Source organism: Ammodytes marinus (genome assembly GCF_949987685.1).
Source record: "Ammodytes marinus genome assembly, chromosome: 3".
Taxonomy (NCBI): Eukaryota; Metazoa; Chordata; class Actinopteri; order Uranoscopiformes; family Ammodytidae; genus Ammodytes; species Ammodytes marinus.
In genome coordinates, this window is record NC_137232.1 from 14,232,571 (window position 1) to 14,304,659 (window position 72,089).

At 40.4% G+C, this 72,089-nt stretch overlaps 4 protein-coding genes across 5 annotated transcripts in view; 3 read left to right on the top strand and 1 right to left on the bottom strand.

Annotated features, from left to right (window-relative positions):
- The window catches only part of rcbtb2 (regulator of chromosome condensation (RCC1) and BTB (POZ) domain containing protein 2), a 16,264-nt gene extending 11,792 nt beyond the window's left edge, over window positions 1–4,472 (top strand). Inside the window, exons 10-12 of the mRNA XM_080053464.1 lie at window positions 1,031–1,170; window positions 1,582–1,712; window positions 2,129–4,472. Coding sequence (XP_079909590.1) covers window positions 1,031–1,170; window positions 1,582–1,712; window positions 2,129–2,269 — 412 coding nt within the window. The 3' untranslated portion in view covers window positions 2,270–4,472. The remainder of the gene's footprint in view (window positions 1–1,030; window positions 1,171–1,581; window positions 1,713–2,128) is intronic.
- A 9,157-nt stretch (window positions 4,473–13,629) lies between these two features.
- lpar6a (lysophosphatidic acid receptor 6a) lies at window positions 13,630–16,791 on the top strand. Its single transcript, XM_080052599.1, has one exon. It carries the CDS (start codon window positions 14,627–14,629, stop codon window positions 15,746–15,748), a length of 1,122 nt encoding a protein of 373 aa, XP_079908725.1. The 5' UTR covers window positions 13,630–14,626; the 3' UTR covers window positions 15,749–16,791.
- Window positions 16,792–39,275: 22,484 nt separating this feature from the next.
- On the bottom strand, window positions 39,276–48,504 carry nek3 (NIMA related kinase 3). 2 transcript variants are annotated; one of them, XM_080053958.1, is made up of 13 exons: window positions 48,193–48,504; window positions 47,491–47,584; window positions 47,082–47,179; window positions 46,606–46,689; window positions 46,219–46,286; window positions 45,875–45,961; window positions 45,150–45,204; window positions 43,912–44,112; window positions 42,489–42,591; window positions 40,978–41,151; window positions 40,566–40,688; window positions 39,901–40,018; window positions 39,276–39,475 (listed from the first exon to the last, which is right to left on the bottom strand). In XM_080053958.1, the coding sequence occupies exons 1-13, from the start codon at window positions 48,307–48,309 to the stop codon at window positions 39,409–39,411; spliced, it is 1,389 nt and encodes a 462-aa protein (XP_079910084.1). In that variant the 5' UTR covers window positions 48,310–48,504; the 3' UTR covers window positions 39,276–39,408. The 2 variants fall into 2 exon arrangements, 1 of the variants encoding a protein (XP_079910084.1); XR_013845600.1 differs by lacking the exon at window positions 39,276–39,475 and having other exon boundaries at window positions 39,903–40,018; window positions 40,566–40,686.
- Window positions 48,505–65,156: 16,652 nt separating this feature from the next.
- LOC307271398 (alpha-actinin-4-like) overlaps window positions 65,157–72,089 on the top strand; it is an 80,408-nt gene continuing 73,475 nt past the window's right edge. Inside the window, exon 1 of the mRNA XM_080053835.1 lies at window positions 65,157–65,559. Coding sequence (XP_079909961.1) covers window positions 65,431–65,559 — 129 coding nt within the window. The 5' untranslated portion in view covers window positions 65,157–65,430. The remainder of the gene's footprint in view (window positions 65,560–72,089) is intronic.

Here is a 72,089-nt window from a genome sequence, read left to right on the forward strand (position 1 = left end):
GCGTTGTAAAAGGTTGTTCACCAAAAATGACATCTAGGACCTTCCACGATCACAACCTGGGTGGACAACCTTGTCAACAAGCTGCTGGAAAGCTACAGCGGGCCGACATAGCAAATCAGAACCAATGTTTAAGTGAATGGGGGTGAATGGGGATGGGCTAATGGGGAATTTTTTGAACTTATAGATATCATTATGAAACATTGCCAGTTGATTACTGACATTAAAACAAAAACTTTTTGTATTACAGTAGTTTCCAAGTGTCCAACTGCCTGAAGCCTTTCCTAATCACAGTTCAAATTTGATCAATAAACCATAGAAAATTATTTTTTTACACAGTTACATTTCATGTGCCATGGACCAAAAGTGTCCTTTTGGAGTCTCCAGCTGGTATTTTAGGAAACGGCTAGACATTCCCTTGGAAAGAATTCATTTTCTATGGGTTATTGATCACATTTGAACTGTGATTAGGAAAAGCTTCAGGCAGTTGGACACTTGTTTAGTTTTAAAAATGTAAAAACAAATTGACTCTGCTTTTGTCCAACATCTAGATTTTGGGGTTTTGCAGATATGAAAATGTACACATCATTAGTAAGATATTGATGATTTTTCATATTTATTCAAACATTTTGGAAAATACTGTAATACAAAAAGTTGTTGTTTTAATGTCAGTAATAATCAACTTGCAAAGTTTCATAATGATATCTATAAGTTAAAAAAATTCCCTATTAGCCCACCCCCCATTCGCTTAAACATTGGTTCTGATTTGCTCTATCGGCCCGCTGTAGCTTTCCAGCAGCTAGTTGACCAGGTTGTCCACCCAGGTTGGGATCCTGGAAGGTCCTGGATATAATTTCTGGTGAACAACCTTTTACAACGCTCCATGTCTTTTAAAAAAAAAAAAAATGGGTTTTGCCCGCTAGGTATTATGGTATATCAAGAGAGTAATGTGCTCCCTCCCTCCACTGTTGTAAATTAAATAATGCATTGTATGTGTTAAGTGAGTATTTGGCTCCCTCCCTCCCCGGTGCAGGTGTGAGCATTTCCGCGCTCTGCTGAACGAGACGGACGAGGAGGCGATAGCGATCCACCAGTTCTCCTACCTGGTGTACCGAGCCTTCCTGGAGTATCTCTACACAGACACCATCAACCTGCCCCCGGAGGACGCCATCGGTAAGACAGGGAGCGCAGGCCTTTCAATGGAACCATTGACTAATAAACTAAAACTTCAAAAAATTCAAAACAAGGGGTGCGAGGATGGCCTACACTCAGGAAGGGTGGCCGACCAGTAACCATTAGGTCTGTGGTTGGATCCCCGGCACCGGACTAGAGGGTGTTAGTAACAAAAGTAGTGGTGGCTGCTATTACATCTACGGTTCCCACCATCTCTACCATTGTGTCCTTAAGACAGTTAACCCCAAACTGCTCCAGGGCCGCTATACTATGGCTGACCCTGCACTCCAACCCCCTCTGAAGTGTGGTAACTTGAGAGGGGGTATGTGGAAAGACAAATTTCAATGTAACCATTGACTATAAATGAATAGAAAACTCCTGAACCCATCCACCTGTGTGTTACTCTTTTAGGTTTACTAGACTTGGCCACGTTCTACGGGGAGACTCGTCTGAAGAGATTGTGTCAGGAGACGATCAAGAGAGGCATCTCGGAGGAGAACGCCATCACGCTGTTCTCTGCTGCCGTCAAGTATGAGGCGCGGGTAAGCTGCTAGCCAACAGGGGGCCCCCACGGCTCTACAGCTTACATTTAAGACCCTTTTAGACCTTTAAAATCTAAATATAATGCCAAAGACAGTGTCATGGCCATACTGGCAAAATCATGAAGGATATAATGAAAATATCTTTTTGGTGAAATATCATACTTTTGAGGCCTGATTTTGATAATATTACAGGATCGAGGTATTCACTGATTTGAATTGAATTTGTCAACAACATATTCCAGACTTGCTTACCCCACCTGTTAAATGTAATGCTCTTAAGACCCAGTGGGTGCCCTGTAGGCCTATATTTACCCTCAGACACACAGTCAAACCCAATAGGCGGTGGTGGGACCCTTCACTAGCTAGTGCGTGTCTATCAGCCCTCTCTCACCAGAAAGCTCTCGATTCATTTCTAGGACCTGGAGGAATTCTGCTTCAAGTTTTGCGTGAACCACCTCACCGCGGTAACGCAGACGCAGGCCTTTGCAGAGATGGACCACGACCTGCTCAAGAACTTCATTAGTAAAGCCAGTCGCTACGGGGCCTTCAAAAACTGACTACAATAGTGTGTGTGTGTGTGTGTGTGTGTGTGTGTGTGTGTGTGTGTGTGTGTGTGTGTGTGTGTGTGTGTGTGTGTGTGTGTGTGTGTGTGTGTGTGTGTGTGTGTGTGTGTGTGTGTGTGTGTGTGTGTGTGTGTGTGTGTGTGTGTGTGTGTGTGTGTGTGTGTGTGTGTGTGTGTGTGTGTGTGTGTGTCTATTCATATACAGTCTAAAACTGACCAGAACGAGTGTGTGTGTGATGAATTTCAAAATAAGAAATTTAAGCTCGCTGAGAGTCCACCATTAAACCAAAGTTAATGTCAGGCTGATCAGTTATTGTAGCAGCCAACAATCTGATAACGACCAATAACGTAATATTTATTTAAAAAATATATACAACACTGTATATATATATATATCATTATTAGACAGTGTAGAGAGACAGAAATGGGGCAGAGATGGGAATGACTTGCAGAGAACGACCCGGGCTGGATTCTAACCCGGGTCTGCTGTGAAGAGGACTGAGACTCTATGGGGGGAGCTCTAACCACTACACCACGAGCACCCCTTTTTGTTTCTATTTTTAATATAACAAAATTTGATTATGTTTTTAACTTGCCAATAACGTAAAAAAATTCGGAACCAATAACCTAATAACTTGTTTCCCATAATTGTAGGGTTTAAAAAAATTACTTTCAACATGTAACCACTGGAGCAGATAATGTAATAATATACTTGTATAACTTTACATTTAACACAGTTTCAGAGGAGGGGGATTTGTCTATAATTTATTACGTTATTTGTTCAGAAATGTTCTAACGTTATTGGCAAGTTACTACATTATTGGCCTTTTTGATACATAGAGAAATGATTAAATAGTTTGCTGTATTTACATTGTTGGCTGCTACAGGGTGCATGGGAGTTAAAACCAGTACAGACAGGATGCCTGATATCGCTGCAAGCTTAACCGAAATCACTGCAATATAAGGGTTTGGCTTTTTCTTTAATGTTTTCTTTTTATTTTATATCAAACTGCCCATTATCAGTTGGTCAAACACATTATTATCAATGCATATATCATAGTGTCGGTGGAACATTATTATGTCTAATCATTGAGGCATAAAAAAGTGATAACATTTTAATTTTCACATTGTGCTGCTTTTCGTTGAAGCCTTGATTCTCAAACGTTCAAGATTGAGAAATACAGTAGAAGTTAATGGGAAAATATGAACCTGCTCTAGTGGATTGAGACTTATTTCTGAAACTTTTTTTTACACAATTATATAGTTTGTGTCTTATCAATGATAATATCAATTTAAAGGTGGAGCTATTCTGGATAATGCTTGTTGTCAAAATAGTTTTTTGGCAAAACCAGTTTACAGAGCCTAGATTGTGCATTAACACTGGATTCATTTTCAGTGCAGGTAGCAGATCTTGAAGAAAGAGGCTATTCACTGATTTTGACAAAATTATTTAGAGGACAAGCATTCTCCAGCATCGTAATATTTTTGACACTTTTCTTTTTACCAGATTATAGTTTGTATCTTATCAATGCTAATATCAATTATTATCTCTTGCAGCGGTCATAGTGAACCTTTGCCACTATTTGTTTTATATGTAGCTATAAACCGTTGCCATCCAAACATATGGTTAACGTTTGATTTTGATATTTTTATTGACCATTGTTTGCACTGCGTCGCTGTATAGACTTTGGCCACCGTACACTTTACGAGAGAGATAAGGACGTCCTACTAACTGCATGTTTACTTGTGTTTTGACCACACAAGCATATTGAATCCTGTGTGTAGCCTCTTGGTAATGTTATAATGCACACGCGGCTGATTTTACAGTTGCATTTCATTACAATTTGGTATGTTTACAAAAGTTTTTTTTTTGTGATTTTTTTTTTTTATTGTTTATACAGTATGTTGGCAGCAAACTTGTGTTTCTTTTTACAAGTGTTTCTTTGTATATCTCTCCCCTGGTAGCACCTTCTTAGTGTAAATGCCAACGGACTGTTTTAAATATAGCTGAATAAACCCACACGGGGGTCTTAAAATGTAGTCACTGACAATTTCCACATTTAATTCCCAAATAGATTGTAACAAAACGCTTTTACTTTAACAGGCCAATTATTGTGTTTTTTTTTTTTTGGAACGTTTTGATAATTGTCGTTGTTATTCTGTTCCATTTTATATGGAAAATGCTGTAAGCTGCAAACAGTGGCACTTATTGTAACATTTGATAAACTAAAATGTATTAAAATCATATAATAAAACTATACTATTTGTTATGTGTTAATTCTGAGTTGGTTGGTCGTTTGCTGCATAATTAAAGTTATAGTGCAGAACTTCTTTTGCCCCCATGAGCAATTCTGAGTAAATACAACAACACTGTCGACACCAGTTTGTAAACACTGCCACACTGAGAAATACAGAGAGTTTTGTTTTGTGGAGCTGATAGGCTTTATCAACTTTGTCAATTTGTTTGCCGATGGCTTTAATGTAACGGACATTAATTTATTTGAGAAGGTTTATGCACTATAGCTTTAACCGTAAATGTTTACTCATTGTTTAATATTGAAGATAATATTAAGAAAAATGTCCTGATATGAATTTGGCTGCAAAACCAAACTGTGATACCTGAATGTGCCATCGGGGGGGAGTGTGTTACAAAATGCATTTCTTTGCTGAAAGCTTCTGTAATCAAATCAAATGAAACTTTATTTATAACTGCTGCACACAATAAAAGAATAGTCATTTCCTAAACTCCCAGCTGTTTAAGTGAAATAATTATTGAAAGTGTAAGATAAAAATATATAAATTATTAAATAAATAAAAAGGGCCCAAATGGACATGTTGCTAGCTACAGTGGGCCCCCTTTGTCTACATACCCTTTGTTTACATGCTTGTTTACAGAGCCTAGGCTGTTTATTAACACTGGATCTTTTATCAGGGAACACACCGTACGGACAAATAGTGGATCATGAGGAGATATTCACTGATTTTTACTAAAAGTGATTTTGACAACAAGCGTTCTCCAGAATCGCTGACTCCACCTGTAATACAGAATAATGCTGTTGCTACTGTTGCATCATTCATACAGAGAGTTGAGGGAAATGGTTTGAACACGTGTCCAGATCTAACACAGTATGACTCATGTTTTCACAATGAGATGTTATAGCACACACATTTTCAAAGTCTTCCTGCCAGAGGAAGCTTGTGTTGTTCTACAAGTTGGTGTGTGTGTGTGTGTGTGTGTGTGTGTGTGTGTGTGTGCATGTGTGTGTGTGCGTGTGTGTGTGTCCTGAACTGCAATTTAAGACAGAATAACAGGAACACCTTACACCACAAGGCATTTCAGTGACTGAGTAATAATTGGCAAGATTTTTCTCATTTTTTTTTGAAAAAATATGTTTATTTTACTTCTATGCATATCCAGGAGTGCAAATAGAAGTCAGACTCACAGCACTAGGCAACACAATGATTCAATAATAACTGGCATCTAAAAAAGAAATTAATTTGTGAAATTTAAAATCACATTAAACGTTATCAAATAATGTATTTTTTTTTCATATATAATTTTTTTACTTCCATGCAGTCTCAACTTAAATGAATTACCTTGATCGTATTATGTGCCCTAATAGACAGATGGCATGTTGGGCAGATGTCAATGTTGGCCTTTCACACCAAAAAGAACCATGAGCCAGATCAGCAGCCCCATTGACAGTAATTCAGTTACTTGGTTCCAGTTACTGGCTCGTCCCAAAACAAATGATGTTAATTTTATGAGCACATGGCTTTGAGGAAAACGCCTACGTACAATATACAGTATAATGAGCATTTGTTGTGAGTTTCTATGGTGATTTAGCCAAACTAGAACTGAAACATCTATAATAATTGTCAAGTTAATAGTCAAAACATGATTTTAATAACAGAAAATCTTGTAATTTTGGCCTTTTATGTCCGTAAATTACATTAGCCACAATATACATGAATATATATTGCACTGTATAAGGTTATTCTTACTGCAAGTTCTCACGTACACACTCATTCATTCACACACACACACACACACTCCCTCACACGCACACACACACTCCCTCACATGTACACACACGTACGTTAAACTGTTTTACATGGAATAGGAGGAAGTGCAAACAACTGCCAACGGCATTGGGCGCTCTGCCACACCCAAACCAAACACTCCCACAGCGGGACGGAATATGACATCTTAATTATGGATTCATTTGGTCACAATAAAGACATTTAATTTGCTTCAATTTATATGTTGAAAGTTAAAATTAACAGTTCGATTTAGAACAGCAACATAATAGTTATTAGTAAAAAAAATACTTTTAAAAAATATATTTTTATTTTTCATTTAGGTGAAATATTGACAGCTACAAGCATTCATGTGTAAGAAACATTTTATTTTGAAAAGTGATTTAAACTGCTTAACATTATGGTAAGAAATATTGTAGTCTCGATACGACCAATATCTCCCTTTGAAATGTAGTGGTATAGTAGAATTATACTTCAAGTAAGCACCTTAAAATGTGTATGCTTTTTCATACTTGCCAATAACTACAGTATTTTCTATTTTTCAAGATAAAGGTTGACCAAAAAGTATGTGTGCTTTAAGTGGAGGTTTAGTCTATGTACAGTATGAAAATAAAAAATAATCAATAAAAAAATGTATATTTGTTTTGCTCACACATAGGTTTCTATGGCTTTTCCTAGAATCAGTTTGTAGCTCCAGTGGCTATATACACACCGCTCTTAGATTGTTACAGAGTTAACACACCATATCCTCTTACCGCAACCTAGCGTGCAAGCAATAATATGCTACTTCAGCTTTTTGTTAAATACCTAAACAACGGCTAGCTTCTCTTTTCAACAGAAATAACTTAAATACTTCAATACTTAGCTACTCACGCATGCAGTATCATGGTTTGTTTAGCCTCTACATGTGTGTGGGAGTGTATGTGTATGTGTATATGTGTGTGTGTGTGTGTGTGTGTGTGTGTGCCTGTGTGCCTATCCCTCGAGGTAATATTTAAATCACTGGTCTCACTGTATAAGGTCTGAAAGAATGCTGTGAAATTTGCACTGAAGCGCAGAAAATGAAATTATCTGTTTGTCTGTTTCTGGTCTGGGAAAAATTTGCTCAATTGATACAAACAAACCAAGATTTAGCCACAAAAGGGGAACGGCAACCAAGGTTTTTAAATTCTAAATGTGTTGTTTTGGCCGTTGGTACTGGGACACTGGACCATTTATCTTTGAGCTTAATTTAAGACTTTTTGTCTTTTAAGACATATACGATTTACTTAAGTTTACCTAAATTTACATTTAACGCTGTGTGCTTATCACAAGACACAAGTACTGGAGGCCAAATTCTAGCTAAAACTTCTCCTCACAAAGATGCATGTTAAAGTATGAATACACACACACACACACACAGGACAACCTCACGTGCCATAGGATGGTTTTGTGGCTCATAAAAAACTGTTATTATCAAGTGCACTCAAGCAGCTTGTGGTTTCTGTTTATCCTACTTACTGAAGAGAGAGAGAGAGAGAGTGTGTGTGTGTGTGTGTGTGTGTGTGTGTGTGTGTGTGTGTGTGTGTGTGTGTGTGTGTGTGTGTGTGTGTGTGTGTGTGTGTGTGTGTGTGTGTGTGTGTGTGTGTGTGTGTGTGTGTGTGTGTGTGTGTGTGTGTGTGTTGGGGTTTTGGCACTATACAAAGACAGGGAGGTTTATAAAAAAATGTTTTTAAAAGTTGTGACACTAAGTTGCTAAGACATCCAGTAAAATATATTTTGATAAACTATCCGTGCACTCAGTGGTTCCACAGGGAGGTAGAACTATTTATTTTACAAAGCCGTCAAAAGCTTAAGGTTGATGAGAGAGAGAGAGAGAGAGAGAGAGAGAGAGAGTGTGTGTGTGTGTGTGTGTGTGTGTGTGTGTGTGTGTGTGTGTGTGTGTGTGTGTGTGTGTGTGTGTGTGTGTGGGAGCACTTCACTCTCAAAGACCTACAGCAGTGATGTTTTTCAGATGTCAGGACTGTTTTGGTTTTCACTCTGTAATAAATCACAAAATGAAGGTGCAGCCAAGAAGGAATGGAGACAGAGATAATATAAACTGAGGATTCTCCCTTCAACTTTGATCGTGGACATCTCATCATACTTTCTCAGTGATGGCACAATATCTTCCCTTTGAAGTATTCTGTGGAATTTCTTCTTTTTTATTTTTGTTTTGTTTTACTCCTAACATTTTTATCTAGGCGTGTTCTAAATATCCAGAAGCCCCCTCTTGCCTTTGCCTTAACTGTTGAACTTTGAAAATAACATATTAGACCAAAAGTGAAAACTACTGTTGATGGTACACTAGTAGCCTATTCTTAAAGCAAGACTACACCCAAAAAGTTACACACTGCACCTTTAAAGATTTTAGTCTCTTTCGGAAGACATAATCTCATATACTTTAATTTTCTATTATCACAAAAATATGTAATTTTATTTATTTATTTGTATTTATTTATTTTGTCAGGGCTGTGGTTTACACTTACTGGCTTTTTGTTGCCATAGCAGCCTTGTAACACTTCCATGGTGTCAGTTAGCGGTGTGTGTGTGTGTGTTGCCCGCAGTGCAGTTGGTGACTTTGGTTTGTGCTAGTTTGACTTTGCTGTTTGTCTGTTTGTGGACTCCATCACAACATTGGTGCAGTCTCTGTTTCCAAGGTTACTATAACACAATGTGCCAAAAAGTGCTTGGAATCGCAGTAAAGCTGACTGTGGTCCAGAATGTGTATTTGCCAAGACCTCCAAGGCATTCGTTCAACAGTTTTCAGTTGGGCTGCCTGTTTTAAATGTTGTACTGATTACACATAATAGATTTAGGTGGATAAGGATGTGTTATATGAGAAACTTATTTAAAGGGTTGGGATTAGGCATTGTTTACAAGTTACATGGGGATTTTCAAGCCTTGGCATTTAAGCCCTAATTACAAAACACCTAATTATTTATTTATTTTAGTCCTATAATCGAGTTGGCAAAATGCACAAGTCTTTTGTGAGTTGTTGGTACAGGCAGTAAGATCCAGAAAAAGTACAACATACTTTATAGTGAGGCTGCATTCAGTTCATGTAATCACCAATGTGTTGACACAAGGCAAGGCAAGTTTTATTCTATAGCTCAATTCAGACACAAGGCCATTCAAAGTGCTTTACAGGGGCATGCAATACATCAAGACTAGACATTAGAAATTGCATTTATGAGAGAGTAAAAACAAACAAATACATCAAGATTCAAGATTAGCCTCCATTAGACAACTTGTATGTCGACCACATCCGTGTATGTTCGGACTGAAGTCTCTTTCACCAAATTTGTAATGGTGGAACGAGACTGAGATTGACACAGAAACCACTAAGAGACAGGAATTTGCTTGGCTGGTAAAGATGAACAAATATATAATGTATTTGTAAAAAAAAAATTACGGTAAACTTTAAAGCTGCACTATGTAACTTGTTCCCAAATTTGAGTGTAGATGAAACAGAAAAAGTACCGAACACTCAAAAGGAAGCTCCATTACGTTTCTGTTATCACAAACATGTTGACTCAACTCCAAAAACAGCTCTTTGCATCTGCCTTTCACATCTAGTCTCTGTCCTAAACCTCTCTACGGTTAACCCCAGGATGAAATGAGTCACTCTGAGTATCGTTTTTAGTTTTGGTTTTCCATATTTGTACCTGTAATATAAAGCTACCGATTGTGCCACGTTAGCTTAGCTTAGCACAAAGACTTGAAACAGGGGTAAAAGATAGCATTTGTAACTGTCACTTATTAACACTGTTGATCAAAACAGTGTTTAAAAGTGACACAGATTATATCAAATAAATCAACGTCAAAATTAAAGGTGCTGCAAGGAACTTTAAAATATTTCTGAAACAGTCTCCTTTTTCCTCTGATGATCATAAATGACATGTTTCATTTTTCGCAGAGGGTTTTCTTTCATATTTTTTTTAGGGTGTAAAATCTACCTCTTCTAAATATTGAGGGGTACAAATAATATTTCCCCGTTTGAAACCGACTCCATTGATATAAACAGAGCCTAATGTATGAGCCTATTATGTGTTCTAGCCTTAACAACATGCCACTAATACAATTATTGTCCCATTTCAACTTCACAGAAATACCAACAATAGCAAAAAAACAAATGTAGGAAGATATTTGCGGTGGAATTTCAAAGGCAGCGAGGTCGTGTTGTTGCCATTCCTTTGTCAAGTGAACCGCAAAATCAACACGATCAAGGCTAGACTGAAACGCTCAAGAAAATAGAAAAAAAGCCCTGAACTATTGTCTCTGACCCGCATAACTGTTCCATCCAGCTCATAAAAACAAGCGCTTCTCATGCGAGTATGTGGTCTGCTAAACAAAAACATGAGGCCTGAACTCCCTGGACTGTTAAAGGTCTGACAATGCCAGGAAACTGTGTCTGGCACCCCCAAAGCAAGGCCACGACTGAAGGCTTTTTACAATACAAAGAATATGCCTGAGAAAAGACAGACAGACAGACAGACAGACAGACAGACAGACAGACAGACAGACAGACAGACAGACAGACAGACAGACAGGCATACAGGTGACAATATTGTTGTGTTATAATAAGCATTAAGATTGCAGACGGGGATGTACTCACGCAAAGGTTAAATATTTGATCTTAAGGGTGCTCCGAGGAACTTTCAGTTTATGTTAACTCTATCTCCCCCTTTGGACAAGAGCGGTAGTGTTTTCACTACGCCAGCTGTTGTTCCTTGGTGAGCGTACCCATGAACAAGGCATTAAGAAAAACTATATTTAAAAAGCATTTTTGATGGTCTGATGACTGATGGTCTCATTTGCTGTTACATGTCATTTATGATCACCGGCGGCAAAATTTGTGTTAGAGTTAAAGCTACTTTAACTTTGCCGATCTCCCCTTCCAACTTTGAAACAAAACCTATGCCCATGGTTGCTGAACAAGTTCTTTATATAGTTTTATTCCGATGATAACTAAACATAAATAAATAAATAAATAAATAGTATAATAAAACTACTATAATATAACAGTAATAAACCTTTCACTTCTTTAATCTGCTTGGCAAACATTAATTACTAAATGGAAAACCCGAACAGGTATATAGGCCGGTTGAAGCCATAATATAAGGCTTATGTTTGCATACAGGGCTTAATCTGTTTAGTAGTGTATTTGCTTTAATTAATAGCAATTAATCACACTTGATATTTTCTTTTATCTGCTTTTTAGGAACTAGACTACTGCCTTACGGAAAGCAAGAGCGCAGAAACGTTAATGTCCTACAAGAAAGGCAAATGTAGTTTTATAGGTTGCTATTACCAGGACTAATTATTATATGAATATGTAATAATCTTATTATGTATATAGGGCTTTTCAAGATGCTCAATTATGCATTTTTCAATAGCACCAAAATCCCACACAAACAATTAACACTTCATATTTAACACAGTCACACCCACAAACACAAATCCCCTCACGCTAGTCTCACACGTATTCACTGACTACACTGCCAATCAAGAAGCCGAGAAAGAAAAGTTTCTTGCCTAAGACTAATTCTCTCTAAACTCAGCATTCCTGCCTCCCTAACCTACTTCAATCACAACAAAGGCTGCAATGTTTTAACTGACTGCCAAGAGGGGACTTTTCTAACAGAACTTGAATTGCTATTTTACAGAGAACCGATAGAAGTTGAAGATGTGCTATACGGACGGACAAGGGCTTGATTCTGAATAGAGAAAGCTTTCTGTTGTGATTTTACAATGTCCCTTTGCAGAATACTACACTACACTACTGTTCGTATTATGCTGCTGCCCACACTGGCTGTCAAAAACTACAAGGATACAGTTCACTTTGCTTGTTCCTCGAGCATTTAAAGGTGCAGTCAGTGATTCTGGAGAACGCTTGTTGTCAAAATCAGTGAATATCTACTTACGATCCGCTACCTGTCCATACTGTGTGTGCAGTGCAGTGAAATAAAATCCAGTGTTATTACACAGGCTAAACAGGCATGGTGTTAGCTACTGTACCCTTTTTTTTCTACATATCCTTTGTGTTTACATAGCATTTACAGCGTAGGCTGTGTGTTAACACCTGATTGTTTTCAACACACACACACACACACACACACACTAAAGACAGGAAGCAGATTGTGAGGAGATATTCACTGATTTTGAAAACAAGCGTTCTCCAGAATCACTGACTGCACCTTCAAAGTCTTTGAGTGAACATCTAAGGCACGTTTGATCTTTTTTTATGGCTTGACTGTTGAAATAAGAACGTATCATACGGCATCCTTTAACAGAACAGTGGTATCTAGATTATTTCAACTATTTTTATCATCTCTGTCATGATGAAAAGAAGTGGAAGAGTTTTATCTTTACAAAACTAACAAACAAAAATTAGAATTCCCCCCCAGCGATTGATGAAGGTAGCTTCCTCTTCCATACCATGATGTCTAAATAGCCCATCCACATTTCCTGTTTTATTCCTGTATCTATTGATCCATGCTTTAACTTCAACTTGTGTGTTTGTGTGTGTGTGTGTGTGTGTGTGTGTGTGTGTGTGTGTGTGTGTGTGTGTCTTTCTGTCTGTCTGTTTTTCTATCTGTCTGTCTGCATGCGTGTGTGTGTGTGTGGGGGGGGGGGATATCGTTTGTTTTAGTTTTGTTTTAATTGTGTGAAGCGCTTTGTGTTGCCTTCACTGTGTATGAAAAGTGCAGTATAAATAATGATTGAAGTTTCATTATGGATTTATCACAACTTGATGAATTCCCTTCACAATGCAATCACTGGGCAACATATTGTTTGTTATGTCTCTCGGCCAGTGTACGACTTTATAACATTGTTTTATCTGACAGTGTAACCGTGTGTGTGTGTGTGTGTGTGTGTGTGTGTGTGTGTGTGTGTGTGTGTGTGTGTGTGTGTGTGTGTGTGTGTGTGTGTGTGTGTGATTGATGACTTTATAACATTGTTTAATCTGACATTGTAACCATTGTAACAGAAAGATTATGTAGTCTGACAACAGCAGCATAGAATACGGCACATTTAAAACGTTAGTTGACAAAATTAGTTTCATATTCAATATTGCTGGTAAAGGTCTCACCCTAAATATTGCTGAATTCCCTTACTATAGAGAAGTTGTTTTGGGTTGCCCCCTCCTTTAACTGTAGAACAAGACAAAGGATAGGGAGGAGTTAGGCCAGACAAGGCAAAATGGGTGGGGTTACTTTTGCTTGGTTCCCTCCCACTTTAAGTACAAAAACTGTGTGCTGCCTCGACCGGCACACACACAAAGGAGAAGTGGAGCCTATAGAGCGTGCTGAGTGCAGATTGTGAGCGCGTGAGGCTGTCAACTGCTCTGGGAAACGGACAGAGAAGAGAGTGAGTGAGTCATTTAGCAAGAGCTAGACGAGCAAAAGGGCTCAGACAGGAAGCAGACCCTTTAGAACAATTAGTGAAAGAAAGAAAGAAAGAAAGAAAGAAAGAAAGAACACTCACATTGTTGTGACACACACGGACGGAGAGAGAGAGAGAGAGCTTAAGTTCAGCTTTCTGGAAGGAGGTGAAGGAACTTGGTGGACCATGTGAGAGAGCTCTGAAAATCTACTGACAATTTTGCTGCTTTTGGAGCTGAAAAAAGGACCAACATACAGGATTTTTTGGGACTTTCTTTGACAAAGACAGACAAGGGATTTTACCATGAGATTGTCTATTGTATGGAGCTGAATATGGACATGCCATCACTACCTTTTGTGGACTAACACAGCTCGTAAAGGCTTGGGATTTCTAGAGTGAAATTGAGAATACACATTTATTTGTGACTGACTGATTTATCTGAGTGAGTAACAGCTCAGACTGAAAGCAATTTGTGGTGCGGAGAGACAAGGCAAGGGGGAGGGGAGGACACTTGAATATCTGTGTCCTCTGTGTGTGTGTGTGTGTGTGTGTGTGTGTGTGTGTGTGTGTGTGTGTGTGTGTGTGTGTGTGTGTGTGTGTGTGTGTGTGTGTGTGTGTGTGTGTGTGTGTGTGTGTGTAGGATGCAGGCAGGGGGGGTCTTTTTTTCAACATGAGGCCACCCCCAAAATAACTACATCAGTGACAGCAGTGCTGAGACAGTGGATTCTATCATTCTTCTCAATCTTGGACTGGAATTATCAGCCTATACGGAGTGTATTTCAATGCATTCTAGTCTGGAACTGTTCTGTGCTCTAGTCTCCATTCATTGTGAACTCTTTGTCCGGTCATTATATAGCCATTACATAACGGACCCCCCTCCTCCGCCTCATCATCAACCGTCACAATGTACAACTATACCGTCCAACCGAGTCCAACCATTGACAATAATTTCACCTTTTTTCAAACGCTTGGAAATGGAAATATCTCGGCGAACAACAACAACAACAACACGTGCGAAAGAAACGATGGGTTCAAGTACCCGTTGTACAGCACCATCTTCAGCATTGTGTTCGTAGTGGGACTGATAACCAATGCTGTGGCCATTTACATTTTCACCTGCTCCTTGAAACTAAGAAACGAAACCACGACGTATATGATGAACCTGGTTGTGTCCGACCTGTTGTTTGTCTTCACGCTGCCTCTAAGGGTCTTCTACTTCATCAACATCAACTGGCCTTTCGGGAGCATGCTGTGTAAATTCTCCGTCTCTCTCTTCTACACCAACATGTACGGCAGCATGCTCTTTCTCACCTGCATAAGCGTGGACAGGTTTTTGGCCATAGTGCACCCGTTTCGGTCGAGGGGAATTCGGACAAAACGCAACGCGAAGATAGTGTGTGTGGCCGTGTGGGTGCTGGTGTTGTCAGGGAGTCTCCCCACCGGCTTCCTGTTGAGCACGACCTCAGAGGACAAAAACAACGGCTCGACTTTCTGCTTTGAAAACTTCTCCTCCAAGCAGTGGAAGTCCCACCTCTCCAAAGTGGTGATATTCATAGAGACAGTCGGCTTCATTATCCCGCTCCTGCTAAACGTCGGCTGTTCTATTATGGTGTTGCAGACTTTACGACGCCCACAAACTATCAGCCGTGGCGGGAAGCTCAACAAAACCAAGATCCTACGCATGATAATCGTGCACCTTTCCATTTTCTGCTTCTGCTTCATCCCGTACAATGTAAACTTGGTGTTTTACGCTCTGGTGCGCACCAAGACGTTACAGGGCTGTGTAGCGGAGTCTGTGGTGCGGACGATCTACCCCATAGCCCTGTGCATCGCCGTGTCAAACTGCTGCTTCGACCCCATCGTTTACTACTTCACCTCGGAGACAATACAGAACTCCATCATGAGGAAGAGCCAGGGAAACCGCTCACACGAGTCGGACGCGCTGCAGTCGCAAAACGGCTCCAACCTGAACGCCAGCCTGCGCAACCTGAAGGCTAAAGTCTTTAACAACGAGAGCTCGGTCTGACAGTGTAATATGGGCTCGTAAAGGTGGAGTCAGTGATTCTGGAGTTTGGTTTGACAGTGTGGGGCCTCGGGGCTCAGAGTGAGAGATATAGGCTGTTAAAGGTTGGGCTGCTACATACAGCCGGGACAGTGATTCTGGAGAACATTTGTTCAAATCAGTGAATGTGTTCTCGTGATCTGCTACCTGTCCGTACTGTGTGCGCACTGGGAAAAAAAATCAAGTGTTAACGCACAGCTTTGGCTCTTTAAACTGGTATGTAAACAAAGGGGGCCCACAGTAGCTAGCATCATAGCTCTAAAACGGGCATGTTGCTAGCTACAGTACGTGGGCCTTTTGTTTACTTATCAGTTTACAGAGCCTAGGCTGTGCACAGGTAGCAGACCTTGAGGAGATATTCACTGATTTTGATCTAAAAAGTGATTTTTGACAACAAGTGTTCTCCAGAATCACTGACTACACCTTTAAATTCCTTCCTACAAACATTGGAACACTGGATTGTTTTGGAGTGTTCTACGGAGCACCTGCCAAAGAAGTATTATCTGATATCAGTCTTCATCTCAGGGCGAATATATTTGGACCATTCAGTGAACGCCTTTACAAACAGTATTCCGGCCAAATGACCCTTTTGTTCACATCCGTGGATTCGTTATTTACCACCAACTGACGTCCCTTTTCCTCTGGGGATTTATTCTCTAATCGTGTTAAAGCGCAATTACTCGCTCGCTGACCTGGAACGGAATGTTATTATACGGAACTGCATGGACAGTTATGATAAAGAATGTGCCATGTGTTGTATATTGTATACATACTGTATGTATGTGTAAATGTTTTCCTGTGGTAAGTTGTTATGGTGCTAACTTTACTTTAGCGTAGCATCTTTTAAATTAACAAAGTTATATCACGATTGTACAGGGCTTTGTGTATTGTTGTTGTTGTTTTTTATTATTGTGAGATACATAAAAGGTCATAGAAAAGTGCCTTATTTTGTTCTTTATAGATCAATAAATGCACTGACACAGAATCCTACATACTGCACTCATCATGTCACAGTAATGAATAAAAGTCATATACTGTTTAAACAAGCATTTGCTCCTCAATAGTTTTTGTATAAATATTATTTTTTTCGTTTGACATAGCCTAATAACAATTTTGAAGGTGCACTGTACAGTTTCAGAGGAGGGGGATTTGTTTACTTATGCAGAGCCTGCAGTTAGTTTACAAAACATTCTTACTCTACATCTCATTCTATCATCATAAATCTAAAAAGTAAATTATTTTGAGACACCATGAACTGAACATGAGACTAGAATATGTTGAACCAAACTGTGGGCCCTGCTGCTGTAAACAACAACAGTGAAAAGGTAACTTTTCAGGAAGCTTTTCCACTTCAAACAGTGTTCCAGGGATCACAAGTCTTCTTATTCAGTTATGAGAATATATCTTAGAAAATGTTCACTTCTCTGACACACCCAAAGTTACATAGTGCACCTTTAAATGTTGAACTTGACAATAACACATTGGACCAAAAAGTGAAAACTACTGTTGCTACGATAACATGTATCTTATAAAACGAAAAAAAAGAATTAGACTACTTAAAAAACAGGTCTGTATTAACACTATTTAAATGCTAAACTTCTCATTTATTTGTCCTACATACAAATGAGTTGAACAAGTCGTTTGCCTCATAGCATAATTGCCTAAATCATATTCACTCTACTCTACTTTTACTCTACATCTACTATATTCTACATCTACTCTACTCTACATCTACTTTACCCTACTCTATAAACTTTGAAATATGACTAAGGCAATTATGCTATTAGGCTAACGAAAAGTAGAGTAGAGTAGATGTAGAATAGAGTAGATGTAGAGTAAAAGTAGAGTAGAGTAAATATGATATAGGCAATTATGCTATGAGGCTAACGAAGTGGAAGTTAGTCTGTTGAAGTCTAACTGAGTCCCAGTGTGGAGTGTCAGCTTCCTGTGTGGTAACGGGCGGCTGGAGGGGGAAGTCTTCACAAATGTCAAATGACTAAAACAGACTATTCACGTATTCCAGCAAACGATTAAATAGATATGAACTATAACATGCGGTTAGAATCACCAGGTCTAGAATAACAATATACTGCTGTGTGTCATACTGGTCTCTGCTTGAGCAGTAAGTAATAGTTGGTACTATAGAGGAAATAAAGTAGCGTATGTATTGTATTTTTAATTTAATTGAAAATATAATTAAATTTAGTCATTCTGTAACACACAGCTCTGGAAAAAATTAAGAGACCACTCCAAATGTTCAGTGTCTCTCGTTTGACTAGTTATAGGCATATGTTTGAGTAGAATGAACATTTTGGTTTTATTCTATAAACTACTGACAACATTTCAAACAAATTCCAATACATTCTTTGTCATTAAGAGCATTTTTAATAAGTTGTGTAGAGATGAAGATTTAAGAAAAATCCAGACTGGTCTTTTTTTTCTGGAGTTGTATGTTTTCCTCTTCCACAAGAACATGGTGTTTTGAATATTGTAACTGTCAGGCCTGGCCCTCTGCACCAGAGTATTGCTGTATAAGTGATACAGTGGGATAGGCTACTTAAAAGAATAATAGCTCAAACCCTTATTTGTATTTTTTTTAAACACATTTATTTCAAAGATGGAGTCAGTGATTATTGAGAACACTTGTTGTCAAAATCTGTTTCTGCTACCTGTCTGTACTGTGTGCGTTGAGAAAAAATCCGGTGATAACACAGCCTAGGCTCTGTAAACTGGTGTGTAAACAAAGGGGGCCCACCGTAGCTTGCAAAATAATAGTTTCCAGAGCCTAGGCTGTGTATTAACACCTAATTTGTATCACACACACACACACACACACACACACACACACACACACACACACACACACACACACACACACACACACACACACACACACACACACAGTAGAGACAGGTAGAGAGGATCGTCAGGAGATATTCACTGATTTTGACAAAGTGATTTTACCAACAAATATTTTCTCCAGAATCACTGCCTGCACTTAACTGAAGCCGTACGTCCTGTTTACCTTTAAAAGAAAAACATCTGTGAAATACTCTTCAAGCTGTGAACCAATTATCAAGTGATAAGTTCCTTCAGTGAGCACTCAACCCAGTATGGGAGTGAGTAACACAAAGCATATGGTGATTTAACTTTATTGACATAGCCCGAAGGTCACTCACACACACTTTATTCACACACACACACACACACACACACACACATACACACACACACACACACACACACACACACACACACACACACACACACACACACACACACACCTCTATAACTCTAGTTCTAAGGGGCATGTGAGTGAGCCAAGGACAGGGGTCAGACCCGTGCTTTTGTCAAAACAAACTAGTATTTGGCACAGAAGAAGTGGTGTGACTTTGAAACAAGCTTTACTGAGAATCACAAACTACCACAAAGTGAGGTCACGTCAACCTTACGGGCAATTTCTGAAGTATGTGCCAGACAGAGGCTTTCAAAATACCTCTGTCATGGACCCACGGTGCAATAAGTACTAAGGATAGAATAAAGTACCATGAACTAAACATAAGACTAGAATATGTTTGTAAACCAAACTGTGGGCCCTGCTGCTGTAAACAACAACAACAACAACAGTGAAACAGTAAGTTTTCAGGAAGCTTTCTCACTTCAAACAGTGTTCCAGGGAACTACATTTTCCTGTGAGGAAAGTTTGTTTATTCACTTATGAGAATATATCTTAGAAAATGTTCACTTCTCTGACACACCCAACGTTACATAGTGCACCTTTAAATGTTGAACTTGAAAATAACATATTGGACCAAAAGTGAAAGCTACTGTAAGTATCAATAGAACAGTATCAATTATAAATAATGAGGCAAAACAAAATGTGCAATAGAAAAGGACATCATGTAAAATATTTGCAAAATACAGGAAACTAAAATAATTGAAAATGTACAATTTAAGTATATTGTATGTTTGTTTATATGTTTTATGTATTTCCTAACTTTCTTTATATAGCCATGGAACTACGTGAGAGAGTCCTAAATGAAGAAATAATTATTATATTATATCATATTATATCATAAAAAAAGATGATTAATATATCAATTAAATAGATATATGTAAAACGCAATGATTTAGGTGTTAAAAAATGTCCTTGAGAGTATTCAACAAGGAAGGCATCGTTGATTAATCATTATGTAAACCTGTGGGAACGTTCCAGGCAGTTTGTCTCTATGGGTCAGGCCACAGACACATAAATACACACACACACACACACACACACACACACAGGCCACAGACACACACACACACACACACACACACAGGAAATCACACTTAGAATGCAGTTAGAGTGTGTAGATAAGCTAATTATTTGAACTTTTTTAAAATATTTTTTGAACCTAGAGTGAATTAATTAAAGAAGAAAATACAGTTCTTGTGAATATTTTGGGAATGTTAACCCATGAGTAATTACAGCAACACTGTCAGTGCATCTACATGAGGTAAGCCATCAGTGATCACTCATGGATTTTATACCGTCTGCTCTATGTCCAGGTTTTTTCTTAGCAGTATAGTCAACAACTGAAACATTTCTTGGACTCTTCTTGGGATTTTTTTTGAGCTCCTGCGCCAGTGTCATGGGGGCGGGGGGGGGGGGGGGGGGGGGGGACGACACCAGTTTGTAAACGCTGCCATACTGAGAAATACAGAGAGAGTTTTGTGGAGCTGATAGGCTTAATCAACTTCTTTGTATCAACTTGTTTGGCCATGGCTTGAATGTAACGGACATTCATTTAAATTATAGATTTTTTTTTGCTGCTTCAAGAAGTGCCGCTAGATGCTTTAAGACAGGGCCAGGGGTGTCCAAACTTTTTTCACTGAGGGCCACATACAGAAAAATCTATGAAGGGCCGGGCCACTTCGCAAGAATAACACATTTATCAGGACATGTAGCTGCTCTGATGTTTAGTTTCTTAGTGTCTTCGTAAATTGTAATCCTTCTTCACGGCAACACTTTCCTTGCACATTAAACAGACACATTTCCCCTCAGAGCCGGCCCAAGCCTTCCTGGGGTCCTAAGCAGAATTTGTACACCCGTGCTTTAAAGGCCAGGACACACCAGTCCGACTACCCGAAAATGGAGTTTGCCGATTCAGGCAGCTCCAGTCTTCCCGTCGCGGCCGAAAAAGTGCAAAGAACACACCAAACTGACTGCTGACTTTCCGTACGCTCTGCGCTTGCGCGTGACGTAATGTCTCCATAACAGCAGTTGGCGCTAATCTGTATTGTGGCCTGAAAAAATACGGAAGCCGGAAATGATGGGACGGCTCTCTAGACCATAAACATAGATAGAAATACGTATTTATATTTATGGACCATAAAGAGCACCATTTTTAGCAGAGAGTGTCGAGCATGGTGTCGAGCAGTCAACAAGGGTTGATGCATGTGAGTACTCGCTGAACGAAACAAACAAACACATTAAAACAATGGCTAACTGTTGTTAGCTGTTTGTGCTACCCGCCTCACTTCCGGGCTTCACTGATTCGCTAGCCCTCCAGAAATCAAATTGCTCCAACTGAAAGACTGCCCGCCGCCGATTGAACATGGTCAATCGGCTCAAAAGAAGCCCAACGACATCTACGACGACCGATTTCACGGCACACACCAAACAGATTTGTGTCCCCGTCCCCTCCCGACTCTACGACGGCAATTATCGGGCCGGTGTGTCCTGGCCTTAAGACTAATGGCGCTTTTCCACCGCATGGTATCAGCTCGACTCGAATCGCATTTTTGCCGTTTCCACCGCAATTTCATGGTACCTGGTACCACGTAGCGGCTGCTTTTTTGGTATCGCCTCGCTCTAGGTTCCAAGCGAGCTGAGCCGATGCTAAAAGGTGACGTCGGCAGACGGCCGGCCACTGATTGGCCAGAGACTATTGTCTGGCCAATCAGTGGCCAGAGACTACCGGCTTCATTCTGTTGTTTATTCTCCCCAACTCTCCGGGACTTTTCAGTGTATTTACGCCGCATGCAGCCTTCTCTGGCTCTCTTTCATTTGATTTGCATCACAGATCCGAATTTATTTTCCATATATTCGCTAAGCTCACCCAGTGTTGGTTGTTGGGGAAGTTACTTACATACGAGAGGAGACATGTAGGGCAGCTAGCAGCTAGGCTAAATAGTAGCCACCTGGGACAGACATGATAGCGAGAGATTACATTACAAGCCTCGGACTGAACTGATTACCTCAATAAAATATTCAGGCTGAGACACGGCTTGCATTTGAAAACACGTATCCTGAAACAAGCACTAAACAGTCAACTTTATCATGCCCGTGTTTACGTGCATAGGGATGTACGTGACGCATCCCTACAGCTGACTGTGTGGCAGAGTCACACATCGGGACAACAACCATCCCTTTTAATGGCCCGTAGCAATATTATTCTACTTCTTTTAGCAAACAGATACAAGGGGGGTATTTCTTAAACATTTTTCATCCGTGTTTTTGGCGGTTGGTTCAGTTAATAGTGCAACAACTGCTCGTAATTTCTGCTTTGCTACTTTGCTCCGGAGTAGGCTTTCAGCCCCTTACGACGACCCCGCCCACGTTCAGCAGGTAGGCCTACTATTTGCGGTGGAAAACGACCCGTGCTGCTACCAAACCAAGTTGAGTCGAGTCGAGTTGAGTCGAGTCGAGCTACATGTGCGGTGGAAAAGCGCCATAAGTCCTTGGCTGTTTGAGCTTTGGGTATCAGGCGTCGGCCCCCTCGTGTGCTGCTCCGTATACACAACAGTTATCTAATCAGCCTGACCTCTCCACACAGCAGGGTGCAGGCAGAGAAAACACAGGACAGAGAGAGAGAGAGAGAGAGGGAGGGGGAGAGAGGGAGGCGGAGAGAGAGACAGGGAGAGAGAGAGACAGGCAGAGAGAGACACATACACACACACACAGACGCACGCACACACACACACACACACACACACTGCATATCATCACATACATTGTGTTCTGCATTGCTTCAGTAATTTCAGATGGTCCACATGACGGATCAAAGCGTTATTCAACTTTACGAGACTGACTCAGTTTCTGGGGACGTTTATTGTACCAGCGATAAGAAGAAACTATAAAAGTTTCACACTAGTAAACGTTTCTATTGATATCTAAGATTAAGACTTCAAAAGACGATTTTTTTTTTGGGGGGGGGCATTTTCTAGCTTTATTAGATAATACTGAGTTGAAATGGGGAGGCAGAGAGAGAGGGGGGATGACATGCAGTAAAGGTCCACGGGTCACTCTATCCACGACGCCACCGGAGCGCCCTTCAAAAGGAGTTTTGACGTGTATTTCTGTTCTCTTATTTAAAGCTATTGTGAATGACTTTTTCATATAAATCTAGAGTATGGCAGCATTTACAAACAGCTGTTGTAGATATTCTAGAAGTAATATATTCATACCATTTGCTCTGTATATAGAACGTTCGGGCAGAGAGCTGCCGTGATTGGTTCAAAATACTTACTGTGTCATAAGAACCAGAACATAGACTACCTCATCTAAACCTAATTTCTGTAAAGATTATCGAACTGTAATGACAATATCTTTAATTTAGATAGATAGATAGATAGATAGATAGATAGATAGATAGATAGATAGATAGATAGATAGATAGATAGATAGATAGATAGATAGATAGATAGATAGATAGATAGATAGATAGATAGATAGATACTCTTTTCAGATGCTTTACTATCATACAACCTACTCCCCAAATGACTTAGTTAGAAGGATATTGTGTAGTTGTTTTAACAGGGGCTTTACCTCGTAACTTTAAGTGGCTATTTCTCTGAAGCTAATCAAGCGTGTTGTCCAATGAACCTTTATAATGTTTTGCTTTGAAGTCCCAACTGACTGGAGATCTTCTGATGTGCTGAGAACTCATGTCAGGAGTCAATTTTGTATGTGTGTGTGTGTGTGTGTGTGTGTGTGTGTGTGTGTGTGTGTGTGTGTGTGTGTGTGTGTGTGTGTGTGTGTGTGTGTGTGTGTGTGTGTGTGTGTGTGGAGTCAGTAATTCTGGAGAATGCTTGTTTTCCAAATCACTTTTTGTCAAAATCAGATTTGGGCCAAGCTAGCCTATACTGATCGGCTTATACTTCGGTTGTTACACTTGCATCAGTAGCCTAGGCCTACTACAAGCTACACTGGGCCACTTTACCCTTTGTTTACATACCAGTTCACAGAGCCTAGGCTGTGTATTTACACCAGATTTCCATCAGCGCACACACTGTATACCTACAGACAGGTAGCGTATCGTGAGGAGTTATTCACTGATTTCGACAGAAAGTGATTTTGACAACAAGCGTTCTCTAGAATCACTGACTCCACCAAGTCTTAAGGAAGGAGTTTTTTTAGATTAACTTCTCACATGACAAGGAAGCGCCAGTTCCACTGAATAGATCTTGGGGGACTAGGAGGGGGTCTGTGCACAGGATAATCAAGCCTCTTTCACAGGATAAATTTAGATGTTTTAATGGCCGTTATTATAGGAGCAGCGAGTTCCCATGTAGATATCCGCACTAGTTTCCTACAATTACACAGAGTCACATTCCACATCGCTCGTTATAATGGGCATACCTTGGTTTGGTGGTAAACAAGTATTATTATGGCTCTATTAAAAGTGGGTTAGGTGATAAAAACCCACAATGCAAAGGAGCAAAACATTGCATTAAAGCTGAACTATGTAATTATGTACCATACGTAACTATGTGACAGGAATTTTTGGTGTCTTGACTGCTCTGTAAAGTCTAAATAATTAGCCGAATAGTTATCCAAAAGCCTGTTTTTGTTTGTTAATACACAACCTAGTCTCTGTAAACTGGTAGCCTATGTTAACCACGGTATGTAAACAAGAAAACCTGATTTTTGTTTAGTGCACACATAGTACGCACAGGAAGTGGATCATGAAGGGATATTCACTGATTTTGACAAAAGTGATTTTGACAACAAGCGTTCTCCATAATCACTATTGTGGACAAAATACAAGTGAAAAATAATATAAGAAATATAAAAATCAACCTTTTTCATTTGAAAATCTTACACAGTAGCCTACAGCTTTAAGTTGGTCAGTCTTTGTTAACAAACTCACTTGTTCTAGCACAAACAGACAGCCATACTCATTGTAAAACCAGAGACAGCACTAAACTAAAATAATAACCATTGAGGACCGGGCCCTGTGTGTGTGTGTGTGTGTGTGTGTGTGTGTGTGTGTGTGTGTGTGTGTGTGTGTGTGTGTGTGTGTGTGTGTGTGTGTGTGTGTGTGTGTGTGTGTGTGTGTGTGTGTGTGTGTGTGTGTGTGTACGCGTGTGTGTTTTCGCGTGAGTGCGTGTGTGTGTGTGCGAACAGGGTGGTCGGGCTGAATAACGGCCCCATCCCGTCACATATAATCCTCCCTAACTCCCCGCGGCCTCCCACCATAAACAGCCCTTATCAAACAGAGGAGGGTTAGGGTTAGGGTTCCTTATCAAACAGTGGAGGGTTAGGGTTCCTTATCAAACAGAGGAGAGTTAGGGTTAGGGTTCCTTATCAAACAGAGGAGGGTTAGGGTTAGGGTTCCTTATCAAACAGAGGAGGGTTAGGGTTAGGGTTCCTTATCAAACAGAGGAGGGTTAGGGTTAGGGTTCCTTATCAAACAGTGGAGGGTTAGGGTTAGGGTTCCTTATCAAACAGAGGAGAGTTAGGGTTAGGGTTCCTTATCAAACAGTGGAGGGTTAGGGTTAGGGTTGGGGTTCCTTATCAAACAGTGGAGGGTTAGGGTTAGGGTTCCTTATCAAACAGTGGAGGGTTAGGGTTAGGGTTCCTTATCAAACAGAGGAGAGTTAGGGTTAGGGTTCCTTATCAAACAAAGGAGGGTTAGGGTTAGGGTTAGGGTTCCTTATCAAACAGTGGAGGGTTAGGGTTAGGGTTCCTTATCAAACAGAGGAGAGTTAGGGTTAGGGTTCCTTATCAAACAGTGGAGGGTTAGGGTTAGGGTTCCTTATCAAACAGTGGAGGGTTAGGGTTAGGGTTCCTTATCAAACAGAGGAGAGTTAGGGTTAGGGTTGGGGTTCCTTATCAAACAGAGGAGAGTTAGGGTTAGGGTTAGGGTTCCTTATCAAACAGTGGAGGGTTAGGGTTAGGGTTCCTTATCAAACAGAGGAGAGTTAGGGTTAGGGTTGGGGTTCCTTATCAAACAGAGGAGAGTTAGGGTTAGGGTTAGGGTTCCTTATCAAACAGTGGAGGGTTAGGGTTAGGGTTCCTTATCAAACAGAGGAGAAAGCATTTGACCAGGTCAGCGCTTTGGTTACATAACATCTCAGGAATGAAACAGACAACACTAGAGAATGTTGATAAAACACTCCCTTCATCTGGGCTCGCCGGTGTTTACAAAAACACTATGTATGAGGCACGCAGAGAGGTGAAACAGGGACGGTCTTGCTAGAGTTTTAGCCTATAGCCTACTGTATATTCAGCTCTGGAAAAAATTTAGAGACCAGTCTGGATTTTTCTTAAATCTTCATCTCTACATAACTCAAAGGAAATGCTCTAAAATTAATGACATAAAATAAGAGACACTGAACATTTTGAGTTGTGTCCCTTTTTTCCAGAGCTGTATGTACTGTATAGCAACAACGCAAACAGGAAATTAAAATGGAACATTCAAACTATAGGCTATTTGACGGAGCATGGGTGTAGTGGCTGTGTCAACATTAGCAGGGGGTCTGGGATTCTCCTATAGATTTTTTTTTTTTTTTATGACAAACTTAATTAATGTCATATTTTGTTTTGTGGATAAAATACAATTGTAAAGTAAACAGCACTTACTTAATATTCATGATACATTCATGATATGTTAACTTTACCTGATTGATTTATCTTAATACCACTTGGTCAAGTTAGGGTATGTTATTAGGCCAAAGAAGAAGAAAAAAGTTAAACTCTTTTCTCGACCAATATATATTTCTTTCAGCCTGTTACAACATCTTCCAACCTGCAATTCATATATTTTTCAGCATCTATATGATCATCATTTGTAGTTTGCCATTTCAGTGAACTACTACTACTAACCTAATTCTAGGAAGTTTGTAATAAGAATTTCCTTTCGAGAAAGTGGTCTAGTGTTTTCCCGACATACCGTATTACCCCACTGATTGGAACACTGATAGCCTACCATGGAAACATCATCCTCACAATGACTTTCACTGTTTGGGCCCTTATTGATTGCATGAGTATTTAACCTCAAGGCAAGAATTGCAAAGTGTGTGTGTGCCTGAAACTGTGGTGGGAGCTCTGTGTGAAAAGTCCCATTTCCAGTGAGTCAAACTAAAATAAGTCATGCCTAGAGTGTTTTGATTTGAATCAATTGTGTGTGTGTGTGTGTGTGTGTGTGTGTGTGTGTGTGTGTGTGTGTGTGTGTGTGTGTGTGTGTGTGTGTGTGTGTGTCCGTGCGCCACAAGTCCCAGCTTGAATTGAGACTTGTAGGAATAGCTGATAACAGTTCTGACTAAATCTATTCCCTGAAAGTGACAGGAAATTCCAATAAACACTCACTCAAACACACACACACACACACACACACACACACACACACACACACACACACACACACACAGTCACTCCCTGTAGCACTCACACTCTTGAGTAAGCTATAAGCATATTTATTTCCAGGGATTGCCACTCTACAATGCAGGCTTTCTCTAACCCCAGGACACACACATAAACCTAATAGTACAATTTGCAATCTCTTTTTTTAAATTAGTATTTTTTATTTTATTTATGTTTTCCACAAGTGAATACAGAAGTGTTTAGAAAATGACATACTCATAAAACATCAGTCATGAATAAGTGGAAGAGTACAATCTCCTGCCCTTTGCTTCAGGGTTGAGTGTGTGAGCCTGACTTAACATTATATTACAGTCTGTTGGAGAAAGTGAAAAGTGATTATGAGGTAGGTGTGTGTGTGTGTGTGTGTGTGTGTGTGTGTGTGTGTGTGTGTGTGTGTGTGTGTGTGTGTATGTGTGTGTGCGGGCGCGCGTTTGTGCGTGTGTGTGTGTGTGTGTGTGTATGTGTGTAAAGGTGTGTGTTAAATGGGACAGGTTGGGCCGGGAGTTGTTGCTATGGAAACCCCTAAGTGCTCCGAGGAACTTTCCATTTGTGTTCATTCTGGCGCCCACTTTGGAGAATTCTGCTTATGTCAAATGTTCCATTCATCTCTCAGATGATCTGACAAACACTTTGTGTCAATCATAGCCTACTGATAACTGTATTGTTCATGTGCTGCTCAAGCAGGTATTTGAATGTGTGTGCGTGTGTGTGTGTGTGTGTTTTGTGTGTGTGTGTGTGTGTGTGTGTGTGTGTGTATGTGTGTGTGTGTGTGTGTGTGTGTGTGTGTGTGTGTGTGTGTGTGTGTGTGTGTGTGTGTGTGTGTGTGTGTGTGTGTGTGTGTGTGTGTGTGTGTGTGTGTGTGTAACTCTGTTTTTGCTTCTGGGTAATATAATGTAAAATGTCTAATATTCTGAGTAGCCTACACTCGAAGAATGTAATGGCTAAAGAGAATTGATTTGCTTGAGGAAAAACAATATTAAATTGTTACTCCTTTTTTAAGGGTTAGGGTATGTATCTGTATCTATATCCAAGTGATTAACTGTCTTGAAGTTTGAGGTTTTTTGGAAAGACTTGGAAATTGCTGTTCACAGACGCTCTCCATCCAATCTGACGCTGAATCTGAAGTTTAAGCTATTTTGCAAAGAAGAATGGGAAAAAATATCAGTCTCTAGATGTACAAAGCTGGTAGAGACATACCCCAAAAGACTTGCAGCTGTAATTGCAGCAATACGTGGTTCTACAAAGTATTGACTCAGGGGGGCTGAATACTTTTGCACGCCACACTTTTCAGTTTTTTTATTTATAATTATTTTTTTTAAACAATGTATCATTTTCATTCCACTTCACAATGATGCGCCACTCTGTGTTGGTCTATCACATGAAATCCCAATAAAATAAATGAACGTGTGTGGTTGTAACGTGACAAAATGTGGAAAAGTTCAAAGGGTATGAATACTTTGGCAAGGCACTGTCTAAACGAGGTACTGATCAAAATGTGAAAGTCCTGCCACACACATTCCTTCACCATCTTAAACTTGTGAAACTTCCTTCACACGATAGCATCCGGTGAAAGGCAACACTTTGCATTTTGCAGTTTCGAAAGATGCCAAGTAACTCTCGCAATGATCACACACACACACACACACACACACACACACACACACACACACACACACACACAGAATCACACTGCTTTTGTCGATTTATTTTTCAGTGGGTGAGACATTTCCAGTGATGCAGACAGTGTGACATAGGTTTGGAAAAAGTCCAAATGTCATGACTGATAAAAAGATTAACCATTAACTTTTCATCGATCGTTTTATCTAGTTTGAACTTGTGTGGCGTGGATGTGTGTGTGTGTGTGTGTGTGTGTGTGTGTGTGTGTGTGTGTGTGTGTGTGTGTGTGTGTGTGTGTGTGTGTGTGTGTCTTTTGACCAATTAGATCACACATACCTTATTATATATTTTTCAAGCCACCTGATACAAATTGTCAATTGTGATGTTGGGCTATATTCTATAAACTGGTGTGTAAACAAAGGGGCCTACCGTAGCTAGTAACATGTCCGTTTACAGAGCCTAGGCTGTGTATTCAGCGCACACACAGTACACCCAGGTATTGGATCATGAGGAGATATTCACTCCAGAATCGCTAACTCCACCTTTAATGTGTTAGTAAATCAACTGAAAAAGCACAATCAATATATGAGGATTGATTGACTTTCAAAAAAATTAAAACGATGCTTCTTTATAAAAAAAAGTGCCCTTTTGTAAATAGTTACTTCAATACTGTCAGTTACTTGACAGAGCTGGTTCATGAGCACATACAGTAGGTACACTGCTCACACACAGTAGTTGTTATCTTCAGGAACATCATGTAGGGTTTAAGAACAAGCTGTTTGTCCTATATCTATAACATATGGATTTGTCTTGACCCTCTTGTTTGATGGTGTCCAGGAACACCTTATTGGTCTTATCTGTGTGTGACATGACGGAGCTAATTGAGCGAGTGTTGTGTGTGTGTGTGTGTGTGTGTGGTACGTGTGTGTGTGTGCGTGCGTGTGTGTGTGTGTGTGTGTTTGTGTGTGTGTGTGCGTGTGCGTGTGTGTGTGTGTGTGTGTGTGTGTGTTGTCCTGGAGCAGAGCTGATAACCTACAGGGCAAACTGAGGTTAGAGGGTCAATCAATGTGTTGTCACTCTGAGAGCAGTCTGTGTTTGAATCGTAACATCTTTAAGGTTGACTAAAGGAACTTGCAATGATGTTTTTGGGGAAAATAAATGTCAATTTTATAAAAACAAATTTAGTGGGTCAACAATTATCATGATTAATGCTAGACACTGCAGGTGAATTAAAAAGGGTAACGTTTTTAGATATCATCATAAAACTTTGCCCGTTGATTACGGACATCAAAACATATATTTGTATTACATCTGTATTTTTTATCATTTGAATAACTATACAAATGTTGCCATGTCTAAATAATTATGTACAGTTGCATTTTTCAAACAAACTAAAATCTAGATGTTGCATAACGTCAGAGTTCAAATCTTTTTTTCATTTTGAAAAGAGAGAAATATACAGACACAAACAGACAAGGTTCAGTCCAATCAAAACCTAATTGTACATGTTGGACCTTTCATTCGTACTAGTATGAAAGAAGACATGTTATGGAAGCAAAATATTAACCAGTGCTTGAAAAAACAATGTTTTGCCTCCAGTGTCTTTCGAACAAAGATTGGCTTGAATAGACGAGTACATCACTTAAAGTGGTGATTCTCCGTGGTGTAAGGAGACAGTGAAAGTATTGTGTGGTCTGGGAGTGTCTTTGGAATTCCTCTCGGGAACATGCCGACCTAAAGACTGACCTGTTAGGGTTAGCTTTGTGTGTGTGAGTGTGTGTGTGTGTGTGTGTGTGTGTGTGTGTGTGTGTGTGTGTGTGTGTGTGTGTGTGTGTGTGTGTGTGTGTGTGTGTGTGTGTGTGTGCGCGAGTGTGTGTGTGTGTGTGTGTGTTTGTGAGTGTGTGCTAAGGACATTTGTTTATGAAACTGTTCAGTAGTGTTAGCGCGTACCGGGCGTCGCTAATCCTTCCATGTGCTTAGATGGATTCCAGCACATAGTTCAACTGAGTTGGTAGCTTTGCTTATTGTGGTCCAATTCCCCTTTAAAGCTATAGTGGGTAACTTTTCCATATGAATGAATGTCGGTTACATTCAAGCCATTGCGAAACAAGTTGACACAAAGTTGATTAAGCCTATCAGCTCCACAAAACTCTCTCTGTATTTCTCAGTATGGCAGCGTTTAATAACTGGTGTCGCCCCATTGACACTGGCGCAAGAGCTCTAGATCTAGAAAAATCTAGATTTCAACGCTCCCTTGCTAACCACTCCCGTTTGAAGAATTTACAGAAGCTAATGTGCCGTTCAAGGACAAGAGGCTAGTTACTAAAGATGGCATCATCCACCACTGCCTCAAGTCTTTCCACAATATCAAGTGATGAGGTGAAGATGTGTTTATTCTATAGTACTTCTTCTTGGTCTTCCAATAGGTGCATTTCCCCAGGACGCCCACTGTATATAAAAACGCGTAAGGCCGTTAAGTTTGTCCATTCTGTGCTACTGTAGAAATGCGGTGGTACAACATGGTAGCACCTATGTAGATATAAAAGGCTCATTCTAAAGATACAACTTTTACTTTCAAGCAGTTATACATCTATATAACAATATATTCCATTTCTAATTTCTGTCTGTTCTAAAAGAAAATCCCTTTTTTACGCACTGTGCCTTTAATAGCTACTAACTGGTATCAACCGCACGGTGAAAGAAAACAATGAAATGTGCTACCGTGACTCACTCTAAAGAGAAGTCTGTTTATATACAGAGGGAGCAGCTCTCTTCCTGTTAATAACAAAGCACTCAGGCTGCAGTGGGGAGTCTCTTAACAGATATAAATAAGGGACCTGTCATTGTTATGATTATTCTGAGGCCTCGGCAGTGACCCTCCATTGTCTACTGACAGTGTTTTTGTGCTCTGTGTCGGACAATAGAAAGAGTGTGTGTGTGTGTGTGTGTGTGGGGGGGGGGGGGTTGTATGTGTGTGTGTGTGTGTGTGTTTCTAAGTTGTAGTGTGTGTGTGTGTGTCTGTGTGTGTGTGTGTGTGTGTGTGTGTGTCTGTGTGTCTGTCTGTGTGTGTGTGTGTGTTTCTAAGTTGTAGTGTGTGTGTGTGTGTGTGTGTGTGTGTGTGTGTGTGTGTGTGTGTGTGTGTGTGTGTGTGTGTGTGTGTGTGTGTGTGGGTGGGTGTGTGTGTGTGTGTGTGTGTGTGTCTGTGTGTGTGTGTGTGTGTGCCTGTGTCTGTGTGTGTGTGTCTGTGTCTGTGTGTGTGTGTGTGTGTGTGTGTGTGTGTGTGCATGTGTCTGTGTGTGTCTGTGTGTGTCTGGGTTTTTCAAGTAGCTCCACAATTCATCATTGAAGCTCAAAGTAGAAACAGTTATATTTGGATCCTAGATGAGGTCTAGTTGAGCTTCTTGCCGCCATTATCAGATTTTAAACGCTGCCATTGTTTGGGGCGCCCACGCCCGCTGACTCCTGCTGGGTTAGTCTAGGTCGCTGGCCTGTCCCTTTCCCATCCTTCCTTAGAGCCAATAATATACGAAGAGCAGACAAGACTTATGACAGATTGTTTTAAAGCTTGTTGCTACTAGTAAATTCCAGTTCTTGTTCATTGTAGCGCCCCCTTTGGACCATAGTGGTAGTGTACATACATGGGCGCTTCTTGGGGATTTTTCTGAGTTCCTGCTCCAGTGTCGGGGGGGGGGGGCGACACCAGTTTGTAAACGCTGCCATGCTGAGAAATACAGAGAGAGTTTGGTGGAGCTGATAGGCTTCATCAACTTCTTTGTGTCAACTCGTTTGACGATGGCTTAATATAAAAGGGTTACGCACTATAGCTTTAAAATGAAACAGTGCGGATCCCTTCATTTGCTTTGAACAAGAAAACTGAAATAGTTTTAGTAGAAAATGCCTTTCTAAGCATTGAGTTCACTGGGTCAACTTGCATCTGCTTTGCTCTTCCTGAAAACAGGGACTGTCTCTGTGTGTGTGTGTGTGTGTGTGTGTGTGTGTGTGTGTGTGTGTGTGTGTGTGTGTGTGTGTGTGTGTGTGTGTGTGTGTGTGTGTGTGTGTGTGTGTGTGTGTGTGTGTGTGTGTGTGTGTGTGTGTGTGTGTGTGTGTGTGTGTGACTGAGTTACAAAAGGCCAGCGAGATTGTCGCAAGATTACAGGAGTCGATATTTCATGGCTGGTGTCGACAGAAGCTGAGGGTTGTTGTGTGCACAGACATAAACCAACTTTTAAAAATAGGCTACAGACATTGATGCTCACCTCTGCTTTACATAACTTCTCCTAATTACATTTTAGATCTTAAGAGTGGGGACATAGGGACATTTTGTCCGGTTTTCACTTTGGGACAGGCTTTTGAAGGAGCTGTTTGAGGGTTAACACTATAGGTTTTAAGGTTCAGGTATGAAGTAGGTTCATGTTAGGGTTGCCTAAAAGAGTTGCCTTTTGCTTACAGACAATATTTCCCCAAACGACAAAATGAAAAGACGCTTTGTGAATGTTTTCTGTTTAAATATTCTTTATTAAAAGCATTTGTGACATTTTATAAAATGTTTTCACCAGCATAGTATAATATAAAGAGGGAAAACACAAGACAAAAAAGGGGTGAATTCAGAAAGAAACAGTAATAAAATAGAATATATTGTGTATCCTTTTGTGCATGCTTTGATAAGAGAGGAAGTTTGCTATCAGGTCAGCAGGATGAGCGGGAGTGAAATCAATGAAGCATTTCAGTCTGAGACACACACACTCACTGTGGCTCTAGATTAGACACACACAGACACACACACACACACACACAGACACACACACACACACACACACACAAACACACACACACTCACTGTGGCTCTAGAGTAGACACACACACACACACCCACACACACACACACACACACACACACACACACACACACACACACACACACACACACACACACTCCTATCAGTGGCTGTGAGTAGCCAGTAGAACAATACAGGATGTAGCACCTTTTCAAATGACATGTCGGAGGAAAGAGAAGCGCGCTGCTTTGCTCGCACGTAACGCTCCACAGTGACACAAGGGCCACGCAGTGTTTACAACTAAAACACACATCACAGCCCAGTCACCTTAGAAATGGTATTAAAGCCTCTGTCAACCTGGTCTGATATAGTGTTCAAAAATGCATATGATAAAAAGGTTTGGTGTCTCAATATGCTCTTAAAAAATCTGAATAAAGAAAAAAGCATTTTTTACCCACTTTTTTTACTGACCGTTTGACAGGACTGTGAGGGCGTGGCCATATCAAACAATCTCCATGGCAACAGTCATTGTTTTAGTCGAACATTCGAGCAGAGAACTGCCGTGATTGGTTAAAAAAACACTTGTAAGAAGAACCAGAGCATACTTAGTGCTGTTTTTTTTTTGTAAAAGTTTATCAAACTTAAATAACAATATCTTTCATTTGGATTGATAAATAAGCCTATAACTCTTTTCAGATGCTTATCTATCATGCAACTAACTCCCCAAATGACATAGAAGAATTGTGTGGATTTGGGTTTACAATACAGGGGCTTTAACTGTTTTGAAAATGAGTGAAACCAATGAATGGCAACGGTGTTAACTCAACCTCTCAGCAAACTGTCTAAGCAATAAAATGTGAAATGTAACGTTGACCCCATAACCCTCGTAACCCTAAGTGCTGGACACACAAACTATTCATTCAAATCATTTCCCCCCCCCCTCTTTTTTCTGGCCCATTTTTAGCCATTGAGATACAACAGACAAGACATCCTTCCTGCAGGAGGAAGTCCCCGGTTCATCTCCCTGTGTGTCTCTGGTCTGTATATTATGTGAAAGAACAACTCCATTAAAAGTGTTCCGTCAGGACTCTCTGTCTATTCTATTCTGGAACCTTTGACCCAGTAGTTAAATGGGGGGGACAAAATAACCGTAACACCTGCACGATGTTTATTGACTTGCAATAAACCATATCTTCCTTTGTTCTGTTATTAGACTGTAAGATAGTGTGAGATACTCGATTGATGTATTATTTCCTGTGATGAGATACATATGTCAATTAAAGTAAAGTAGACCAACAAGAGAGTTAAGAGGCTCAAATCCCCTCTCTGCCCCATTTCATCTCTGTCTCTCTGCTGCACTATCAATAAAGCTTTGAAAAAGCCAAAAGAATTTCCTTAAATATACAGCTCCAGAAAAAATTAAGAGACCAGTTTGGATTTTTCTTAAATCTTCATCTCTACATAACTTATTGAAAATGCTCTTAATGACACATGAATGTATTTGAATTTGGTAGAAATGTTTTCAGTAGTTTATAGAATAAAACCAAAATGTTCATTCTACTCAAACATATGCCTATAAATAGTAAAACGAGAGACACTGAACATTTGGAGTGGTCTCTTATTTTTTTCCAGAGCTGTATATATATTTTTTTAAAGAAATGAACAGTACTTGTAGTAGTATGGCACACTTGTCAGTTTACATAATGTGTCTGAGCTCTAGAGAGATTATTCAGTTCCTCATTGACAGTGATGTGAGACTATGTACTATCTATGTATGAGACCCTCGTATCAGCAGGACACACAGTATGCTGGTGGTGGAAGGCCTATAACTCTTTATCTGCACTGTTGCTAAACTGGGATCTTTGAAGGTACAAGGGGAAACATATAAGGGATAAACGACTGTGTGCGCGTGTGTGTGTGTTTGAGAGAGGGGGGATTCAGTGTGGTCTAAAGATAAGGGGCATACTGCAGTGCTGGGTTTCCTTAATATAGCACAAAGTGGGCAGATATCTCCCATACAGCAGACAGTCACATAGCAGGGTCTTGGTCTCACTGTTAGACAATGGGAGGGACTTTGACAGCTAAAGTGTCTTGGGCGAGGCTGGTCTAGTTTGTATTTTCATTGTATTATGTCAAGGTTTTCATTTGGCAAAACAAAGATAGCAACGGTCTCTATACTTATTCCCTTGTATGAAGTGGGTGTCGGAGTAGTTGGGCTTGGGAGAGCTTTGTCTGTGTGTGTGTGTGTGTGTGTGTGTGTGTGTGTGTGTGTGTGTGTGTGTGTGTGTGTGTGTGTGTGTGTGTGTGTGTGTGTGTGTGTGTGTGTGTGTGTAATTGTATTTTGTGTTAAAGGTGGAGTCAACCATTCTTGTTGTCAAAATCACTATTTTTCTAAATCAGTTAATACACAGCCCAGGCTTTGTAAACTGGTATGTAAACAAAGGAGCCCTAAGTAGCTTTTGCTTCAGATTATTGATAATATATTAAAAATAAACAACAAAATGTACATTACACTAAATGGACCATGTAGTTATACTGGTATGAAAAAAGAAATTTTCATTCATTTCATTTTCATTTCATTTTCCTTTATTTAACCTCGAAAGATCAATTGAGGGGTGACCCTCTTTTACAATGACGTCGAGTTTGTACAGATACACAATATACAATGAGAATACATAACAAGTTTACACACACACACACACACACACACACAGACAACAACAATTTAAAACATTCAGATCAATTGAATGAGAGACATAATAGCCTAATTAAAACAGTTACAAGTGTAGAGGGGCTGATTCAAAATAATAATTTTAAATTGGTTAACAGTTATGAGTGTATTTATTTTAATTGTATGTTGTAGGCTGTTCCAGGAGTCAGGGGCACTATGGCTAAAAGCGGTTTTACCAAGCTCAGACCGGGCATAGGGGACATATAACATGAGCATGTCAGTTGAGCGGGTTTGATAAAGCCCATCTGAAATAAGCAGCATTTCTGTCAAATATAGTGGTAGCTTTCCAGTCAGAGCTTTATATATAAAAATATGCCAATGTGCATCACGTCTCTCCTTAAGGGAGGACCACCCAACCTTTTCATATAAAACACAATGGTGTGTATCATAAGCATCTCCTGTAATGAATCTCAAAGCAGAGTGAAATACAGAGTCTAGGAGTTTAAGGCATGAACGAGATGCATGCCGATAAACCACATCACCGTAATCAAGGACAGACATAAAAACTGCCTCAATAACCCTTTTCCTACTGAACAACGGGAAGGTGGCTTTATTCCTATAAAAATAGCCAATCTTTTGTCGGAGACGACAGACAAGATTTTTTATGTGAAATGTAAAAGAGAGTTTTTCATCTATCCAGATGCCAAGATATTTATATTCAGTGACTCTTTCAATATGAGATCCATTATTTGTGTGAATAATAAGATCATTAAAATGTGTAATTCTTGCTCTGGAAAAGCACATATATTTTGTTTTTTCTATATTAAGGACAAGCCTGAGATCCACTAGACAGTTCTGCAGGGTGTTAAAAGAGCTCTGTAGGTTCTGAACAGATTGTTGCACTGAATCAGAAATGCAATACAGTACAGTGTCGTCCGCATACAAATGGGCATGGCAGTTTTGTAGTGATGAAACAATGTTATTGATGTAAATTGTGAATAGGACTGGACCTAAAATTGAGCCCTGCGGAACACCATTTGTAACTGTTAAAAACTCAGTTTGGTAGCTTCCCAGCTTAACTGACTGCTGTCTATCAGAGAGATAGTCCCTAAACCAGCTACATGTAGAATAATCAAAACCAATTTCATGCAGCCTTTCTAAAAGCAAATGGTGATCTAAAGTATCAAAAGCTTTTGACAGATCAACAAAAAGTGCTGCACAGTGCATTTTTTTATCGATAGCTGTAACAATGTTGTCTAAGACCAAAGTGACAGCAGATACAGTACTGTGGCCTGCCCTAAAACCAGATTGAAATGGACTCAAAATGGAAGCACTGGATAAAAAGGATTTCAACTGAGTATTAATGACTGATTCTAGAATTTTTGCCAGGCATGGGAGTTTGGAAATTGGCCTGTAATTGTTAAGATCACTTTTGTCACCCCCTTTATGTAATGGAATGACGTGAGCTTTTTTCCAGACTTTAGGAACAATACCAGAGGAGATGGAAAGATTAAAAATATGGGTTATTTGTTTTGATATGATAAGTGCAGAGAGATTTATTGAAAATGGGTCCAAATTGTCCTCTCCCATGTACTTCCTGGGGTTGATGGCAAGAAGCGCATCTACAACAATACTTGTTGGGACTTGAACAAGGCTGAAAAGAGGAGTTTTAGAGACAGGTGGTATGCTATTTTTATTTCTCGTGGTGGTAGGCGTAGAAGGCGTAGATACTCCATTGTGAAAGAGTTTACCAGCAGCTATAAAGTGTTTATTGAAAGCTAAACCAATTTCTTTCTGATCATTTAAAATCTGATCATTTATTTTTAACTGACTGGGAACAGTGCTAGAATTGTTTTTGTTATAATTCACAGCCTTCCAAAATAGTGCAGGGTTGGAGTAGCAGTTTGAAATTAGTTTGAGGTAGTAGTCTGATTTAGCTTTCCTAACCATGGATATGCACCTATTTCTGATTTGTCTGAAATGTTATGGAAGCAAAATAGACAAGTCCACCCCAGCTTCAATTTAAACCAACCTAGTATTTATCTTTTCTCCCTCCAACACAAAAGGTTGAACTGTGATTTCACCTCCCCCTAGTGGCACACAATCAAAATACTAGCACTGTCGTGTTTTTTGTGATAACAGCAAATTAAAAATAACAGCCAGAGTTTGTTAGTGTCTCCGCCAATGACCAAACGTGTTTAGTCTAGAGATTTATTTTCTTTTCATTTATTTCTTTATTGTCTTCCACAGTTTAGTCTAGTTTTAATGATTCAGAGGAAGTCGACTTCAAAAGGTGCTAAAACTGGTGTGTGTGTGTGTGTGTGCGCAGACAAAGGTGTGACTTCACAAGTCTAATATATTTCCTGCTTTGCTGAGAATCAAAACAATAGCCAGACAAACGGCCTTATATTAGTCTAGTGGGAATATTTAAGTTACTTTATTAGTCAATGGCTGTATTTGATTTAAATTAGTCTTTCCGCATATCCCCTTCAAGTTCCCACACTTCGAAGGGGGTCAGAGTGCAGGGTCAGCCATGGTACAGCGCCCCTGGAGCAGTTTGGGGTGAGGTGTCTTGGTCAATGACACAAATGTGTGCGTGCGTCCAGTATTAATACACAGCCTAGGCTCTGCAAACGGGCATGTTGTTAGCTATGGTGGGACCCCCTTGTTTACATGAGTTCGCATGAGACACAGGCCACACACACAAATACACACAAATCTCAAAAAACCTTTATTTAATGGCTAACTCAAACAGTTTTCAATACAAATGTTAGTGTTTTGTTGCAGCAATGTTTCTTCAAAAACAGTGGAAAAACTTTAAAAACGTAGTCTCATATGAACAGCATGTGAAATGACTGTGGCGTGTGCAAACAGTTAGTGTCCGGATCGAATGTAAACATCAACATCAACCGTCCTGGAATGGTGTCACTCAAGAGTCTGGAAACATTTTCTCAACTTCGTCAAACCAGTCAGAGGGAGAATCCTCCTCAAAGTCTCTGTGAAGAGAAAAACATATTTTTAATTTTTTTTTAATTTAAAGATTTTTTGGCATTTTTTCTTTATTAGACATATTTGGAGAGAGAGAGGTGAAATGGGGTTAAGAGGGGAAAGACATGCAAAACTGCTGCAACGCCATTTTAACTTGGTTTGCATAATAGAGAGGTCAGGTTTTGTAAAGGGAGTTAAAAAGCAGTTATTTTTTTATTTTGTAATTTTTTTTTTTATTTTTTTTTTTTTTTACAAATAGCATATATATTTATTTTGAGATTTCTGGTTCAGACTATTGAAGAAATCAAATGTTGAGATAATGTCTGTTAAAGTAGGTGGTACAGGAGAAAAACACAGGCACAAACAAGACAAGGTTTAGTCAAATAAACAAACACATATTTCGCCTATTAACTCTGAACTCAGTGTTACTCACGTGTCCTCGTCATCAGAGCGAGGCTGCAGTCGTTCCTGGTCTGTAGAAACCTCCAGCTCTGGACCGTCTGTGTGGTCGTTCTGCGGCCCAGATAAGGGGCCCGTCAGGGGGGAAGCACCTGGAGAATGGAAGGGACAAGCACCAGAGAAATTAATTAATTTTTCTAATAAACCATTAATACATAAACATCTTCAAATATAATTTTTTGGCGTTTTTCAGCTTTATAAGACACATTTTGGAGAGACAGAGATGAAATGGGGCAGAGAGGGGAATGACTTGCAGAGAACGACCTGGGCTGGATTCTAACCCGGGTCTGCTGTGAAGAGGACTGAGCCTCTATGGGGGAGCTCTAACCACTACACCACGAGCACCCCCAGCATTTAAATTTACATTTTATACCAAGATACCATCATCCTCTACACGCACATATTCTTATCAAGGATGAATTGAAAACATACACTACAATGTGTTCTACTACAATGATACAGCAGGCGAAACATTGTTTTTCCAGCACTAACATTTCTGCTCACTATATCACAACAGCATGAGTAAAATCCACAACGTTTGCGCGATAAAAAAATTAACGTGGTTAAAATGGGTTTGCGTTAACGCCGTTAATTACGCGTTAAACTGACAGCATGAGATGTATTGAGACGTGCTCAGACCTCCTCTGCTGATGATGAAGGTGCTGAAGGCTCGGCTCAGCTGGACTTTCTCCAGCAGACTGAGGAGTTTCTCAGGAGGATCTGTGTCCCAGCGTCTCCTCTGTCTCACGCCCTCCACAGCCTCTGGCACAGTGTAGGAAACAGCAGCCCATATTTACTACTTCTTTTACTAATAAAATAAAATCTGAAGACTTTTCTGTTTTCTGTTGTTGTGCTCATAAGATTCAACGTCACAGTGAACTTGAATTTTGACCTCAAAATGTTGTCAGTTTATTCTCTATTAAAAGTGTAAATTAGAGAACACACACACACACACACACACACAACTGAAAAAGTAAACACAGAAACAAAAGAGTGTGTGCTAAATTTGATGGTAAAATCCCTCGATGCATTCTTGAGATATTGCTCTTACGTCCATGAGTAGACCCTGTTAGTGTCTGGTTGGTAGACAATGACATCATACTGTCAGATGTCACGATGCTAGCATTAGCTAACATCTGTAGCACAGTGTCCGATGGCTCAGCGGACCACTGCTTCCTAGGACCGGCCTCTCTGCTTTCACTGGGGGACTCCGAGAACTCCATACCTGAGGGAAAGAAATTAAAGGTACAGTGTGTAATATTGGCGTGTTTGCTTGTGTTATCACCTTCTTTCATTCCCCTGTACTTTGTAAAGCATCCCTGGGTTTCTTGAAAGGCGCTATAAAAAACTAAGCTATTAAAATTCTTATTATAGTGTATAGCTTAATTACTGATCTTTGCAATAGCCTTTTGTACTTGTTATCTTGTCCTAAACATAGACTTTCTCACTTCTGCAAAGACTTTATAGCATTTCACACTTAAAGGGGTAGTTCAGGATTTTAGACATAGGGCCTTATTCCCAAGTTAGCCTTGGTGTTCTTTATCAGTGGAGACAGTTTTCAACACATTTAATTCAGTCCTTCTAGTTGCAGAGTGCGCTCGTGCTAAGCTAGCGCACGGCATCGGGGGGATATCTAGCCTGCAACTAAAACAGTCTTACCCACTCCACAGTACACCCGAGGCCAATCAATTATAACGCCAGACTATCGATGTAAATGTCTGTGTTGATAGAATAATTTTAGAAATAAAACCAACCTCGCATATTGCATTTTGAGGGACTTTATTCCTTGTAGGCTGCGGCAGCGGCGGACTAATACCTAGGTTACAGGCTCTATAATAGTTTGTTTACCTGCTGCTGCCCGTACCTGTACGAGCCGGAATACACTGATGAAGAATTGAGAGGGATGCTCAAAGGGCAGAAAGAGAAAGAGCGTCTGTAGAGACAGCCCCCGCTGGAGCTGCAGCAGAGAACCGGGACAGAATGACGGTAGACTGGTGGCAGTGCAGTTTCAGTTTCTGTCCCACGCTGCTCTGTTTACTTTCTGCTGTAGTGATTCGGTTACACAGCAAAGTAAAAGTCCGCTGCTGCTAAGAAAGTAGTCCCTCAAAATGCGATAATTCATGCGATGCAAGGTTGGTTTTATTTCTAAAATTATTCTATCAACACAGACATTTACATCGATAGTCTGGCGTTATAATTGATTGGCCTCGGGTGTACTGTGGAGTGGGTAAGACTGTTTTAGTAGCAGGCTAGGTATCCCCCGATGCCGTGCGCTAGCTTAGCACGAGCGCACTCTGCAACTAGAAGGACTGAATTAAATGTGTTGAAAACTGTCTCCAATGATAAAGAACACCAAGGCTAACTTGGGAATAAGGCCCTATGTCTAAAATCCTGAACTACCCCTTTAAGCATCACCTCTATAAGTACAAGCAGAGTTCATATCTAACCTTTAAAAATATATATGGGATACTTTAATATAAAATGCTATGTGTTTCTCACAGGATCTCAGCAGTGTAACCTTGTTTTCCATGGCTACATAGGTAACCTCTTGTTGGACTTTACCTTCTAAAGTAGATGTTTTTATTAAACTTTTCTCTGCTAGAAGTTCAGCCATTTTCTGTCCGTCTTCTCTGACCCATCGACCATGTTCCTCTCTCTCCAGCGCCTGAGGAACATTCAAATAACTTTATTATACCAAGAGGCAAAGCAATTTCAACACACCAGACCAGACAATCATTTACATACACCCTGCGTTCCAAATCACATACTCTTTCTTTTCTCTATTCTACATACTACATCTGACCATAAACAGAATCTAGTTAGGATGCAGTATGGTACACTTGGGACATACCTTTACTTGATTATTATTCACCATAACATTGCGCCTTGATCTTGCCTCTTGCTTTTATATCCGTCGCATCCATATTTCATATCGAGGCTCCGTCGATGTGATTTCACTTCTGGTGCGCACTGGATTGTGGGTCAGAATCGCCCAGATAGCATACTGTTTTCAACACTAAAAATCTCGGCTGGATGTGGTAGGACATCCGGGTCTTTCTAACATAATGAAGGCCTTTGATTAGCGGTTTGTTTTCCTGAGTGGAGCTACAAATCCCCGGGCCCTGAAGGCATCATCTTTAATGTGAGAGATTCACAGAGTTTCTTTACTGCAGTAAGTCGAACACATAACACGAGCCATCTGAAGCAACAGACCAGGGCACAGGGCACATTCCACACAGGGTCAGAACAGCTGGGACGGGGGCCAAGAGTTTAAATTCTCACCAGGAACAACATGCCCTGGGACTATATGTCCTTATGATGGATGAGAAGCCATGAGACAATTTGGAGAAAAAAAATTCATACATTATTGGGGGTATCAATATAGAAGGAAGTATCATCATAGACCAGGAGTAATACAAAATTCAACTCTAAGCTATAGTGTGAAAGTTTTTATATACTGTTAATTAATTATGAGTTGACACAAAGTTGATTAAGCCGATCAGCTTCACAACACTCTCTCTGTATTTCTCAGTAAGGCAGCGTTTACAAACTTTATTAATACAGTGATCACTTACATAGTGTGCGCGTTTCATAAAGCCGATCTCTCAGTCACCCGCTCTGCATGTAATCGGCAAATAAACTTTTCGCTGATCCCACTTCTGATAACCAATCAGAAGAGAGAACGCTACAAACCGGCACCCGTCTCACTGCCGGTGTATGTGCAGAGCGACAGATGGGTGAATGTGAATGCGCCTACAATGGCGGAGCAGGTAAAAATCCTTCCCAATGTCTGTTTTGATGTTTTTTTTATCATGTTTTATCACACTTATGGATCTGAGATGATTCTAGATAACTCGCTGCTTGAAGACCGCAGTGCATTAATGTGGTGACGTGGGGACGAGCAAGGGGACTGCTAACTGCAGTAACTGACACGAAGTTAGCTAAACTGACCATTCCGCTTACTGAACCTTTAAGGTGTGTTTACCTGTGTGGGCAGGTGTGTTCTTAGCAGCCTTGAGACCCTGTGAGAGCTCAGGATAGTGCTTAGTGACGGCCGGTCTTTAGGGTTGGTCTTAAACATCTGCTTCACTAGATACTGGAGCTCGTAGGGCAGGTGGGAGGGGAGGGGGGCAAACGACCCGCGACACACCTTCAGTATCAGGGACTTCCAACTGGACGCCTGGAACTGGAACAGAGAGAAGAGTGAGGGTGAGGGTGAGGGTGAGGGTGTGGGAGTGTGTGTGTGTGTGTGTGTGTGTGTGTGTGTGTGTGTGTGTGTGTGTGTGTGTGTGTGTGTGTGTGTGTGTGTGTGTGTGTGTGTGTGTGTGTGTGTGTGTGACAAAAGTGAGGGTCTACGGGACAAGTTATAATAATGATAGTAATAAAAAAAAAGTATAATATTGTTTTGTCTTTTATTTGTGTGTTCGCTTTTTCAGTTGTGTGTTTGTGTTCTATAGTAAGAAAAATCCCAACAATTTAAAAATTAGGCTATAATATTAAAGTATATTTCTTTAGTAGGACAGAGTATTAGGGCAAGGGACTAGGGAAAAATAAATAAATAAAATCATGAAAAAAAACATAGTCATAATAGTATAATAACAGTCATAATATTATCGAAAAAAAATAAAAATCTACAATATTTTGAGAATTAAGTCAAAGTTTGACAAGAAAATTTACCTAATTTTAGAAATGTTTTTAAGTTGAAAGAAAGAAGTTTTGGACCAAAAGAGCTGAAGGTATTTAAGGGACCAATCAGAAAAGAGCTGATGGTATTTAAGGGACCAATCAGAACAACGTCAGATATTTATTTTCATTAAATAAACTGAAACATGTGAGCCACAAAATAAAATAGACAGCAGATAATCCATCGCAGCTGAAGACACTGGGGCAGCCATCGTTCTACAACAATGCTTTGTTTCAGTTCTATACAAGGATTCATTCACAATATTTGGAAAGAGGCCCACAGTCAAACCCTTAATACATGTGTGTGTGTGTGTGTGTGTGTGTGTGTGTGTGTGTGTGTGTGTGTGTGTGTGTGTGTGTGTGTGTGTGTGTGTGTGTGTGTGTGTGTGTCTGCGTGTGTGTGTGTGTGTGTGTGTGTGTCTGCGTGTGTGTGTCTGCATATGTGTGTGTGTGTGTGTGTGTGTGTGTGTGTGTGTGTGTGTGTGTGTGTGTGTGTGTGTGTGTGTGTGTGTGTGTGTGTGTGTGTGTGTGGTATATTACCGGGTGTCTCAGGGTGCAGAGCTCGTAGAGGACGCAGCCTAGCGACCACACATCACTGCAGAATACACACACACACACACACAAACACGCAGACACACAGGCACACGCACACACACACACACACACACACACACACACACACACACACACACACACACACAGACGGTTATTCATTCAAACTAGACATTCGTCATGTATTGGCAAACAGTCACAGAGATATACAGAACGGGTTAGAACACGCCTTAGTTACATCATCATTCTAGAACACTGGCTGGTTTGAAAAACCGTTGGTGCATTTATTTATTGACACTGTGACATCCAAGACTGTCTCATTGAAAGCAGTGTTTCACAAGCGACTTTGGTTAGATTTCTGTCTGTTTTGCTTCCATAACATGTCTTCTTTCATACTAGTATAAATCAAAAGGTCCAAAATGTACATGTAGGTGTTCATTTGACTGAACCTGGTCTGTTTTGTCTCATCTTTAACGGCCATTATCTCAACATTATTTTTTTTCAATACTCTGAAGTCTGAACCAAAAATGTCATCTTCCAAAGCACACTTGATCATTCTTGGCACTATTCTGCAGGTTATTACAGAAGCATTTGTTCACATGTTGTTTACTGTCTGATTCATGAGACATTTTGTTCTTAAAAACATGTTAAAAATGCACATAACAGTATTTTTTTTTATTCATAATGGACATTATCTTATGATGATAACATACCTCTTGTTGTTGTATGGCTTGTTGTCCCAGATTTCTGGAGCGACGTAATACGGCGTCCCCACATAGGTGTGAGCGTAGGCCTTCGAGCTGCAATACAAAAGTTAAAATGTATTTATATAGCCCATTTAAAGCTATAGTGCGTAACTTTTTCAAATAAACGCATGTCTGTTAAATTCAAGCTGTCACCAAACGAGTTGACACAAAGTTGATTAAGCCTATCAGCTCCACAAAAGTCAGAAGTTACACACCAAGGCTTTAAAATGTAGCAGCAAACGAAGCCCAAAAGCATTGACATAAAAAAAGGCAAACTTATAAATAAAATTGGTGCCTCTCTCTTGCCGTACCTGTTGAGAACACACGCCGAGCCAAAGTCCCCGAGTTTCACTGTCCCACTGTCTGTCAGGAAAATGTTCTGGGTGAAGGAACAACATGAAGGAGAAGTGATGACTGTATGATCAAATACTAGAGCAGGTCTTAAAAACCACACAAAGCAAAATAAGAGCAGCCAACCATCATGATGTCATGCATTGGTGACAGACATTTCAAATAGCATTCAGTTTACCCCCCAAATAACATAGTCACGCTTCCGCCACCGGTATGACCCTGTAAAGCGCTTTGAGTGCCTAGGAAAGCGCTATATAAATCCAATCCATTTTTTACAAGGATTTAGTGAATTTGGGTTGCCGGGGCCTTTAACATGTAGAAACTATAATGTCTACAGACTTCTGTACCTTGGACTTCAGGTCTCTGTGCAGAACCCGTTTGTCATGGATGTGTTGAGCTGCAGAACACATCTGAGCAAACCACCTCAAGATCTGGAGAGAAAAATATATTTGAATGAAGCTACATTTAAAAAAGGGAACAAAACAGTTACATCAAACCAGAGAGGGAAAGTCAAGGATTATACAATAACTTTCATAGAGTAGTTGTTTTGTGTAGCGTAAAGTTTTTAAAATCTGTGTTTTACTATTACTTATGTATGTTTTTTGTTGAAACTTCGCTACATTATACATCATATCCGTCACTATGTAAAAAAACATAATTTTTAAATAAAAACGTTTTTACTTTTACTAGAGTAGATTTTTAGACAGGTACTGTTTCTTGTACATAAGTAAAATGTAATCAAAGTCATTGTACGTTCTCTTCAGTAGAATATCTTAGTACTCTGCAGGAAACAGTAAGAATAACTTGAGTTTGCAAAACGTACGTCATCCACACAGAACTGTTTGGTTTGCTGCTGTTTGATCCTCTGGAGCAGATCTCCTCCACTGCAGAACTCCATCACAATACACAGCAGGGAGTCAGCTGAGAAATACAAGGATATGGATTATTGTGTGTGTGTGTGCGTGTGTGCGTGTGTGAGTGAGTGAGTGAGTGAGTGAGTGAGTGAGTGAGTGAGTGAGTGAGTGAGTGAGTGAGTGAGTGAGTGAGTGAGTGAGTGAGTGAGTGAGTGAGTGAGTGAGTGTGTGTGTGTGTGTGTGTGTGTGCACGCGCCCGTGTGGTGTGTGTGTGTGTGTGTGTGCGTGAGTGAGTGCTTGCGTGCTTGTGTGTGTGTGTGTTTGTGTGTGCGTGCGTGCGTGCGTGTGCGTGCAAGTGCGTGAGTGGTGTGTGAATACCTTCGAACGACTCCCTGAAGGCCACTATATTAGGATGTTTCATTTTGGACAGCAGGACAGCTTCTCTCCTCGAATTCTCCAATTTTGTCTGCTTCTAGAAAAGCGCAATTACAACATACATTTTATTCTCTGTTATGGAAAATAGCAGCCTTTGTGTCTCTGTGTGGGCAAAAGTCTGCTGGGTTATCATAGGCATGGTGCAAATAACATTATTCTATACATCTATAGCCTAAATATACAGCCTGGATTTAATTATAGGATGCAGTATTTTAATGTACTGTGTGGTTCAAAATACAACATTTGATGCTTGACACAATATGTATTTGAATCTTTTCTGCTTTCAATTTTTTTAAATATTTTTAAAATGTATTTCAACCCTTGACACCCGCCTGGTGTGTTAGGTACTCTAGACCCAGGAGATGAAGGTAACAACAAATATGTTTCTCCTATCTGTACATTACATAGGCTAGCTCTTGGAATAAATGTTAATTTAAAAAAAAATCTCTTCTTTTTTAATCATAGGGTTATTAGTATTATTGATTTATTTTTTTAAACCAGGCAGACTTGCTAGCATTAGGGTTAACCAGTGCATGTGCACTTCGCCTACCTGTTTTTTTTACAGGTGAGAATCAAGCTGTAGCCTACAGTGTAAATGTACAGCCTATCAGTGAACAAAACATCACTATATCTGTTTGCACATACCTTTGGCAGCTGGATCTCCTTAACAACATATTTCTCATGGCTGTTTTTACAGCAGACAAGCAAAGCGCGACCGAAGGAGCCTTCACCGATGACTTTCTGCACTGAATATCTCTCCATAGAAACCACATGCACACACCTCAAATGATAAATAGACAGCGACGTCAACTACTAATCTACTTTGAACGAACTGAGCCTTTAATGGCGGCTATTATCACGCAGATGTATTGTTCAAGTCTCACGCTAAGACATTATAACATTTATAACGTTTAATACGAGACTACAGTGAACAAAAGACACATCGCTAGTAGTCGTGTGCTGTTTGTTTGTGTGACCGCTACTTCCTTATTATTGTGTGACGTAGGGCGACGCACACGTGTAACTTCACCACACCGCCACTAGATGGGAATGTTGCATAATCTAAAAAATCTAGATTGCTGTTTAGTTGCTTTTGGCGATACAAACAGTCCATGGTTACAAAATGATCCTTTTTGTCAACGTACCAGGCAAAATAAAGGGGAAATAGTGTAAGGATTCCGGCAGGATGGCAAACATATGAGGTAAGATAGGTAATGTCTAGTCTACTCCAAGAGCTTTAAAATGGTCAAATTCCATATCTGCACATGTAAATTAACAGGAAAGAATCCTTGTTATATTGCCTTTAACAGGGAGTTCAAACAATGGGCTTGCATTTACTCGAATCAAAAACCTCAAAAACTGCGTGGGGTAAATGTTTAGTGTTTTTACATAGACTAATAATTTCCCCGTTGCGTTCATTCTGTGTATTATTTCCGTTTCGTTTACTTTTACATTTATTTGTAACTAAATTCTTGTTATGTGCACATCATTAATATTCAATAGGGTTGGGGTTAGGGTTAGGGTTAGGGTTAGGGTTAAGGCTGTACGTAGCCATTTTGTCAATAAAGTTATTTTGAACATCTGCATCATATGCCTCTCAGAGCCCGGATAGCTCAGTCGGTAGAGCATCAGACTTTTAATCTGAGGGTCCAGGGTTCAAGTCCCTGTTCGGGCGGACAATTTTTAAATACACGCGACCAATACGTATGTCCACAATTAGCTAGTCTGGCATGACCACTTCCGCCAGCGTCTATTCGCTTGCGTCGAAAAGCTACGCAGCCCTGACGCAGCCCCCTCCTATTCCGGTTGCTGGCTTTCCCCTATTGTGATCCCCCTCAAATTCGGAAACAATTCGCTCAGTCAACCCGTGTGCTTATGTGCAGCGCTCTCTCTCTCACACACACACACACACACACACACACACACACACACAGGGTGTGAGAAGTCACATTACTGTAGACAGAAATAAAGTGTGGCGATACTTCGGGATAATAATATTGGCGGCGGCGGTCCGGGATGCATCCTAGCTTAGCCTAGCTGTCCAACTTCATTGTACAACTACCCCCGGGCAGAAATACCCTCATAAACTCTGGAAAATGAAGCGTGGGGGTTTGAATTGAGCACCGGACCTTATAACCAGCTAGATTAAGATCCGCCGTTCCCTTTCTTTGGTGAATTAGGGACTATGCAGCGGTGTTTTAGCGACGGGGAAAGATTCCAACGGCTTCCACTATCACCTAGCAACTCTTACGGCTACTTGCTGCAGTTGGTGTAGCGCTCACAACGTCAAAACCCTGTTCTGCCTGTAAACAGACGGACTACGGCTCTGACTACAGCGATAGGAGGTGGTGACATAAGTTCTCGAATGCTAAAAATTCTACTCGACCGCCGTAGCCGTCCTCTCAACCGCCGATGATAATGTTACCAGACATAACACTACGTGGGTGGCTAGTTAACTCCGGTTAAGTTATCCCGTGAGCTCCTCGGGGGCTAAAGTGTATGGTGTCTTGACATGCTGGTTAGAAAGCAACACACTATGTATATTCCTTTTGTCTTTAATAGTTTTTGTGTGGCGTTTGCGGGTTTAGCCATTTCTCTGACAGTCTCTGGACGTGAAGACGTTCCATCAAAATAAGTCCCCCCCCCCCCGGCACTATTTTGCAGGACACCGCTGCTGCTTCCCGGGGTTAGCCCCGCCCTAGATGATTGTGATTGGTTTAAACAAATACAAACAGGCTAGCCCAGTTTCCCCCGGTTTCCCCACCCGAATAGACGGCTCTAAACAGAGTGCTTCCAGACCCTACTACTTGCTGTAGTTTGGTCTGGCTTTGCGAGACTAACAATTAGCAGATACATCAAGTCTCATGCCCTCCCTACGGGAGATAGAGTCGAAATTGTGGACGGACTTGATATAAAGATTCGTCATCTTAATCTCATTCAACCATGTGACATTATTCTAATTGTGAGATTAGCCCAAAATTAAAGTCAAGGGTTTTTAGAAAGTTCACTACAAACTAAGAACAGGCTACTTAAAACCAAAAGCTCAACATTCATAAAGACATACGGCTGATGTTGAAATGAACAAACATTGTAACATTACTCATGATCTCCCAGGTTTCTGAAGACACAGAAAGCCACTGGTTTATTTAAATGTATGTTCACACATACAATATTAGTATTTCGCCCACCCAAGATGTTTGAGCATAAAAGGTCCAGGAACATGTAAACCCAAATCTGTTTCACATTCATTTTATTGAATGATTATTGGAGGGGTTGCAATTCCCCCCAATAATCCATCCCATGGCCTCGGGAAGAAGGTCTGCAGCACCTCCTAGTGGAGAAGCCTTATTTTTTTCTTAATTTCTTTCTTTCTTTTTTTGTTATTTTTTTTTTTTAACATTTTGAATATTTTTTCTGGTGTTTGTGGGAAATGATTTCGTGACTGATACACCAACTTAAATATATTTGAATTTAAATTCTAAAGGCTAAAAAAATTTCAACGATTAAGCCAGATAAGAAAAAAAAATTGAAAATTCTTTTAAAATGTGCATGAGGGGCCAGAAAAACAAAACAAAACAAAACAAAAAAAGCACAAAAATAGAGGTTGTTTCTTAAGATTTATTCGGGGGGAGCCACAGAGCTCTGGGCCCAGCCGCATTTATCCTCAAGTCCATGAGCTCAGCCACGCAGAATATGTGGCCCAGGCATGATGCTTAGCTTTTAGGTTAAAGTTGTTTTTAACAGTTTTGTGTGTGTGTGGGGGGGGGGGGAATGACCACCGTCCACCCTACCCTCAGCGACCACTGTGAAATATATGTTCCAGTGGCCCTCCACCCCCACATATATGATGCCCTTGGTTCACTCACTCACTGCTCACTCTGGACATTGTTGTTTACGTAAGTCACGTTTCCTCTCAGACAGTGAATGATTTCACTGAAGTAAACAACAATCCTCCAATAAATGGACCAGCATTTGCACTTCCATTTCTAATTAACATGTACAATATTATATATGAAATTGGTAGTACAATATTGTCCCATAATGCAAAATGAAATATATATAGCAACTGATAGCTGCTAAAAATAAATATAAAATAGTTTTAAATTGAAAATGTGTAGAGGAAGATTTTCGAAAACCCAAAAATGTATGAACAATCTGGGGCTGCCTTCCACTATAGAGACGAATGTTAGGTCAGAACGCATATAAAAATATATGTTATTATGATATATACAACTCTAGGTGTTACTAGAATTATTTCATCAAACTACCCAAGTGTTTGAATAATTGAAACTGAGTCAGGCTTTCTTGAAAGCAGGTGTTTACTTGCAAACAGCAAATGCAAGGGTCAAATAACATGTATCACAAGTGGGCTTACATGATTGAATACAAAGAAATGAACAGTGTACATGGGATTATATGCAAGAGAAGGTGGTGTGTGCGCAAACACATACTAGGTTTGGTGTGTCCAGCCCTTGTTTTGCTGGCGAAAGCAGAAACATTTTTAATTAGGCAGATAACAGGATATGGGAAATTTAGGGAGTCTTTTCTCCTCAACTACTGTGCACATGAATGCGTCATACCTCTGTATGTGCCAAAATCTTATTAGGCAGTTTCTTCTTCAAGGCTAAACAACAAGTTTGTCCTAAAGTGTAGCAAAAACCCTTTGGAGTTGTCAGGTTTACTGGGACAAAGTTCAATAGGCAGAAAGCATGTATTGTGCATTAAAATATTATACAATCATAAAGCAAACTAAATTCTGTTAACACTAGGCTTTATCCAAATTTCCTGCAATGGATTTAGAGTTTTTCTCAATTGCTTGAAGGCTCACACCCACCCCCACGCAGACACACACGCACACAAACACACTCTCACACAGACACACACACACACACACCAGCATTTGCAATTCCATTTCTAATTTTGGGGCTCAGGTGGTATAGCGGGTTGGCCGATGATCAAAGGGTTGGAGGTTCGATACCCGTCCTACCACCTGTGTCATAGTTGTTGTGTCCTTGGGCAAGACACTTCACCCACCTTGCCTCGTGTGAATGTCGATAGTTAGCCTGCTATCGGTGTATGAATGTGTGTGTGAATGGTAACGTGGGAAAGGAAAACAGGTCTCTCTTGCAAAAGAGTCTTCGGTCTCAATGGGATATACCTGTATAAATAAAGGTTAAAAAATAAATAATAATAATAATAACATGTACAGTATTATATATGAAATTGGTAGGACAATATTGTCCCATAATGCAAAATGAAATATATAGCAACTGATAGCTGCAAAAATAAATATAAAATAGTTCTAAATTGTGGATGTGGAGAGGAAGATATTCGAAAACCCAAACATTTATGAACAATCATGGGCAGCCTTTCACTATTAGGCCTTTCACACCGCCGCAAAAAAGGGACAAATGTTAGGTCAGAACGCAGGCCCTTATTGGCCCGGTCATTTAATGGTGGGCGCCTCACCATGGAGATTGGAGAGAGGCCTAATGTGGTGTGGATAAACAGAAGTGAAACTATCAGGCTTATATTATAAGCTACACTGAACAGTACTTTACAGTATGTGGTTAGCATTTTAACTGGAGTAGCAGCTGTGTGTAAGATTTTCTTGTGGTTGCCATGTTTTTGGTTTTCAAGCATTTTAAAACTTCTCTCGCCCGAACAGGGACTTCAACCCTGGACCCTCAGATTAAAAGTCTGATGCTCTAGCGACTGAGCTATCCGGGCTCTTAAAGGGGCAGGACACATGTTCAAAATTCAAAAAATAAAATAATATTATAAATGTGTATATAAATATATGTTATGATATACACAACTCTAGGCTTTATCCAAATTTCCTGCAATGGATTTAGAGTTTTTCTCAATTGGGCTTACCCACCCCCACTCACAGACACACAAACACACACTCTCTCTCTCTCACACACACACACACAAGCACACTCACACTTAAGCTGTGGTATTTAGATCTCTTGACTGCTCTGTCTGTAAAGAACGATGCGGGGAGACGGATATTTACACATACCAGACATCAGCTAAGAACAGAAGGTCAGAAAATCCCCCGCAGTCTGGGGTCAAAACTCTTAAGAATAAACTACAAGCCAGAAGACGTATATCCTCTAACTAGGCCTATGGAGATGGTTACATAATCTATATGTACGTTTATTACTCCTGACCTGGCTGGCATTAAAAGAGCACATGGTGTGGAATTGAATACAATTAAAGAGAAACAGAGGGGACAAAATGATACCCCATAACACAGGACAAAAGTAAACATGCAGAAGTACAAAAAATTTGACAATAATTTGAACAGAAACAGTTGCACGCTTGTAAATGTACATTTAAGCGTAAAGGTACTACTTTATTTCTGAAACAGTCGAGTAAAAACTCTACCGCTTTTGTCCAAAGGGGACGCAAGGATTAACGAAAACTGAAAGTTCCTAGGAGCAGAGGAAAAATTAGGGAGTCTCATCATACACGACAGGCCTTCAATTTAATCTAGCTACAGTAAGCAAATTAATGTGTAAGTGAAGGGTGCCATTTAGGCCAAATATCAAGAATGCTTCCACACACACCACAATTTCTCACACACACACAACCGTACAGCTTGTGTCTGCGTGCACACACACACACACACACACACACACACACACACACACACAGACACACACACACACACACACACACCACATGCATGCGTTTTAAGTGTATGTGTGAAAAATGTGCATACATTCTTGACATATGGCCTAAATGACACCTCATACACTGAAAAAAAGTAAACTTATTTGATTTTATTTATCAATGTGTAATTTTTACCGACTTACACTTCCACCTCCACTCCATCACCTTTGCTTAAGTGTCACCAAACCAGTGGCAGTGACACATTCTTCATAGAACACTTTTCTACATTAAAGGTGAAGTAAGCAGTGTATTTATGTTAATATAAGTGTTAAATCGCTCTTTATTCATACAGTGATCACTTGCATAATGTGCGCGTTTCATAAAACCGATCTCTCAGGCCGCTGCTTTGCATGTAATCAGCAAATAAATTTATTGTAGTATCCCGAAATTTTTATCCAATCAGAAGAGAGAACGCTTCAAACCGACACCCGTCTCACTCATAAATACTATATACACTCCATGGTCTCACTGCCGGTGCACGCCAGAGCAACAGATGGGTGAATGGGTATGCTCCTACAATGGCGGAGCAGGTAAAAATCCTTCACAATGTCTGTTTTGATGGTTTTTATCATGTTTTATCACACTTATGGATCTGAGATGATGCTAGATAACTCGCTACTTGAGGACCGCAATGCATTAATGTGGTGAGGTAGGGACGAGCGAGGGGACTGCTAACTGCAGTAACTGACAGGAAGTTAGCTAAAAGAACCATTCCGCTTACAGCACCTTTAAAGCTGCGGTATGTGATTATTTTATTCTTAATTTATTTTTAAGATTTTTTTTGGCAATTTTATGCTTTATTGATAGTGTAGAGACAGAGTTGAAATGGGGCAGAGAGGGGAGTGACATGCAGAGAACGACCGCGGGCTGGAATCGAACCCGGGTCCGCTGCTGGCCGAGGCCCATGGGGGGGACGCCCTACCAACTAAGCTAATGGCGCCCCCTGGGTATTTGATTTCTGATTGGTCAAAATTAACATGAGCGGTACACTTTGACCAATCAGAGCGAGGCTCCGATTCTAAAAAAAAAAAAAAAAAAAAGATTCTCTGTTCTTATTGGCTGTTGGGACTGTCCATTCACTTTGGCACCGACATTGTTGGTGTAGAGCATGTCAGGGAGGGACCATAGGGGAGGGACCAAAGAGAACAAGTGGAGCGGTTGAGGTATTATTCTCCCCAAATTCTCCACCCCAGCTTTAACCTTTGACCCTTGCCTGTGTCGTTTCCATAGTTACGGTTTGACTCATATGACAATGAGATGAAGTTTCAGACACAAAGACAGATTTTGAATTAAATTCACTGAAAAATAAATGTTAGTGTAAAAACAAAGTAAATCCTAATGAGTCGGTCTGATCCCATTCAGTTGTATGTGATTGACTTAAAGGTGCTACGAGGAACTTTTAAATATTTCTGAAACAGTCTAATTTTTTCCCGTGATGATCATGCATTACATGTGACAGCAAACAAGATCATCAGTGCTAAGAAGGCTGTTTTAATATAGTTTTTCTCAATGCCTTTGTCATGGTAAAACTCAAGGAACAACAGCTGTCGTAGTAAAACACTACCACTTTTGTCCAAAGGGGGCGCTAGAATGAACACAAACTGAATGTTCCTCGAAGCCCCTTTTAAGTTCCCATATATCAAATACAGTAGTGAGTTAAAACAATGGTGATTGAGCATATAACCCACTGATAAAAGCGCCTGTATTCGTTGCTTTGCCCAGGACACTATCAGAGTGTCTGTGCCAGCTATGGAGGTGGGGAGCCGCAGTCTTCCTCCTGTCCACTGCCTGCCCTACTGTGCTCTTTGACAGGTTGTATTGGATTTTAGGACCAGGATGTACAGGAGCAGCAGTGGGCCTCATTGTGTGAGGTGGGAGAGGCACCGGAGCAACAGGTACTTGTGGAGGAAGGTGGAGTCCTTGCTGCAGGATGCTGAGGTCCTGCCTCTTCAGCCGCCTGTTGTGCCACTGGTTGACAGTTGTCTGGCTCACCTCAAACAACTGTAGGGTAGTGCCCTGCATCACTGTCCCATTGCCCAGGACAAGCTGCCTGATCTTTCGGTAGTCGGTCAGAATCAGAGTCCATCTAGTCAGTGACTGACTGCCCTGTCTCTTGTAAAGCTCGCAGAGCTTAATGAAAATTGACTCAACTAGTCGGCAGCAGTCTGGCCACTGGGCAGGGGACCCTGATGAGCCGGCCACACTCCGGGTCATGCTCTCCACCCCTGGCACAAATGCAGTTTTGTTTGCACGGTAACGTCCAGCTAGTGGCTGGTGCCGTGCAGAGTAGGCCAGCCTCTGCTGGCACAGAGCCACGATGGTCCCCGCCTGTTGTGGGCTGACGGTGTTGCCAGGTTCAGCCCTCGTGCCAGGCTGTCCACTTTGTCCATCCCTGGGACACCACGCTCATCCACAGCCTAGAAAATGTCACAGTACATTTCAATCAAAAAACTAAACGAAAACACACTATCACAGCTGTTGCAGTGTAAAGTGTCACAAGAAGACTTACCAGTTGTTGCTCAGGTGCTGCTAGGGTCCTAGCCGCGGCCCCAGAGGGACCAGCAGTGTGAGCAATGGGGAGAGGGGCCGGTGAGATGAGTGGGAGGCACAGGAGGAGGAGTGTACATTGGCAGCACAGGAGGAGGGGTGGCACAGACCGATGGCATGATCTGTTAAATGCAATAAGATTTTATTTTATTAAGCTTTTGTTCATTCTTAGGATTTTTACATATTACCTTATAAACATTTTACATACTTGATTACATCATGGGCAGGTGTGCACACTGTCACAGTATGATAACAGATATGAAAAGAATAATTACCAGTTGTTGCTCAGGGGCCTCTGTACTGTCAGATGCAGCTGGAGTCTGGAGAGAAGCTGGGGAGGAGAGAGCTGGATTGCTGGCTGAGCTTGTTGTCATCACAGCGGACACGTCCAGGAGCCGGCCTGTTTCCTGCATCTGAGGGCCAAACCCCAAGGGCAGCAAACCTCCGCAGGCGTAGCATCCACTCCTCATGCCCCGTCGCTCTGTGCTTTTTGAGTTTTGAAGCCATCTACCATAAATATGGAAGTGTCATTTATAACAAACCAACAAACGTTTAACCACTAAATATCATTACACCTGAATATACAGCCTCCAGTGAGGGCAATGTTAATACAGTGAAATACAGTGTTGTCTAAATCAGCTAACTCTAACTAAAGTGAGATCAGTGTGTAATACATGAATAAGAATAACATGCCACAGTAGCCTAACGGTATGATTATTTTAGCAAGATATTGACACAGTTCTTTTTTTCCGCTCAAAAAGAGGACAATGATTTAACGGTTTAGTGATGTTAGGTAGGCTATAGCTTAATAATTACGAGAATAGGTCTGCCTTCGTTTTGCCAACCAATAGCATAACTTAATGCAGACCTACTATCGTAATGATTAAGATGTTTTTATTTAGGAAAGCCAGATATCTGGGTGTGGAAGAAAAGCACTTATCAGGCTACCGCCGCTACCTACATTATAAATTCAATCGGCTAAGAAGTAATGGTCACTTTATTTTAACACCGTGAACGGGCGTTTGAAAAGAGGATTGAGGGGCCACTCACACTAGGGCCGCGGCCCCGTGCCAAAGCTCATTAGCATACTAAAGTCTAGAACGTTTGGCTAGTGTGACCACGCCATCCGTATTCCAGCACGGAACAGCCCCTTGGCCACGGCACACCTGGGAGAGGTGTGCCGTGGCCAAAGTACAGATGCTAATGAGATGACACGCGCACAAGCAAGCGCACAGGCGGCGTTCCTGACGTGAATTTATTAAGGATGCATTGTCCGTTAACGTCCGCTGCCTTACTAGTCGGCACCAGAATTGCCCACCACTTGGACTTGTAGCTATAATGTGTGAGAATTAACGTGTGTGTAAGCCTAGGTGTGGGCTAATAAAAGAGGGAGAGAGCTAATTAGGTCGGCTCAGAAAGCACAGCAAAAAGGTTTTCGTGTTTACTCACGTTCGTCAGATGATTTTTTTTCTTTTTCCTCCCGTCAGCTGTCATAACTGCATTTACGCATGGCGGTGGAGACGCACCCAAAACAACACACCGCGGCCCGGTGATAAGGAAACAGTAGCCTACACTAAGGTTTAACAAGAAACTTTATAAAGACACTTAAAAAAACGATCTCTGCCCATACAAAAAGTTCTGACTTGGATTTGATGGAGCGATCGATGTGTACAAAACCATCCGGATACATATGGTCTGATGACGGGCCGTTATATTAATAATAAACAGCGTGCTGCACAAATATGAGACTGTTCACCGCGACCTATTACGTCAAGACTACATTTAAAAAAAAACAATAGCTTAAGGATTCTCGTTGCTCTAATGTGGAAGTGGAATATTTGATGCAAATTTGGCCGGATGAAAATATTCACAAACAGTCGTATAGCCTACAAGTAGACTCCAAATCCTAAACGTGCACGGTGACGTAGGCAAGGTGCAAGTGTGCCCAGGCCACGAGCAGTGTGAGCACGGGCCTGCGGGGGGAGTGGGGAGGGGGGGGAATCGTGCTGAATCGTGCTGAGCACGGAACAGGCAAACGGCACTAGTGTGAGTGCGCCCTTGGGGCCACTCAGTAGCTACATAAAATGTGTGAGAATTAACGTGTGTGTAGGCCTAGGTGTGGGCTAATAAAAGAGGGAGAGAGCTAAATAGGTGAGCGCAGAAAGCAAAGCAAAAAGGTTTTCGTGTTTACTCACGTTCGTCAGATGATTTTTTTCTTTTTCCTCCTGTCAGCTGTCATAATACTGCCTTTACGCATGGCGGTGGAGACGAACACAAAACAACACACAACGGGACTCCGCGGCCCGGTGATAAGGAAACAGTAGCCTACACTAAGGTTTAACAAGAAACTTTATAAAGACACTTAAAAAAAAACGCTATTGGTCGGAGAAGTCACGAGGGAAACTGAATCGAGGACATGGGGCACGGCGATTGGTTGAAAATCATGAAAAAAATAAAAACGCATCTAGGAGATGGCGAGACGTGATTGGTTCGCCATCAATCGTGAAAAAAATAAAAACGCATCTAGGAGATGGCGAGACGTGATTGGTCCGCCATCTCCAGGGAAAAAAATAAAAACGCATCTAGGAGATGGCGAGACGTGATTGGTGTCCCCCCCCCCCCCCCCCCCCCCCGCACAAATCGGTAGAGCATCAGACTTTTAATCTGAGGGTCCAGGGTTCAAGTCCCTGTTCGGGCGAGAGAAATTTTAAAATGCTTGAAAAAAAAAACATGCCAACAAGAAAATCTTACACATATGTACCTCACCAAGTAAACTTTCCTACTAAATACAGTGCTGATGTAGAGCTGCCTTATCTTGCACAAGCTCCACATTAATTTCTAGATCAATTTGGACTTTCTCCAATCTCTGTTAGTGGAAGGCAGCCCCTGATTGGTTCATGTAGTTGTCAATCTAGCCTGGGCTCTCCCCACTTACTGTCGCCCTTCCTGTCATAGGCTGTTTTTGGCAGTGTGTATCTAAATATTCAAATCTCAAAGGTGCTCCGAGGAACGTTCAGTTAAAATTAACTTATTGCAACCCCTTTGGACAAAAGCAGTAGCCTTGTTCCTGGGTGAGCGTACACCCATAGGTATAAGAAAAAAACTATATAAAAATAGCATTCTTTGCACTGATGGTCTCATTTGCTGTTACATATCATTTATGATCATCAGAGGAAAAATTTGACTGTTTCAGAAATATTTAAAAGTTTTTGTTGTGTACCTAAAGGTGCTCAGAGGAACTTCTAAATACTTCTGAAACAGTCTAATTTTTTCCTCTGATGATCATAAATGATATGTAACAGCAAACGAGACCACCAGTGCTAAGAGTGCTGTTTTTGTATAGTTTTTCTTAAAGCCTTTGTTATGGTTACGCTCACCCAGGAACTACAGCTAAAAACACTACCACTTTTGTCCAAAGGGGGCGCTGGAATGAACACAAACTGAATGTTCCTCGAAGCACCTTTAAGTACATATATATTAGCTATATATCAAATAGTGAGTTAAAACAATGGTGATTGAGCATGTTAACCACTGATAAAAGCGCCTGTATTCGTTGCTTTGCCCAGTGATACTATTAGAGTGTCTGTGCCAGCTACCTTCGATAGAACACACTTTATGCCTATAGTTGACTATTTTTATAGTTTTAATTCAATTTAAATGTATTTATTCATGCATACGTACTACCTCAATGTGATGTTTTTGCACTGAACAAGGACTGCACTTAATTTCGTTGTTCTTGTTACAATGACAATAAAGATGTTCTATTTATGTTCCATAGGTTTGATAAAGAACCTGCCAAACTGTGCTGCAGATACTACAATCATTCATCATATTATTAATGTCATATATCAATAGCAAATGTGTCATTAAAGGTGCAGTGTGTAGAATTTATTGTCATTTTCCAGACTTGGTAGAAATGGAATCAAATGTATACAAGCATGTTTAAATTACTGTATAATCTCTATGAAACCAAAGTTGTTACTTATTGTATTACCTTAGAATGAGACTTCTACAAAACTGCAAAGGAATGTGGTGCATACTTTGACTTTAACATCTGATATTTTTTATTTTTTTTATTTTGAACATGTGTAATGCTCCTCTCAGAGCCCGGATAGCTCAGTCGGTAGAGCATCAGACTTTTAATCTGAGGGTCCAGGGTTCAAGTCCCTGTTCGGGCGAGAGATGTTTTAAAATGCTTGAAAACGATAAACATGGCAACCACAAGAAAATCTTACACACAGCTACCACACCAAGTTAAGTTTCAAATAACAAACAGTGTTGATGTAGACCTGCCTTGTCTGGAACAGGATTCACATTAATTTCCTTCACCGTATGTCAATTTGGACTTTCTCAAATCTCTGTCAGTGGAAGACAGCCCCTGATTGGTTCATGTAGTCGTCAATCTCCCCACTTCATGTTACCCTACCTATCATATGTAGGCTATGTGTTTTGGCACTGTGTATCTAAATATTAAAATGTCAAAGGTGCTCCGAGGAACTTTCAGTTAATGTTAATTATTTCGCCCCCTTTGGACAAGAGCGGTAGTGTTTTTACTACGCCAGCTGTTGTTCCTGGGTGAGTGTTCCCCTTGACAAAGGCATTGAGAAAAAATATATAAAAATAGCATATTTAAAAGTTCCTTGTAGCAACTTTAATATTATCTCTCATTTTTAATTACTCAATGGATCCTGATAACTTGATTTTTTAAAATGTAGGCTCTGCAAATGTCTGCAAAAGAAATATGCTTTAAAAAACAGAAAAAAAAAATTCTCTGTGGCCTGTTCCACACTCAGACTGTTCACTGCTTCACTACTAACTTTCTCGTTTTAATGTTGAATACATTTTTTTGGTTTGTAAAATGTGGTCGAAAAATATGGAGACACAACAACTTCAAACTTTGTTCCACATTTGAACACAAAACTTTTAAGATTTGAGACTCAAATTTGAAACATATCACATTTGCATTGTTCTGAGAAATGCAGATTTTACACACTGCCCCTTTGAGTGCATAACACCTTTCCTCTGTTTGCATGTTAATATTAATTCATAAGAACTATAAAAAGAAACATTGATATTCTAGGTGGCCTGTTCGTGCTAATGTTCCCACACTCAGACTGTTATTATGAATCATATCTGTATTGTCCAATCAGAGAGCTGCTATCTTCACTATGGCACATCTCATGGTCTGTTTGCTTCAGTGGGCCACACACACACACACACACACACACACACACACACACACACACACACACACACACACACACACACACACACACACACACACACATACTTCAGCGGGCCGCTGGTGTTGATGCTAACTTGCCCTGACAGCCTGAGCGTGACCTAGTTGTGTAGGTGTCTCGGCCAGGACGGGCCCGGCCGGGTAATGGATGATAGTAACAACTCAACCGTTTATATTTTATGAGAGTCCGTCCCGTGGGTCAATGGCTCTCTAACACTTTGGATTATGAGATTTTTATGGACACGGGCAAGATATGAATCAAATAAAGGTGCTACTGTGTATTATTGGAGTGTTTTAGTGTCATCTAGTGATGAGATTCTAGATTGCAACGCTCCCTTGCTAACCCCTTCCTTTTGGGAGAATTTACAGAAGCTACGGTGGCCTTCAAGGACAAGAAGCTAGTTACTAAAGATGGCATCATCCACCACTGCCTCAAGTCTTTCCACAATATCAAGTGATGAGGTGAAGATGTATTTGGTTATTTATTCTATATTACTCTTTCTTCTTGGTCTTCAAACAGGTGCATTTCCCCAGGACGCCCAAAAAAACGCGTAAGGGCTCATTTATGCTCCAATTCCGTGTGTAAATAGAGACGTACGTTTACAACGTTATATCCGTCACTGCCCTCATACTTCCATGCGTCCTTTATGTTGGAATCGACATTACGCAAATCAACCATTAGTGGGCAGCAGCGCCGCTCAGTTTAAAAAGTTACTCAAATAGGAAGAAGAAGAGTCAAACAGTGAATTAACTGGAATAAATATTTTATAATAGGTCCATGGAAGAAACAACTTTAGCGATATACTACCGTAGCGATGGAAGAGGCTAAACTAGAGGCTGTATTATAGACAGCGGGGGTCTGTGAGGACATTAATCACAACATGTCAAACAAACTAGTCTCACACGGACCTCCGGCACTTCTCTATTGCTGCCGTCAGCCTGCCGTCGAGCTGACATTCTTCCCCGCGCGATCCCCGGTCATGCTGCTCTGTTGTAGTTGTATGTCCCTGTGCCCCAGCCGTGTAACTTCATAGATAGATAAATGTGTATGTAATTTCGTACCAACACACAAAAACCTCTCCTCAAAAGTTAGGACATTTTCTAAAGTATTATGTCTTTCGTTTGTGTTTGTAAACAAATGTACAGTAAGTGAAAGTGAACTGTTGGCTATGCGCCCCCCGTGATCTTCGGTAGTAATGCTCTGTCCTGTCCGTTTGGTACGCATCCGCAAGCTTGCAGGATACGTGCAGAAATACAGACGTAATGTTCGCAGAGTACGGACACAAGGCTCCATCCGTATCTGTTTGCGTATGTAACATAGAGCATAAATGAGCCTTTAGGCTGTTAAGTTTGTCCATTCTAAGCTACTGTAGAAACATGGCGGTGCAACATGGCGGCCTCAGTGTATACGGGTGCCCAGCTCCTATGAAGATATGAAAGGCTCATTCTAAAAAATATATACCATAAACAACAAATATTACATAGGCTACGTTTTCAGAATTGTTTGTTGTGGTGTTAAGTGTACGGTATAGTTGGTATGTCCTTTAAAATAAATTGGATCATAAATTTATACAATTTGAAACTTTATGACTGGGGCTTCCTGTCATGTTAACTTAGTTTTCTTTATTGTTTGTGGCAAATCAATTAAAACACAGAAAATGTATAGTGTATTTTATTTGAGGAAAATTTTGTTTTTAATGTGTTTTATTGTTTTAAGTTTCTAATATTTTAGCTTAAAAATGTTTTTATATGTTTTCAGCAGGTCACGTACAAATGTGAGATGAATATGCATGAGCCGTCTGGGCCTATGGTTGCTACTGGAGACAGGTGTGGCAAGCTGCAAAGAAATGCGCCGATTCACAACGCAACATAGGCGGGGTTGCCTTCAAAATAAAATGTCCATTCCAGGGAAGGAAGGGAAGGAGAACAAATCAGGTGAAATATGGATATAAAAGCCTCAAAATTAATCATTCAAAATAAGTAAATATAATAAGTAATACATAGGAAAATAATACACAAGGTTAAGTATGATAAAAAAGATTGTAAAACAAGTAAAAGATAAATATAAATAAGGGCAATGTATGAAATTCAAAACTGCAGGGGATCCACTCTAGATTTTTTTTCTTCAAATCTACCAATATTTTCTGTCATTTCAAATTATTCATACTGATTACATTTTTTTTTTAAATAATGTCTATTTGTGCTGATTTGATCCCTTTTTAATTTTTCCCCTTACCCCTTTCTAGCTAAAGTGAAATCTTATTAAAAGTTTAGTGTTACAATAATAGGTGTCACATCGTCAAGGATGGTAACATTAACTAGAAGCAGTAATAATAAAAATGGCCACTTTAGTTTACTTATATTTATGATTACATTTGAAAAGTGTTTTTTAATTTGACGCCTCACGCCTGTCTTTTTTTCTTTATATATTTTGTATCAAAATATTGGAAGGGGAAATTTTTTATCCTATTTGAAAATTTGGGGAATCTGTCTCCCTCAACGTATTGCAGGATATTTTAACCAATACCGTAAATACGGCCTTGATTATGTGTATTTAAGCATACACTCCTTTTTTGTGTCTTTTTGATTAAGTTAGAAATGGACTCTACTATTGACTGTTCGTTTTTGTAGACAACTAAAAAAAAGAAGAAAAAAAAGTGAAAGCCCACAATTACTTTATAACGCTCTATTCACCTTTAAGTTAGGAATGGATCCTTACCCTTTACTGTTAACTGTTTATTATAGATGACCACTATTTTTGTAAAAGAAAACTAGCTCAAATTAATTGACCAAAAAGTGAAAGCCCACCATTGCTTTGAAAATCCAATACTATATAATAAGGCACACACTTTTGTTTTGTTGTCTTTTTCATTAAGTTAGAAATGGATCCTCCCACAACTGTAAACTGTTTTTTCAATTGACCACTTTTGTTTATGTAAAAAAATAAATAAAAAACGTAATAAAAATGAAATCACAAAAAAAAAGTAAAAGAAAGTGAAAACCCACCATTACTTTGAAAGTCCCCACCGGACCCTCCTCCCCTCTCTGCCTCCAGCTTGTCCCAGCCCCTCCCGCCCCCCTAACCCCGCCCCCGCAGCCTGTAGGAGCGGCCGGTCCCTCCTCCCAGCGCCGACACAGTTCACAGGGAAAAAGCTTTTTCTTTCTCACAGCAGCAGCGGGGATTTTCTCACTGCACACGCCGGATATTCATCACAATTAGAAATACATAGTCTATCTACACACACTGCTGAAAGCGTAGAAGAACAAGAACTCCATTTATCTCCCCATCCCAAACCACTAAATTTGGGGCCTATTTTTCCACCAATTTTCCCCCATTTTTTGTACGTTTTTTTTACGCCTATCCTGATAGCGTGAAACCTCGGTGGCGCATTTGGGTCCTTTCAGCCTTTGACATGGTCGATTATCACGCGTCTAATAACCAAACCTCGGCCGGGGCTGGTGTGCAGGTTCACATGGAGCAAGAGAACGAGTGGGACAGGGACCTTCTGTTGGACCCCGCGTGGGAGAAACAGCAACGGAAGGTAAGGGAACCAACCACCACATTTTTTAGGCTACAATATCGGCTATCTAAGGCCGAGTTTGGGCGTCTGGAAACGGGCTAGGAGTAGTCGCCTAAGGCTTGGGGTAGTGTTGGCGCAGAGAAAGGGGGAAAATGGCAGGGGAAAGGGGTCGGAATTTGGGATTGGATATGGTGAGAGGTGGATAGTGGAGGTCATATTATAGGCTAGACCGAGTTACATATGGGCCTATGGGTGTTCTTTGCCCCAGAAACCGAGACAGTGCCCCACTTTCAGGGCTGTTCCGACCATTTTCTCACAGGCTGCTCCTCCCCAAAACCTCCCTCTCAATGTCAAGATGTTCGTTCTCACTTTGCTATCATGTTAAATTCTAACTATTAAGCATTTTAAGAACTCGACACCATTGAAAATGAGGGTCACCCCTCAATTGGTCTCTCGAGGATAAATAAAAGTTAAATGAAAAATTTCTAGATTTGTGTGTGTGTGTGTGTGTGTGTGTGTGTGTGTGTGTGTGTGTGTGTGTGTGTGTGTGTGTGTGTGTGTGTGTGTGTGTGTGTGTGTGTGTGTGTGTGTGTGTGTGTGTGTGTGTGTGTGTGTGTGTGTGTGTGTGTGTGTGTGTGTGTGTGTGTGTGTGTGTGTGTGTGTGTAGCCCTACTTTATTTCAACGATTTTCTCCTGCCCAAAAATCTCTCTCTTCAATGTCAAGCTTTGTGTTCACTGCACACTCTGATATCAAGGCTCATATCTTCTTATATTTTGCTGTGAATTAAGCATTACGTGTGTGTGTGTGTGTCCTATGTCCTCACACTAGCTACTGCTTTCACTCACTCTTTGAAGGCTAGGCATTGACTGATAGCTATTTTTTTCCCGGCACTTTTTCGCCCACTCCCGAGCGGAAATAGGGCGTCACATTGTTGCAAAACGAAATAGAAAAACAATCCTAACTGTGATTGCTTTGTGTGGGCATTTTGGGCTGTAAATAGCAGCTAAAAGGTGTTTTTTTGTAAGGGTTTGGTGTGGTATCAAGGCGCCCTATGTATGTGTGTCCCACTTGTCTTGTCTAGGCCGATATGACTGAATGTAGGCGAGGCAGTCTTGACAGGAAGCTGACCGATTCTGGTGCGTTCAAGACCGATATGTAAAGATATGTAACTCTGAGGCTGCTGTGATTCATTGTAGCCACAATTCAAAATTGATGTTACATTGAAAACCTAATGATTTGTTCTTTCGGAAGGTTTAACTAGTCTATTAGCTTTTCCATAACCAAATGGTCGTGCTTGGGACATTTATCTCATGGTTAGCAACTTTTTTTGAAACCCTTTTGAGTTAAGAAGGCTGCAGTTGTGTTAAAGTATCACTGTTCTCATCTGACAGGTCTGGGGTAGGGAAAAGTCATTATTTCGTTAGGTGTTGATATCTAAACGAGACAGTAGCTCAAATTCCTCTATAGTCTAATATTACACCAATCAAACCCTCCATATAACACCCCATACATTTATGGTTAAGAATAGAGTTTTTGCTTGTTGAAACAAGGCTTAAGTTACACATACTGTAGGTCTTTCTTAGATAAATACGGACGGTAAAAGGGTCAACAACGTGGGATGTTGAGGGCCCTGTGTGTGTGTGTGTGTGTGTGTGTGTGTGTGTGTGTGTGTGTGTCCTAGGCATAGACATAATAAATTATGTCTATGGTCCTAGGCCCCAAAATGCTAACATACCTTGCAATACTTCGAATCCCCCTTGAACAGGCTAGCAGTGAAAACCAACCACTATTGTTCACTTTACTAAGGTGACCGTCTTTTTTTACCCAATGTTTAGTCATCTGCCAGCTCACAATACAAACCCATTCAAGCCTTTGATTATATTTAAAAATGTGAAATGTCCACTCCACCCATATGATGGCATTTATCTCTCGTGACTACCTTTGACACTTGGAACAACACTAAACCTATCTTGTGAGCTTGTTAGTTTTTGTCTTAACCCTTATAAGGGCGTGTTAAGAGGCATTATAAGTAGGAGGATGATTGGAATACCCATTGCCTAACAGTGTGGAAGGATTGAGAAAGAGGGTGTGTTTCCATGTGTGTATCTTAGTAGCACAGAACTAGCCACATCCCTGGAATAGTTACTAGTGGTGGGACAGCATGCCTGGGTTTGAATCCTGCATCTTTATTAGGCCACGCAGTTGTGTAGCCGAAAACATCACACATTCTTTCAAAAGATTAACATCAAACCCTGGCTCACCATTCCTTCACTGTTGAGACAAGACACTGCAGGCGAAAGCACTGTTTTTTCAAGCACAATTACTGGTTAATTTTGAGATTTTTTTGGGCTGTTTTGCTTCCATAACATGTCTTCCTTCATACTAGTTTTAAATACAAGGTTTAAAATGTCTAAGTGTTTATTTGACTAAACCTTGTCTGTTTGCGGATGTGTGGGTGTCGTATACAACCATCTTTAACAACCATTATCTCAACATTCCTTTTTTCCCAACACTTTGAATTAAAATCTCGACTTCTATAGCACTTACATCAACTACACTTTCCATAATCATTCTCAGCACAATTCTGAAGGTTATTTGAGCAATGATTTTTTCTTATGTTGAGAACTGTCTGATTTATAAGACATTTTGTTCTTTAAAACATGCTGAAAATGCATGTTAAAGACCTTTAGTATTTAACTTGTGCTGGTTAGTTGACTGTGTGGGGGACTCACTGCCTGTTGGTTTAGAGATGGTCAAAGTTTCTTCAAAAGGAAAACTAAGCTAGCAATAATTAACAGTGAGCGCATGTTCCGTGTGTGTGTCACCAAGGGTAAATTCCTGCTGTGTATTCACGCTCACTGTTGCCAGTTATTGCATTGAGAACATGCCTCCCTATGGAATATCAGAGGGAAAGTGACTTAATGAGTGTGGGAATGGGACGGTCCCGCGCGTGTGTGCGTGCGTGTGTGCGTGTGTGTGTGTGTGTGTGTGTGTGTGTGTGTGTGTGTGTGTCAGGGCCTAGTACATAAGGTCAAGTGAACTACAGGAAAGTTTTTGATTGGAAGCACAGTTTTCACTCCCCTTCTTCTGCTGACTTTTGCATAGTTACAATGTTGAGTAATACAAGAAAAAAGCAAGTCAGAAATGCTAAGGTTTTTTTTTTTGGCATTCTTGTCTTTACAGTGTAGGCTTAACCCACTTTGTGTCAACTCGTTTGGCAATGGCTTGAATGTAACAGACATTCCTTTTATATGAAAAAGTTACACACTATAGTTTTGAAAAAAGACAATTGGCACCTGGTCAGATAATTACTTTAATTTCACCCTTTTACTGAAATACAAACTTTACCATTCCTGCATATATAAGACTAATTTCTGTGTGTGTGTGTGTGTGTGTGTGTGTGTGTGTGTGTGTGTGTGTGTGTGTGTGTGTGTGTGTGTGTGTGTGTGTGTGTGTGTGTGTGTGTGTGTGTGTGTGTGTGTGTGTGTGTGTGTGTGTGTGTGTGTGTGTGTGTGTGTGTGTGTGTGTGTGTGTGTGTGTGTGTGTGTGTGTGTGTGTGTGTGTGTGTGTGTGTGTGTGTGTGTGTGTGTGTGTCTGCGTTTTTGGCAGATCCAGGGGTTTCTCCTTCCAGCTTGTTTCCAGTGTTCCTATTCGTAGATTTCCAAACACATTTCCCAACACAGAGAGAACCTGGACGTGTGTGTGTGTGCGCGAGACCCAACTGAGTGTGTATGGCAGGAACAGCTCCCGACCTGACAAACATGTTATTAAGTCTCTCTCACTGTTCACTGGTTGCTACTGCTACTCGTTGAAACATGTCAAAATACGCACTGACGCCACCAGAGCTTCCATTGTAACTGTGTGTGTGTGACAGTTAGGCACATATTTCTCATGTCGTGAGGCGAAAGTACAGCTGGGGAGGGGGAGCTAACAAGGGAAGCAGTAAAGTACACATGACAGCAAAAGCATTCGACATTCTAACGTTACTAAAGACTCAAACTATTTGGCAAGATCATGTAGTTTAGAAAGCAGATAACGGAATTATTTGGGGTTTTTTTTATACAAAAAGTAAAACTCTAGATAATTAGCTGTAGGTTTTTTTTTAAATAAAATAGTTGAAAGAAAGTGTCTTGGGTGTGTGTGTGTTTTAAGGCGCGGCACTACAGGTAGATAGAGTATCATTTTAACTTTTAGATATTGTCATGTTGATTACATTAAAACAATATTTTTTTGTATTACTTTTATTACAGAATTGTTTGAATAAATATGCAGCTTTGGCAATATTTAAGTTTTTATGCGTCATTAACATCTCTTTAAAAAATCTTTGGTCATGAAATTCTTTGAAAAAAAAGTGATGAAATTTGGTAAAACAGTTTTCCAGTCCTCGACATAGTAAAAAATTAAAAACTGAAGTTTTGTGGGGAATTTTTTTTTAATTTACACAAATTTTCACCCGTGTTTTAAAAATTATAAAAAAATCCCCAAACATGTCTTACGTTATGTGAAATTGTTCCTTGAATTAGTATTGTTTAAAAACTAGTGTGACTGTTTTTCTGAGTGAGTAAAGTGAGCAAACTTAACAGTTATCAAATCAAATGTCATGGAAAGGTTTTGAGAATTCATTGATTAAAAACGTGTCTGAAGGAAGTGGAACCCTGTCCAGTGTTTCCCCTAGATTTTTTTTTAGGCCCGGTGGTAAAAGCTGTTAAAGAGTCTGTGCGCGGCGTGCGTACCAAATTTATTGTAGAAATTGACCAAAACTAACCGTAATATGGATGAGCCTCTTTTGACAGCCCGCTACAAATTAGGGCATAGGGTTATTATGCCTTCACATTCGGTACGTTTGTACATTTTGTGTTTCCCTCAGGATTTTTTGAGACTGCTGGGGGAGAATGGACCTTCTAGTGGGGTCTTGGGGCATGCCCCTGCTGAAGAAAACCTTTACCATTTTAAACTTAAATGCATCAATCTGGTGCACTTTGAGAAGCTAAATCTGATTTTATTTTTTTTGCTCTGTAAACAGCTGTCATATGTCCTGCCTAAAACAATTTTCTGGAATAATTTGGAGACACAAGCCATAAACTATTGAAGAAAAACACATGGATATGAAAATAAAATACAATAAACACTAAGACCATTAATTTCTGGAATAATCTGGATCATGATCTTTAATTTATTTAAATATTCATTGAAAATAAATAAATTAACCTAGGCTACACATCATGATTAGCCTATCAATCAAAATGTGTGCAAATTTAGCCAAATTTCATCCGACCATTATATTTCATGTAGCCTAGTTCTCAATTTAAAACATAAAAATAAAGTATCATTGAAAATACCAAAAAATAAAGCTTGTAGGGCTACAATAGCCTGCTGTTTTCAAGATAACTTGCTGCACTGTCTCAGCTGTTGATACAGATTGGTTGCCTAAATATCTCCAGTGTATGCCATGGACCTATAAAGGAAGGTTCTTTCTCGTCAGTTTCCCTGTTTGACATGTGCGCTCCGAATGCACACGCGCATCGCGCCGAGGCGCGCAGACAAAAAAATATAATAATTAATAATTATTATGTTTTGATTTTTTTTCGGGCAGCTGTTGGCCTGGCGGGGGGGTCCCGTTGGCCTGGCCTGTATAATGGTAGGGGAAATGCTGTCAGAAATAACTCTTTCATGGAACTAATGCAAAGCGCTCTAGCTGTTATCAGGAGTGTTCGCGTGTGTGTGTGTGTGTGTGTGGGTGGCTGCTACTACTGGCTTCCTCATGAATCAGTTTCAACGTCGACTCAATCAGTTTGTGGTCAGCGACGGATGTTTATTTGGATTAATTTCCATACACTGACAGATGTGGCATTCCGTTGCTTTGCACTGTAGTGATTGGAGCAAAGTTAATGTGACATAACTTTACACATTTCCTGCTTTTTAACTTGTTAGAGGATATTATACACACACAGTAGGGCTGGGCGATATGGACCCAATCTTATACCACGATATAGGTAATTTTATATCACAATATGGATATATATCACGGTATAGTATTTTTCCTTTAAATTCAATGGATTACAATAACCGTACTGAACTTTAATCACATTAGATTATTTTCATCTTTTGCTTGGAACTTAAATTTCCATACAAAAGAAAAACTGGTGCAACATACCACACCAGTCTGGCTTTAATCAGTCAGTGCAAAATAAAAATGACAGCATCAACCAAAGACTAGTAACACATCAAACACTCACAGAGATTTTTTTAAATGGCTGCCAAGGTGGGCAGTTGGGCACAATGTTAGATTGTTCATTTTGCTGCCTACATTCACAAGCTTTGATGACACACACACACACACACACACACACACACACACACACACACACACACACACACTGTCTCCTGCTGCTACAGTCACTTAAACTGGCTAAGATCTGTCTGATAAGCTGCCAGTGTACTGTTTTCCTTCCTGTTTCAAAAACAACATTTTAGAAGAATGAAAGAGGCTGACAAAATGTTTGCGGGAGGTCGAGCAGATAGCAACAACAATAGACAATGCTCTGTGTGT

Excerpts from the sequence above, each read along its gene's own strand:
- lpar6a (XM_080052599.1), top strand. The coding sequence starts at position 14,627 with ATGTACAACTATACCGTCCAACCGAGTCCAACCATTGACAATAATTTC.
- nek3 (XM_080053958.1), bottom strand. The coding sequence starts at position 48,309 with ATGGAGAGATATTCAGTGCAGAAAGTCATCGGTGAAGGCTCCTTCGGT. Across the intron at positions 45,962-46,218 it reads TCGGCGTGTGTTCTCAACAG|CTCGAAGGCCTACGCTCACA; the intron begins GTACGGCAAGAG and ends TTTGTATTGCAG. Across the intron at positions 42,592-43,911 it reads GAACACACCTGCCCACACAG|GCGCTGGAGAGAGAGGAACA; the intron begins GTAAACACACCT and ends AATGTTCCTCAG.